Source organism: Diabrotica virgifera, chromosome 8, assembly GCF_917563875.1.
Source record: "Diabrotica virgifera virgifera chromosome 8, PGI_DIABVI_V3a".
NCBI classification, from domain to species: Eukaryota; Metazoa; Arthropoda; class Insecta; order Coleoptera; family Chrysomelidae; genus Diabrotica; species Diabrotica virgifera.
In genome coordinates, this window is record NC_065450.1 from 34577381 (window position 1) to 34649469 (window position 72089).

The 72089-nt window shown below is 32.9% G+C and overlaps 1 protein-coding gene across 1 annotated transcript; it reads left to right on the forward strand.

The window, feature by feature from the left end:
* Window positions 1-4299: 4299 nt before the first annotated feature.
* LOC114333907 (keratin-associated protein 16-1-like) lies at window positions 4300-42540 on the forward strand. Its single transcript, XM_050659421.1, has 3 exons — window positions 4300-4790; window positions 14013-14173; window positions 41893-42540. Exons 1-3 carry the CDS (start codon window positions 4411-4413, stop codon window positions 42435-42437), a joined length of 1086 nt encoding a protein of 361 aa, XP_050515378.1. The 5' UTR covers window positions 4300-4410; the 3' UTR covers window positions 42438-42540.
* Window positions 42541-72089: the final 29549 nt, after the last annotated feature.

Genomic DNA, 72089 nt, shown 5'->3' on the forward strand with positions numbered 1-72089 from the left:
AACTAAGTACAAGGTGCTATCTTCAAAGAGCTCTAGCTCCCTTAGGAAGCATTTTCGGACTAGTACTCTGGATTAATTAGCAAAATACAGGGAAAAGTTATTTACCAGCAATTTTATTGCTGCAATCGAATCTAATGATTGTATATATTAATAATATAGGTATGCAAAGTACGCAGATGGTGTGTTTTTTTTTTTATAAATAAAATGGCGCCCAAAAAACGTGTTTTTTTCAATTTTTGCTCTATAACTCCAAAGATTTTAACTTTACACCAAAAATACCCAAATAAAAATTCACCGTAATTAAATTATGCATAGAGACGTGTTTTTGCCGATTCACTTCGACGAAAATTTTCCCCGAAAAATTTGGGTTTTTCCAACAAAATATTTAATTTTCAACTGAAATTTTAGATAAGTAATTGTTTATCAATAAATAAATAACTTGGTGATATAAAAGATCCTTTCGTGTAGATAATAATTCCAGAAGCCCATCGAAATTAAATAAACAGTTTAGCAACAATTGAATTGTTAATTAAAAATTTACGGTCGCTATAATAACCACTGTACCTATCTAATGTACTTTACATAATGGAAATTGGACTATTAAAGCTGCCTCAGGAATATTTTAAAATTATAAACAATTTTTTGGCTTATAAACAATTAGAATTTCTCGGGAAATATTCAATTAAATTAAATCATGAACACGCTATTAGGAAAAAAGCGGCAGGATGCTTCTTTTAAAGAAAAAACTTTTAATTGTGATAAGTGGTTCCTGAGATACAACCGGTCAAAGTTGACCGGCATTTACGGCAAAGATACAAACAATAGGATCATAATTTTAGAATCATCACCTTTTTAGTTTTGTCCTCTTTCTCTTTCTGAAATTTTAGTTGAAAATTAAAGATTTTGTTGGAAAAACCTGTATTTTCCGGGGAAAATTTTCGTCGAAGTAAATCGGAAAATACACGTGTATATGGAGAATATAATTACGGTGAATTTTTATTTAAGTGTTTTTGGTGTTAAGTTAAAATCTTTGGAGTTATAGAGCAAACATTGAAAAAAGACGATTTTCGGGCGCCATTTTGTTTATAAAAAAAGTAGCACACTATCTGCGGACCTATATTATTAATATATACAATCATAAGATTCTATTCCAGCAATAAAATTGCTGGTAAATAACTTTTTCCAAAAATGGCCTATTCTCTGATAATCTGCCCAGACTATTAGGTGAATTGGCTTTAATTGTCTTAAAATTATCTGAGGAATCTCCGGTCCTCGCTTGTTAGGAGAAATTCTGAACACCCTGTATATAATATCATAAAAAGATCTTAGGGAAGCATTATCAAATCATGTGTTGTATTATGTAAGTCCAGTCCAATTTTCTGAACCTGCACCGATTTGCACCAAAAATTTGGCTATAGGTGCTACCTACTTACCCTCAATTTCAAAGTTGATCCTGTGCCGTGGGGTGCTTTTACCTCGAGAGGAATGTCACTCTTTCTCGGGGGTAAAAAACAATAACACCGAGAATGAACACATTAACCAATTTTAAGTAACTTTTGTGCTACACATTTTTCTGAAAGTAAATACTTTTAGACATTCGCAAGTGAAAATTTCAATTCTTTAACAAAAAAAAAAACACTTTTTCAAACGGTTATTTGCGAAAAAGTATTTATTTTATCAAAAAATTATTGTTATAAAAATTATTATAATACAATTTTAACGTATGGCTCCGAAGTGTGGCAAACGACAAAAAAATCCGAAAATAAGCTGCTTACTACTGAAATGGATTTTTTTAGAAGATCTGCCAGAATATCGAGATGGGACCATGTTCGAAATGAACAGATCAGAGAAAAAGTAGGTAAGCAGAAAACAATAGTGGACGAGGTACAACGAAACCAACTTACTTGGTATGGACACGTCCAACGAATGGGAGATGAAAGATTACCAAAAATTACAATGAGATGGATACCGCCAGAAAAACGGAAAAGAGGCAGGCCACCGACCTCCTGGAAACAAGGAATTACAAAAGCCATGTCAGAAAGAAATCTTCAAGGAAATGACTGGCTAGATCGACGGGCTTGGCGATTGGGTACCGGAAGGCGTAGAACGCTATAGAACCGGTTATATACAGTGCTAGTCAAAAGTCCGTACCCCCCCTCTTATCTTTTGAACGGTTATACTTATAATAGTGAAATTTGGATAAAGGAAATGAACGGACGGAGGCTTTTTAACTAGCCATGACAGGTGACGTAAAAGTGACAGATGACTTTACAGCGCCACTGTGACAGATAATTTTAAATGGTACCCTATGGTAAGCGACATCTCGTTTGATAGGTATTGAAAATACCCATTCAGCTATACTAATTTTGTTTCAGTTTAAGCTCATTTGGATGAATAAATGGAATAATATATAATTGTAGTATCGCATTTAATTAATAAAAATTCAAACCTCCGCCTATGGTTGCTTGTCAAAATTGTTGACGTTGACGTAAAAACTACTAGAGAACTGAAAAATGTCAACTTTTTTGGCAAAATAACATGGGCGGACATTTGAATTTTTGATAATTAAATGCGAAACTACAAAGTTATATTTATTTCATTTATTCACCAAAATCAAAATCAACTTAAACCCAAAAAATTAGTATGACTGAATAGGTATTTTCAATACCTTTCAAATGAGGTGTCACTTGCCATAAGGTCCCATTTAAAATTATCTGTCACAGTGGCGCTGTAAAGTCATCTGTCACTATTACGTCACCTGTCGTAACTAGTTAAGAAGCGTACGTCCGTTTATTTCCTCGCTCCAAATTTCACTATTATATGTATAACCGTTCAAAAGATACAAGGGGGGGTACGGACTTTTGACTAGCACTGTATATATATTGTTATAAAAATATAGCCTATAAAAGACAATACATAAGTTGGTGGCTTTATACTGTCTGTAGACCTAATACAAGCCGAGAAATAGGTGGTTGAAAGTCGGTTCCTCTTCGTTAAATGCCAAAATCGAAAGTTTCAACATAAAATATGAAGAAACCAATACATTTTTCGTGAAAAACTCCTAGAAACTTTGTAGTACAGGCGAAGTAGAACCTAAATCTAAATTTTTGTGTAAATCGGAGATATTAAATTATTATAAGTTCCTAGAGAACAGTTTTGAAGATATTTTTTTGACCTTAGCTACATAGGGGTGGTTTTGGGATCGAATATGTTCAATAAATTGTAAATTATGCCTCTTAATGTGAACTGACTTCCATTGAACTTATTTATAGATAATTTCAACTCATTACACACTTAAATCTATAATTTTAATTTTGTTCGATTAGGGATAGTTTTCACCTCCTAAAACGTCAAAAACAGGAAAGTGGACATCTTATAGCGGTCTTATTAATCCACCAAAAATATAAAGATATCATCATAACCCTGGTGTAGAGTACACGTTAAAGCGAAATACCAATCAGTACGAAGACGAAAAATGAACCCCAAAATTTTATCCTTAATCTGTTTTGCGTTCAGTTGGTCTTTACGTTAGTTATTTGTGTGTCTTGTACTTTAATTTATTTTTAAGATGTTCTTCATCATATGATGTTCTGATTATTGAAATCTTTCGCTGACTGTTCTCCCTTTACAATTTTGTATACTATGTTTTTGCATCTCTACCGTTGGTTCATTTGCTTTCTTTCCATATACTAATGTGTTCAGGTTATCCCATTCCTCCTCAATGTTTAATCTGTTGTTTCTTATGTACCTATGATATTTGTCCTTGTTCCCTTCCTTCTTTCGAGTATTGTAGTAGAAATCAGTTTCTCTCTCTAATTTTGCTGGATTCTAATTCTATATAAATCTTAATTTCTATCATAGCTCTAGTATATCTTTATTTCCATTTATTTTCAGGTTTATTTTATTAGTTATATTCGTTACTTTGTTCTATAGAAGTTCGGTATTTTCGTTCTTTTTTCCTTCTATTCCATGAATTGTTCTTAAAAAAAGTACACGCATAAACACAAGCACAAATTTTGTGATTTTTTTCAAATGTTATATTTTGCCCATAACTCAATGTGTATTATAATTTATATCAATACAAATCAAGATATTAATGAAATGAGGCTTTATCATAAAAGAAAAAATATTAGGATCTGTTTATAAGAAGGAAGACAAGACATTTTAGGAAAATTTTAGGAGGAAGCAAGACAAGTATTTGATACACTATAAATATAGCCAGTAGTATGAATAGGCTAGTAATCCATAATGTAGACTAACTACATTTTTTATCAAGTATCCCAATATAATGTCGTTATAATTGTCAAATTTTTTGTCAAAAATTTAATTCCAAATTACCTTCAACAAATTTAAGTGTTTCTTTTCATTTCTAAATTTTCGTTTGCGAAATTATTCTACATCACATCAAAAATGGCATGCGGATATAACTCAAAATCAAAAAACAGAAAATCATTATTGGATGATCTGAAAGCTCTAGTTTGCAAATTAGACGGTTGTTCTCCCTCATGTGCACCGTGTGGTCCATGTGGACCGTGCGGTCCGTGTGTACCTAGTCCAGCGTGTTGTCCAGGAACTTGCCCACCAGCGACGCAAGCAGTGCCTGTTGGTTGTTGCGGACCGGTATGTATCCCGCCTGCCTGTGTTCCTCCAGTACTACCAATCTGCACTCCAGTTCCACCTGCTAATGTGCCTCTGTGTAACCCTAACCAAGGGCCTCAACCTTGTGTACCATGCAATCCTCCTCAGATGATGGTTGCTTATAGAATGCCTAAGTGTATACCTTGTACCAGGTAAATTTTTATTAAAACTAATATTTTACAAATATCAATACAAATATCATTCAGTATTTTCTAAAATATTTGTATTAGACTTGCAATCTGGAATGGCCATTCAAACACCTTTGAAACTAGTCTGGTATTTCTTATTATTTTTTTTGCAAATGGTGCCTTATAATGGCATAGTATAGTGGAAAATATTTTATAGAGGAGAGCCACCAAATTTGAGACACTTTTTTTGAAAAACAAATATAAAACAGAATATTCAAAAGTTTTTAAAACACTTATTTCGAAAACTTAAATTTAATGTTTCTACAACACAACAAAAAATAAAAAAAGCGAATAAGATATATACAGTATGTCCCTGTAAGTTGTATCCATATGGAAAACTTTTTTATTATTAATTTTACGGGAAAAGTTATTCTTCATAAAACGCTCTGCATGGTCCAAAACCTAAGATTTAACCACCAAATATAATTTTTTTTTTGAATATTATACGAAGTATGTCAAAAAGTTTGAATTTCACTCAAGAGTAAAGTAGCTTTATTCTTCACAATATTGAAAATTGCTATTATGAAAAGTTGTTTGGAATTAAAAACTATATTCTAATATGCAACTACATCCTTCTAATTAAAAAAAATTTTTTTGAAAAATTATGGACAACTAACATTATTTTCAGTTATTTCAATTCTGATACTTAACTCTTTTATTATTAATTTTACGAAAAAAGTGATTCTTAATAAAAAGTTCTGGATGGTCTAAAACCTAAAATACAACTATCTTATATCAAATTTTATCAATTTTTTACGAGGTATGTCAAAAAAGATAAATTTAGATCAAAAGTAAAGTACCTTTATAGTTCAGAATATTTCAATTAAAAGGATGTAATTACATACTGAAACATAGTTTTTAATTCTAAATAACTTTTCATAATGACAATTTTCGATATTGTGAAAAATAAACGTATTTTACTCTTGAGCGAAATTCATATTTTTTGACATACCTCGTATAAAATTGATCAAATTTGACATAAGATGGTTGTATTTTAGGTTTTAGACCAGACAGAACTTTTTATTAAGAACCACTTTTTTTCGTAAAATTAATAATAAAAGAGTTAAGTATCTGAATTGAAATAACTGAAAATAATATCCAAAATTTTTGAAAAAAAAATTTTTTCTATTAGAAGGATGTAATTGCATACTAGAATATAGTTTTTAATTCCAAAGAACTTTTCATATTAGCAATTTTCAATATTGTGAAAAATAAAGCTACTTTACTCTTGAGTGAAATTCAAACTTTTTGACATACCTCGTGTAATATTCAAAAAATTTGATATTTGATGGTTAAATTTTAGGTTTTGGACCAAGCAGAGCTTTTTATGAAAAATAACTTTTTTTTTAAATTAATAATAAAAAAGTTTTCCATATCGATACAACTTACAGGGACATACTGTATATTTTTGCAAAAAATACATTTAATTTCTTTGCGACATTTAATATTAAAAATAAAAGGTCGCCTAATTTGGGATAGCCAGGTATCCAAATTTGAGACAGGTACCCCAATTTGAGATACTATTCAAAAAAGCCCTTTCCTTCGCAGAAAAGGCAAATAAATGTGCTGGACTTTATTTCTCCACAGTCTTCATGTGCCCACCTGCCACATTGGCAACACTTTGCCCATCATTCTCCATATTTATCGTCGGAAAATTTTCCGATGCAAAATAGACATTCTGCGTCGTTTTCTCCACTTTCGTCGGACGATGAATCAGCTAATGGAAAGTCTTCGCTGCTATCTGGAACTCGAAGAAACTTTCCGTTTCCTTCTTGATATTTTGCCTTTTGATGTGGAAGGTTGACCTACGTCTTCGTGTACTGCTATTTCTTCTTCGGACGTTGCTGTTTTTTCTGATCTAACACTTTTTGTTGAATTGTTTTTTTCTGCAGCTAATACACAATCCAAGTTTAGCTGAGGTACTAGTTTTTTTGCTTTTTTCTTCTGCAAACTTTGCTCTAATTCTCCTTTGTAGGGTGTTAGAGTAATTACTGAAGCCTTTTCTGATCTAGCATGTGGCTTTTTAGTGGTGTCTTTGTATGTAGGGATCGGGCAGAAGTCTTTCGGAGACAGAAGTTGTTGATGAGGTAGTGGTGGACTAGGAGTTCTATGTTCTCGCATTGGATGATTTGGTTGTTCATGGTTTGGTTCTATTATTTGTTCGTCCCTTTCGTTTTGTGTTTCCAAGTGCTCTTGAATTCCAAATTTAAAGTCCCTAAAATATGGCGACAAATAGGGACCAGTCCAGTTTTTCGGAAACCATTGCAAGATATTTCCATCGTCGCAGCTTTGTTATACGCTTTACAAAAAATACTGGCAATGGCATAAGGCGACACAACACTCAACTGATTTTCTCTAAGCCAGTTTTCTATTTCTTTTGCGTAGTAAGTTTTCAGCGGTGCCATAAAAGCAACATCCAACGGTTGCATTTTATGTGTAGAGTGTAGAATGTTGTGGGAGGCCAATAATCGTCACATGATTCTGTTTGGCCAAATCTATTAGAGCAACGTTTCTCGTATGAGAATAGTGGCCATCAAGGACGAGAGGAACAGGGTCTGCAGCTGAAGGTTTAGTGAATTTTATGAAGTGTTGTAGCCATCTAGTGAAAATATCGGCCTGTACCCAACCTGACACATGGCATTCTGCGACTGCTCCAGTGGGAGCTCCTAGCATCAACTCTGTTTTAATATTTTTTCTAGGGAAGATTAATAATGTTGGTACGAAAACTCCTGCAGCATTCATACATGTAATAACAGTAATCAGCTTGCCCTTTTCTGCTGAAGTAAGTGACGAAACCTGCTTCTTCCCTCTCATAGAAATGACTTTGCTATGTTTGTGCTGAACAATAGGGAACTTGCATAAATTTTTAAATTTGAAAAAAATGTTATAAATCACAACACAACATAATTTAAAACATGTATCAAAGATGAAAAAGTTTTATTTGTCTTTCGTTTGGCCCCTAAAGACGACTAAAAATTCAAATTAAAACAGGTGGTCCAAAACGCTTCGTGACGTCACTTGGTTTTACATTTACATTTTTCCAATAAAGTAAACAGAATTTTAAATTAGACGTTATAAACGTCAGTAGAAAATACATTTATGTGACGTTACAAGTGTTTTTGATCGTTTGAACTATTCACATAAAAATTCGTACTTTTACAAAATGGTTTTATTTTCAATAGTAAACCTTCGTTCCTTTCCTTCAAAAACAGTATAAAACTACAATTTTAACAAACTGGTATATATTATTACAATGACATACGATAAATGTCATTAGAATATAAATATTTTTGACTTATTCCACGACGATGAGTTTGCCAAATACCCAAGTAGGTGGAGGCCAATAAACTAAAGAAGGAGAAGAAGAATATACCTAAATATAAGGCTGTGTCTAGGTATACGTTACCGTGTACGCAAATAAAAAAGTTAGAGTGTCAGTGATTTCTTATTTTTTATTTGTTTAGTGTTTGTTTTTAAATTAACTACGGAGTGTGGACAATTATTTAGTTCTTTTAATGAGTTTAAGAGCATTTTAAAACAGTACGAAAAAGATAAGAGACTATAAATTATTATATATTTTTTTAGTTATAAATGAAATAGTATGTATTACCGTAAAAGATTAAAATAAAAAGAAGACCTAAAGCTTTCACAATAATAATTAACTTGTTCTGAAGCTATTATCCTTGTGGCATTTTTGTAATCAAATATTCTAAATGGGAACTAAGCCACAATTTAACCAAAAAATTATTTTATTAACGTTTCGACGTCTAAATCGGTCGTCGTTGTCAAAATACAAAATATTATTAAATTAAACAAAAATGGTGTTGCCTAGTAAAAAATTTTTCTAATAATTTATCTAATCTGACTAATTTTTGTATTTTGACAATGACATCCGATTTGGACGTCGAAACGTTAATAAAATCATTTTTTTAGTTAAATTGTGGCTTATTTCCCATTTAGAATAGTTGATTATAATAATTAACTTACGTATAAAAATTATTTTAGCAATATTTTGTACGTGTCATATATCAACTAAATACATATATTTATTTTGCTAACCTAAATATATACTTTTATATATACATTGATTTATTACAATTAAGTTTGGAACATCTAAATAGTTCTGCTTCCCTTCCCTTAACAAGTATTTTTCTATTAAACAAACACTAAACATATCAAAATAGCATGTACCAAAATATACAGTCACTGCGCACGTTAAATAATGAAGTCACTGGCTTGATCAAGTTTAATTCGCGTGTACCTAACTTTTTTATTTGCGTACACGTTAGAGTGTACCTAGACACAGCGAAATATAACCATAATAATAACTAATGTAAAACTATGTGACGTCACGGGTCGTATGAACTATTTTATACCGCTGAAGACTTTAAATATGTATTTCTAAGTTATTACGAGTTTTTGAAGCGTGAAATTTTGGGAAATCTCATTTTTAAACAAAACTGAATATTATTATGTAACAAAAAAAAATGTGCAAGTTCCCTATTGTAATACCTGTTTCGTCTACATTGAATATACGTTGTGCAGGGTTAGTAAGCTTAAGATATTCTGGTTCATACAGGTCAAAGAACTTGGATACATTTTCCTGAGTAAACGATTTTACTCGAGCAGATGACATTCCCTGAGGAGTACGCATTGAGAGCGTCTCAATGCGTATTGAGTTTCGTATTGCAAGTTGAAATGCCAGTCGTTTTATATCACGCGCTCTTAGACCGAAATAACGTTGCTCCATAGTTAGGGCATACTCAACCAACTCATTTTCTAATTCCAAAAGAAGAATAGGTCGGCGGCCAATTGATATCCGGACGAGTTCTTCTGGAGTCTTGTCTGATTTCACATATTGTTCTATTTGTGGCCTTCAAATAGCCCATCTCTCTACTTCTTACTGTATTTACAGCCCGTATCATATCATTTGCATTCCATTTTTTATTTTTTTTGGCGGTATCTACAAACAAAAAAATACATAAAAATAAAAATTTTGGTCCTAATTTGAGATACTTCCAAATTTGGAACCTACAAGTGTCTCAAATTGGGATTTTTCCGTTAAAAATAAACCGAATTTTTATTGATTATGTATGCCACACAATTACCGTTTAATTTGCATAAAATGTATTAACTAATATTAAACTACCAAAAAAAAACAACTGGAGTAAATGTAATCATCTTACCTTGATGTATTGTATGTTTTTATAAATTCTGAAAAACTTTGTGTATCGTGTAAATCAAATTAACGTCGACAAAACAACAACGGTCACTTCTAAGCGCCAACTAAAAGCAGATCTACCACTAACTTCACAGAATGATCAGTTTTCAATATTTTCACTAGATGTCAACCCATCGTACACAAATATACGACGGTGTCTCAAATTAGGCGCCTGCCTCAAATTTGGTGCCTTTCAGCTACGCTACATTTACATGTGAAATTTCTGTGTGGTTTTTTTTTCTGAAAAATTGCTTTAGCAGAGTCAATTAACCAGTTTTGTGTGGTTACAGAATTCAAAGATAACTTCTATTTTGTATATGGTGTCTGCCGAGGCAGGTTTAAAACTACGGTAATATGTAATCAAGTTTCCTGAACGTACATTCCGCCCAGTTCCCGAATTAGCCCCTTCTTCTTCCTCATCTATATTTCCATCCATCCTCTTCACATACATCCTCGCTCGCCCTTTACACGATTGGTATCACCGCTCCAATAACATACAAAGCCTCATTTGAAGCCGTCCTGTAGGCGCTAGAAACCTTGAAGAAGCCTTGACGAAGCCTTTAACAGCTTGGCGTACTTTATACTACACGGTTGCCGCGTAGATCGCCATAGACTGGAAAACTCCATTTAACACCCTTCTTTTGGTATTACCTGAGCCTCCAATGTATGACAATAGCTGTACCAATACCTCCAGACTTCGGTTGGCCTTCTCCATCATGTTGTGGACGTGTACTCTGAACCTGAAATTTGATCGAGGCTGTCTGTCCGTCCGACCGCTAATATAACTACTCCGTCAGTATACCAGGTAGAATGACAAATTAGGTATAAAATGAAAGCTTATAATCCAATGATGGTAACTAAGGTGAGAAATTTGACCTAGACTGTCTGTCCGGTCCATCTATCCGTCCGACCGCGAATATAACTCCTCCGTTATTATACCAAATAGAATGACAAATGAGGTGTCGAATGAAAGCATATAATCCAAGGATAGCACAATACATCAATCAACGTTACTATGGTCTAAAGATATAAGAAAAAAAAAAAGAAATTGACAATCTATCGAACCTTGGTAGAGCCTATTATGACTTATGGAACAGAAGTTTGGCAGATCAGGAAAAAAATAGAACAGGATTAAAAGTATTAGAAATGGATCATCTAAGAAGAGCGTGTGGTATTTCCAAAAAATATCACATCAGAAATGAAGATATTAGAAGGAGAACAAATACTGCATGTTTCAGTATAGATACAATTGAAACGAGACAACTAGTGTGGTATGGTCACATAAAACGAATGAATGAATATAGATGGACAAAAAAGCTTTAAATTACATACCACAACAAAGAAGAAGAAGGGGAAGGCTTTCAGTTGCCTGGGAAGAAAATATACGGCACATAATGAGAGATAGAGCCACCAAAGAAGACGAATGGATGGACAGAGAACGATGGCGGTAGAGGTTGTAGGAACCTCGCTTATAGATAGATAGATGGATAGGCTTTGAACCTCAGTCCTTCCAACAGCCAGATTCCCAGGTACTTAATAGATTTAACTGGTGCAACCTCCACTCCTGTCAATATAAAACGAAGACAGGATTTGTACCTGCTCTCCTTGAGAGCTACTACCTAAGTTTTCTGAGATGCTAGCTGTAGATCGTTCTCTCTTATCCACCTACTATACTACGATGCAGGGTTGTGTTAGCTGCATTAGCATTGTGCTCTGTGACTGGCCGACAATAATAATAAAAATTCATTATAGGTCTGGACCTCGCATACCAAAAAAAAGTTGATTAATAGCAAGCTAAAGGCCATCGGTACATAATTATTCGAAAATATTTTACGGCTATCCCAACCTTTTCTGTCTTTACAGGGCAAATTACGTGTAGTAAAATTCACACTGGTATGGATATGTAAACATTACTAGAATGTCATTCTACTTGAAAATGTCATCATTAGTTTAAAGAGATGGCTTTTGAATGTTCTTGGATAACTGTTATTTGTATAATTGCAGATTATTAATTCAGTTAATAAATGTGATTATTTCATTCATATGAGATTCTGACCAATAGAAAGCTACAGAAATCTGAATTAAATCGATAATTTTTTATAATCTCCCGTCGTTAAGTATATTACGTCAGATGCCCTTCGCTGCTACGAAAAAATACATTCAGTGACATTAATGACAATTAATGTTTTAAAAATTATAAAAGTGATGACTTTCAATCGTCAAATATTTATAAATCTGTGTGTTTAATGGTACTTACATAAATAAATTACAATAAAATTTTGGTTTTGAACAGTTTTATTCATGAAATAATCGCAACAAATTGCACTCGACCTCTGAAATTAATATAGAATTTTTGCTCTCGTGACACTTTGACATAATTTCACTCGCCTTCGGCTCGTGAAATTAAAACTGTCAAAGTGTCACTCGGGAAAAATTCAATAATTTCAGAGCTCTTGTGCAATTACTACTGATAATTTTTTCACTAACTATGTATTCAGTGATTGTAATAATTTATATGTACAACAAAAACTAATACTCAATCGAGAAAAGAGGAAAAGTGTTAAAAGTAATTTTTTAATAATATATTGTTACTATGGAACGCTTACAATTTTGAACATCTTCAACAATAAAATACTTGAATCACAGAATATATTATCCTGATGTATTCTCTGCTTGGATCTTCCACAAATAATACACAATAAAAATAAATTTTTATTAAGTTCACGTCTTAAATCAACCCTTTATCAAATACACTGCATATCAATATTATTTAATCAAGAACTCAAAATATTCCCGATGCCATGTCAAATATTTAAAATTGCCACTGATTGTCACTGTCTGATTGACAATATGCTGACAAAGATTCTATTCGACTGAGTGCGTTGTAAGACAAAGATAGATTTGGAAAATATTACCACGGACATTGTGTTCATTTTTTTTTTTGAATCCAGAAAAAACCAATAAATATTTTTGAAAAATTTAAAAGCAGAATGAAAGACTAAATTATTACCGAGGGCCGAAAGTCCCTTAGAATAAATATAAAAAGTTTATTTTGAATGAGGTATTTGAAATTAAAGATCACACTAAATTTTCTCTTAGTTTTTCACCCCTGTAACTTATTAAAATAAACGTTATAGAAGTTCTCAGGGACTTTCGGCCCTCGCTAATAACGTAATCTTTCATTCTGCGTTTAAATTTTTCAAAAATACTTATTAGTTTTCTCAGGATTCGAAAAAAATGAATCCCCATTTGAATAGCATTGCAGCCGAAAATACGTAGCCATCCCCTTAACGGTGTCTAGTCGGACAAACATTGATGTATGGGAAACCTGAAACAGGTTAAAAATTTTGTAGACTACGAAAACGTCCCATGTATTTTGTCGGAGAGAACTTCCAATTGATTTGTTACCCTTTTAATAAAACTCTAATGCAAAAATCACACTGCTATTTTTCACCAACATAATTCCTGTCATTTGACATGTTCTACGTATCGGATGTATTGAAATGTCCAGTTGGTGATAAATACCAGCCTGATTTTTGCATGAGAGTTTAATGAAAGGGTAACAAATCAATTGGAAGTTCTATCCGACAAAATACATGGGACGTTTTCGTAGTCTGACATTCCAAATTTTTAACCTGTTCCACAATTAACAATTCCCCTGTTCCAGTGTTCCCATACATCAAAGTTTATCTTACTAGACACCGTTAAGCTATTAACAAATTTTCAGCTTGGTATCAACTTTAATCAACTTTTTTGGTACGCGGGATCCAGGCCTATTATAATTAAGTTCTAAATAATGTGTAAACATATAAATGCTTATATGTATTAAAAAGTACAATATAGCAAGCATTGAACTCTGGCTAGCGGTGTTTAAAATTGTTTAACGGTCTTATAGATTCAGCTATGCTATAACAAGGACTCTTTTTATTTTTGCCTAATGTATATAATATAGGTATTTATTTTAGGTCAAAATCCCGGGAACTTCGTGCTAGTATTCTGTATATTGGTTGCGACTGTGAAAGAAAAAATGGACTTCAAGATGATTGTCCCAGAGTGGAGTGTCAAGGAGCTCCATGCTGTGTTAATTGTCCTGAGCCCAGATGCGGACCTAGTGCTTTTGCTAACGGTAACTACCTAACACGATTAAGAATTTAGTAAAAGCTAAGATTAGACCAGGACGTTTAGAACCAAAAATACCGGAATAAATCGATTTTCAAATACAGCACCTTCTTCTTGTTGTGCTTTCTCCTTTAGTGGAGGTTAACGACTACACTGGCAAATCTGTCTCTGTCCAATACGGCTCTAAACAAATATGTTGAATCAAGGCCGGTCCAGTCTCTGATATTTCTAAGCCATGAAATCTGGCGCCTACCGGGACCCCGTTTTCCTTCAATCTTACCCTGGATGATCAGTTGCGCAAGGCGGTAGTTTTCGTTTCTCATTATGTATCCCAGGTAGCTAACTTTTCTGACTTTACTGATTTTTAGCAGTTCCCTATCTCTACCCATTCTCCTCAGAACATCTTCGTTGGTGGTGTGGGTTGTCCAAGGTATTTTCAAGATTCTTATATAAAGCCAGAATTCAAAGGCTTCTAACTTGTTCATCAGTGTTGTGTTGAGTGTCCAGGCCTCCGTTCCATACAAAAGTATTGACCACACATAGCAATGCAGAAAACGACATCTAAGGCTGATACTAATGCTACTGTTACAAAATAAGATTTTCATTTTGATAAACCCCTGTAGGGCTATCTCTATTCTCGCCCTTACTTTTTGTTTATAATCAAGTTGATTGTTGAACCAGCACCTATCCACTTGAAACCTTTTGCATTGTGTTCAGAATGACGTCAGGAATAAATCTACAATAGAAAACTGGGTGAACTTTACAGTGCATAAAATTCACCCAAAAGGGCATAAACATGTCAAAATCAGTACATTAAGGGCCAGATTTTGTTACTCGCAGGTTTTTGGGGTCGCTGAACATGAATACGTCATCAGAACTGATTCCGGGAGCACACAGGGTTACTGCTAAGGTACATTATCAGGATAATTGAGACGTTTCGTTACCAAATTGATGCAAACAGATTTTATGGGGTTTTTTGTGACAGCCGAACATAGATACGCCATCAGAACCGACCCCCCAGAGCACCTGGTCCTCAGGGTAATAGCTAAAGTATGACATCTTCTGGAGTTTCGAAAGTTACTTTATCTGCATCAATTGCAATCAAGTGTCGGAAAGTCTCGAAATTTCAGAATATGACGCTAGCAGCAGTTATCCTGGGCACTAGCTGTTCCGAGGTCGGTTTTGATGTCATATTCGTATTTAGCAATCCCAAAAATCGCCGTGTAATCCATTTACATAAATTTAGTGCCGAAAACCATTAAACTTCCAGAAGATGAAGTACCTTAGCAAGTGATCCACCTTTGGCACTAGGTGCTTCGGGGGTCAATTCTCTTGACGTAATAGTGTTTAGCGGTCCCAAAAAACCCCGGGTAATCTCTCGACACTTCTCGAATCTCCAGACTCGGTCCCGATAGCGTATTCATGTTTAGTAACCTCAAAAACTCCCGAGTAACAAAATCTGCCTTTAATATACCGATTTTGACAAGTTTATGCACTTTTGAATGCATTTTATGCACTGTAAATGCATTTATGCATTTTTTCCCATTTCCCTATTGTAGAGTTTTTCCTGACGTCATCCAGACACAATGTTAATAGTTGCAAGTCGATAGGTGCTGCATTTACAAATCGATTTATTTTTCCTAGATCTTCTAGATGGTCTTAGATCTTCTATTTCTGTGTTTTAGGCATATTATTTGTTTTTCTTCAATGTTGCATCTCATGCTGTTGGCAAATTATCATTCCATCTCTAGCTAGAACAACCTTCTCTCGTTTCTTGCTCCATAACTATTCTGTTTTTTTTTCTGGAATACCAAATGAAACAGCGCGTAGAAGTGAATACAACAATAGCAATATCTAAAACTTCTTTCGATAAATTTAGTAACTACCTGCTCCTGCGTGAATTTCCTTTCAAGTAGGAAAAGAAAACTAAAGGAACAATGTTCGAATCTGGGCTTAAATGCTACAATACGACCCTTCATGTTTACTGGATGATCTACGTTACAAATGATTACAGAGTTCCTAAGAATAATAATTAACATCAAAGAACTACTAAATACTAAAGTTAAACAACGAAAGATTTCCCACTGAGGTCATTATAGCTTATGGCACCAAGAGAAATAGTATATTATTCAACGAGCATGTAATGATGGCTATTACTCACGATGATGAAGTTTGCGACACGAGCCGTAGGCGAGTGTCGTAATTCATCAGAGTGAGTAATAGCCATTACATGCGAGTAGAATACTATACATTTTCTACGACCTTTTTTTATTTTAATTAGTAAAAAATTTAATTATCAACTACTCGAGATTTAAATTATAATTTAAAAAAATACCTAAATGCTATTTACCCCTAGTACGTGGCTGAATAATTGGTTGCCTACTATTACTAAATTCTTATTTATTGTAAAAATACAACGAGAAATAGTCAATATAAGGTGCGTTCGCGGGTACAGTTGACAAATTGTCGCCGACAATTTCTAACCTCATTTAATATAAATAATATCGTTAATAGATACATAAACAAGGTATATTTACTTTTAATTAATATTAATAACTAATTATTAAATTATAATATTAAAATATACCTTGTACATTTATCTATTAACGATATTAATTATATCATTTTAAAGTGCGCATGCGTTTTGCTGCTAATTTGTCGCCGACTAGTCCTCGACAGGCTCCCGCGAACGCACCTATTAGTTCTATTCGTTTCCGAAAAATTATAAGCTTAAATTTGTACCTACTGTCAGTGAATCTAATAAATAGGAAATGGCTGTTGTCGGTGGACGTATTTCATATATATATATATATATATATATATATATATATATATATATATATATATATATATATATATATATATATATATAGTTATAATGTATATTTACATTTAACTATATATAATATAATAATATATTTATACATAATATGTTATAACATATTTAACACAATATAACTTGAAAAGCAAACACAATATTAGTTATAAATTCCAATTAACATAAACAAAATGCACTAATGTCACTGTCACTAAATTAAATGATAAACGTCAAAATTTTTAGTAAACAAGATATAAACGTAAAAAATATACTGACATTGTTACAGTTAAAATTCCTTTAAAAATTTTTCGAAGTTAATTATTGGTATAAATTACAATAATTATTGTATTAAATAAACAAGTTTAAGTAATTTTATTTGCAGTTTAAATACGATTAATATTAAAAGTGGCATGCGCCACTTAAATCTAACTTCAGCCTGTGAGTAATGACCCGTGAGTAACTTCAGCCCGTGAGTAATGAATTATTACTCACGGGTACAGTAATGGGTGCTATTATCTATGAAAAAATAGCGAATAATGAGCATGTTATTAAACGGTCGTAGAAAAAAGTTCTTATTTTATTAGATGAGTTTCCTTTTCATAAATTTCATATATTTTTATTGCATTTTTCTTTTAAAACCTTCCTCCTTTTTGATTAGTTTTACTAGTTTAACCTCAAGTATTTCGGGGTTTAACTTAAATGTTTGTTGTGTAGAGACGATATTTTTCTACAGTTTGTTGGCCTGTTTTCCTGTTGGTCTAATATATCGTTATTGGTATTTTTGCGACATGTTATGGTATCTCTGTAAGTTTCCTCATATTTTATTAAACAGTGTAGTTAGAGTCTTGTCTAGTTCGGGACATACACCAGGGAAATAAGGCAAAAATATACCATGTTCGGGACACTTGAGCAGCCAGAAAACTAAAGGATTGGGTTCTATGGGTACTATATACCTAATACATTATAAATACAAAAATGCCCGTCACAGTTTGGACGAGAAATTTAGTTATTAACAAATAAGGGTCAAAAAAGGGAATTTTTTCGTTTATATCGCTACAGGTAAAAATCATAAATTTCATATATTTTTATTGCATTTTTCTTTTAAAACCTTCCTCCTTTTTGATTAGTTTTACTAGTTTAACCTCAAGTATTTCGGGGTTTAACTTAAATGTTTGTTGTGTAGAGACGATATTTTTCTACAGTTTGTTGGCCTGTTTTCCTGTTGGCCTAATATATCGTTATTGGTATTTTTGCGACATGTTATGGTATCTCTGTAAGTTTCCTCATATTTTATTAAACAGTGTAGTTAGAGTCTTGTCTAGTTCGGGACATACACCAGGGAAATAAGGCAAAAATATACCATGTTCGGGACACTTGAGCAGCCAGGTTGCAAATGGGTTTTTTGGGTAGGTACTATATACCTAATACATTATAAATACAAAAATGCCCGTCACAGTTTGGACGAGAAATTTAGTTATTAACAAATAAGGGTCAAAAAAGGGAATTTTTTTGTTTATATCGCTACAGGTAAAAATAGTGTAATCAAATATCTTATTTATAATATTTTTCTTTTAGTAGATGAGCCAAGGTTTAAAATAGTGCTTTTTGAATTTTGGTCCGATCATTTGTTGCTTCGGATATTGCACAATAAAACTAAAATTTCGAAAATAAAAAATTTGCTATAACTTTTGTGAAAATGAATTTAAGACTTTCATGTTACATAAAAAGTTGAGTCGAACAGTTCACACAACGCACAAAAAATTTTAAGACGATTCGTCAATTAGTTTAAATTTTATTCAATTTGTTTATCGCAAAGAGCTTTTTTTTGCAATATTATTGTTCAAAAAATAATAATGATATAGCAATTCTGTGAAAACAATATGAAAGAAGAATAGTCATGTTTTCAACGCATTTAATAAAAATCATTCAAAAGTCATTTTTAACACTCAGAAAATATTTTACTAAAATATAGTCATTTTTGGCTTATAAACAATTTGAATAACTTTGTTAATATTGACTGTAGGCTAAAACTGCAATGGGATTTGAAAAACTGGTATTTTTATACAAATTTTCAAAGAAAAACTTTTCGCCTAGATTAATTACGGTCAAAGTTAGCCACTTTTTATATTTAATTGACGGCTACTTTGTTTATAACAATTAAACAACCTAACTTGAGCTATTTTAAAGTTGAAGATATATAGTTTGTGTAAAAGTTTAAGTAAACTTTGAACCTCAAATGAAAGTTAATGAAGTTTTAAAAATGGCGTCCGAACAGAATTAATTCGTGGTCGGTGGAGGGGAATTAATAAAATCCGTGCACTCAAAAAATGAAACTGATTCTGCAAAAATATGCTGCGATTAATATCGCCGGAGCTTGTTGATGGATTTTGATCATAATTTTTTTAATTTGTATGTACTCGTAGTCTTATAGAGTACGTCTTGTACACACATCCCTACCTAACATTACAAAATGTTAGGGGAACTGCCCTTATCATTCAGGGATATGAAAAATAGATTACGACCGATTCTAAGACCTACCGAAATATACATATATAATTTCATAAAAATCGGTCAAGTGGTCTCGGAGGAGTATGGAAACTAACACTGTGACAGGAGAATTTTATAGATGTAAATGTATAGATGGCTATTAACAAATAGGGGTTGGTGATAAAAGAGTGAAAATTAAGGGTTGTATGTATTTTTTAATTCTACATCATATAAAATTAAGTTAGATAATTTTGTCCAAAAAAATAAAAAAAAATGTCAGGGGGCAGCCCCCTTATAACTTATGGGTATAAAAAATAGATTAAAACCTTTTCTCCGTCCTATAGGATATACGTGTAAAATTTCATAAAAATCGGCCAAGCCGTTTCGGGTAGTATGGTAACTAACACTGTTTCAGGAGAAATTGATGTATATAGAAGTAACTGCGAATTAAATAATAAAAGTGGCTAACTTTGAGCCTAATTAACCTAATTAAGTTTTTTCTCAAAATTCGTGTAAAAATTCCAGCTTTTGAAATCCTATTCAAATTGTTTATAAGCCAAAAATGACTGTATTCTACTAAACCTTTTTGGGAGTGATAAAAACGATTTTTAATGATTTTTTTCAACACTTTGAAAATATAACTGTTCTTCTTGCATGTGGTTTCCACACAATTGCTATATTATTATTATTTTCTGAACAATAACATTGCGAAAAACACTCTTTGCGATAAACAAATTGAATAAAATTTAAAATAATTGACGAATCGTCTTAAAATTTTTTGTGCATTATATGGAATGTTTGACTTAACTTTTCGTGCAATATGAAAGTCTTAAGGCCATTTTCGCAAAAGTTATAGCACATTTTTTATTTTTGAAATTGTAGTCTTATATTGCAATTTCCGAAGCAAAAAATGATCGGACAAAAATTCAAAAAGTGCCATTTTAAACCTTGGCTAATATATAATTACCCTATTTTTACCTGTAGCGATTTAAACGAAAAAACTACAATTTTTGAAACTTATTTGTTAATAACTAAGTTTCTCGTCCGAACTGTGACGAGAATTTTTGTATTTATAATGTATTAGGTATAAAGTAGCCAAAAATCCATTTGCAACCTGGCTGCTAAGTGTCCCGACAAAAACCTTATTTCTCTGGACTAACAACATATTTCAGTAAATACTTCTGTAAATAACTCTGCTTACATGAAACTGAGGTACACGTACATGTTTTTCAACAAACCAAAAGGTTTACATTTATACAAAATAAAATAAAAATTTTAAGTCTTCTTAAAAAATACTTCGTTTTAGGTAAGCATTTAGGAAAATCAGTTTGTGGTATGGAAAATCTAGAAAAATACCAATGTTATCCAGCCTTCGTAAGACTTCCACCATGTCAACCATGCGGACCCTGCGCTCCTTGTGGACAATGCTCACCTTGTGGCCCATGCGCACCTTGTGGCCCATGCGCACCTTGTAGTCCATGCGCACCTTGTGGCCCATGCGCACCTTGTGGTCCATGTATACCGCCATTTGCTTGTCCATCTCCGTGTCTACCGTGTCCGTGTTAATTTTGTAATCGTACAAATTCGTAAGTCCACCGTGTCTATCAAATCGAAATTGGTATCTGTAAAGTTGTTTTCGAGAGTTCTTGTTATTCTAGTAAATAAAACTGGTTGTAAATTATCAACAGATAATATTTATTTATTATAGAGACTAGTGATTTTGCCCGTGGGTTTGCGACGGGGTTCCAATCGATTGCCATCAACGGTCACTTTACTCAGTTTTGTCGTGTCTCCCTCCAATTTTTTCTGACCACACCAATTTTTTTTTTAACCCCACCAATTGTTTCTGACACCCTTCAATTTTTTGCTGACTCCCTCCAATTTTTGCTGGCTTCCTCCAATGTTTATGAGTCCCTCCAATTTTTTGACTCCCGAATTTTTTATGAATTTCTCCAATTTTTTATGAGTTCCTCCAATTTTATCGTGTCTCCCTCTAATTTTTCCTGACTCCCTCCTATTTTATCATATCTTCCTGTAACATTTCCTGACTTCCTCATATTTTATCGTGTCTTACTCTGATTTGTCCTTTTCCATTTCACGGGAGTAAACCCACTCACGGGAGTAAATAAACTCACAGGAGCAGGTTCGTTGTACTTTGGACATAGCATGTGTGAAATGCAGATTATATGTAAGAATGAAACAAACATGGAAAATAAAAATTAGTTAAATTATTGATTTATTCATTCGTGGCAACTCATTTAATTTTGGAAAAATCATTTAATTAATTTTGCATACAATTTTACCTATAAAACATTTTTAAAAACCATGAGCTTATGACCATGACCATTAAACCATGAGCTTTAAAAACCATGACCAAAAGCTTGTGTTGCTGTCCCTTTAAAACTTTTATTTAGTATCTTGACGAAAACGGACATTAGTAAAACATATCTAAAAGCACTATTGAACATCTATAAAAGTTCTCAAAGCACGGTAAAAACAGGAAATATTTGCTCAAGGGTATTAACAGAAACGAAAGGTTTGAGACACGGATCCTTTCTTTCCCCTACCCTATTCAAAATATATATCCAAGAAGCACTGCACCAGTAGAGACAAAAATGTGCGGGAATGGGGTTGAAGCTTAACAACCATTATCTGATAAAGCTGTTCTTTGCAGACGGTCAAGTATTGATTGCAAGCTGTGTAGAAGATTATATAGAATATCGATTATAGAGTGCAACAAGGCAGGAAGAGTGTTCAAATTCTGAATTCGATACTTCGGTCCAACAGAGTTACTTTAAAAACTAAAGTGACATCATCATCATCATTCTCTTTGCTTATCCCTATGCGGGGTCGGCTTCCCTAATTGCATTTCTCCACACAATTCTATCTTGGGTCATATCAATGTTAATCCCCTTTACCAACATGTCCTGCCTTATCGTCTCTCCCCAGGTCTTCTTTGGTCTTCCTCTCCTACCCCTTCCAGGAATCTGCACTGCAGCTATTCTTCGTATTGGGTGATTAACGTCTCGACGTTGAACATGACCAAACCATCTTAACCTATGCTCTCTCATTTTGGCATCAATTGGTGCCACACCTAGACTTCCCCTAATATACTCATTTCTAATTTTATCCTTCTTTGTCACTCCACTCATCCATCTAAGCATTCTCATTTCCGCCACATGCATTTGTTTTTCCTCTTTCTTTTTCACTGCCCAACATTCAGTGCCGTGAATCATAGCCGGTCTTATGGCTGTTTTATAGAATTTTCCCTTCAGCTTCATTGGAATTTTTCTGTCACACAACACACCACTCGCTTCTTTCCACTTCATCCATCCAGCCCTAATTCTATTGCATGCATCTCTATCTATTTCTCCATTACTCTGTAATACCGATCCTAGATACTTAAAACTATTGCTTTTCACAATCATTTCACCATCCAAAGATACCATTTTATTTGTAGTAACTCCATCTTTAAATGAACATTCCAAATACTCTGTTTTTGTCATACTAAGTTTTAAACCTTTTTCCTCCAGAGCTTATCTCCACTGTTCCAGTTTTTGTTCTAAGTCTCTTTCACTATTTCCTATTAACACTACTTCATCAGCATACATTAGGCACCATGGAATACTATCCTGTAGTTTCGCTGTTATCTGGTCCAAAACTAATGAGAATAAATAAGGAGTAAGCACCGAGCTTTGGTGCAAGCCTACTTTCACCTGAAATTTATCAGTGTCTCCCACACCTGTCCTAAGACTAGTCGTTACTCCCTCATACACATCTCTCACAATCTTTACATATTCGCCAGGGACTCCTATGCTTTCTCAAGATCAATGAATACCATATGAGGGTTTGTTTCTTTACTCCTGTATTTTTCCACATCAACTGCCTTATAACGAAAATTGCATCTATTGTTGATCTGCCCTGCATAAAGCCAAATTGATTCTCGGATATTTCAGTCTCTTCACGTATCTGTCTATCAATTACTCTCTCCCATATTTTCATGGTGTGGCTAAGTAGTTTTATAGCCTTGTAGTGGAGTCAATGAAGGTGGATATGAGTTATTACCTCAGATTTTGTTGAACCTCCATCGATTTTCATAAAAATTGGTGAGTTGTTAAAGGATACCTCAAGGAACAAAGGTGACATAGTGCCAACTTGCGCTTTTTGCATTTTAGGGGTGAAATACACCCCTTTTTTAAAAATTATTTTTTAGATTTCTGAAAGTGCAGTCACTGTAAGTTTTCACTTCCTATTTTGTTGAACCTTCATCGATTTTCCTGAAAATCGGTAAGTAGTTAGAGGATACCTCAAGCAATAAAAGATATATAGCATCAACTTGCGCTTTTGCATTTTAGGGGTGTAATACACCCCTACTTTTTAAATTGTAAAAAATGCAGATTTCCGCATTATGGCGCAAGTAATCTCGTTTAATTAAGAAAAATAAATATTTTTTTTATATTTATGTGCATGAATTACATTTTTTTTTAATTTTTCAAACCTTATAGCAACCAAAAATCCGAAAATTAACAAGTCGAAAATCACGAAAACCTTATTCTTCTATATTTCTGAAAGTGTAGTCACTGAATGTTTTCACCCACGATTTCTTTGAACCTCAATCGATTTTCATGAAAATTGTTGATTAGTTAGAGGATACTTCAAAAAACAAAAGTGATATGGCACCAAGTTGCGCTTTTTGCATTTTAGGGGTGAAATCCACCTTTTTGTTTTTAATGATAAAAATGCAGAATTCAGCATTCTGGCTCATGCAATCTCGTTTAATTAAGTAAAATAAATATTTTTTTACATTTATGTGCATGATTTATAATTTTTATTAATTTTTTAAACCTTATAGCAACCAAAAATCAGAAAATTAGCAAATCGACAATCACGACAAAAATTAATCTTTTATATTTCCAAAAAGGCAGTCACTGAAGGTTTTCACCCCTGATTTCGTTGAACCTCCATCAATTTTCATGAAAATTGGTAAGTAGTTAGAGGATACCTCAAGAAACAAAAATGATGTGGTACCAACTTGCGCTTTTATCCTGGGGGTGGATGTTACCCCTTCTCATGGGTGAACACTATTTTATTAAAAATAACCCCATAATTAGATAGAGGAGTAAATTCTAAGCAAACTTTCTTTTATCAAGTTTATAAATTTTTTATTTAAATAATATTTCATAATTTAATAAAATATTATTGGTACAGTAAAACCTGACAATAACGGCCACTAAAAATAGAAAACAATTGGCCGTTATAGAAATGTGGCCGCTAATGCTAGGTTTCCTTTTCCACAAATACATAAAATATAATTGAAAACTTATTTATTTTAGTAATTAAAGCAAATCTAATTAAATATAATTCTACAAACAAACGGAACATATTAAAACTAAATTCAATTTACTACAATATAAAACAATATCTATACGAAAAAACAACTACAAGAAAAACAGAATTTTTGTTTGTTTTACATTTTTTTAGATAAACGAAACATACTAACTAATTTAATATAGGTAATACATAATATAAAACAACATACTATAGCTACTACGAAAAATACGCTTATCACTAAAGTATCGTCGTGCTTCCATGCTATATTCAACAAAACCAACTTGGTAGGGCCTTTAATTAGATATCGCAAATCACTTTGGCTGATTTTGTCTGCATATATATTATGTTTGAGGAATCCCTTTTTTTGTGAGACTGGATATAGGACATTTCTCAAGTATGAATTCACATTCATGGTATACCGTTGCTGTACAGGGATAATAATCTGTGCAATGTTATGGTACAGGCTACGTTAAATATGAAGTAAATGTGGAAGATATACACGGGTTATTCATTTCAAATTAATTTGATTGTTTTTTAATCGTTTACAATATTTAAAATAATTAAAGACATAAAGTTAGGGATTTCAAAAATAAATTCAGTTCTCACTGGCAGGGTGGGAAATAATAAAGTGCCATACAATAGCATTTCATTACAATGCTCATTACAGGCATTACAGGTTGCTCCGTTTGAGAAAACTCATACTCTCAATCTCAAACTTTGAGAAAACACTCATTCAGTTTCGACCAACCCTGTATTAGCTAAAATTAAACGTTTTGCTAGATTAATAATTTTTAACAATAATAGATTATATTAAAAATCACTTGAACATAAATTGATTTTCTGATGTCAAATCACTACAATTATACAGGGGGTGAATATTGCTATGAAATTTGAAAATAAAAACGTAATTATCTTTTAAACTACTTCGTATAACATCACAAAACCTGACATTTTAAGAAATAAAACATAGAGAAGAATCCAAAAATGTAAAAATATACAGTGTGTTCCATTAAACAAAAGATAATTTTGTTTCACCCTGTCAATATGGGTGGCGCTGTATATTTGGAAATGTATTTAAATTCTGATATTATCTATGCCCCAATCTCACCTAAATAAACTTTTTTCGTATCTCATATAACAAACGACTAATTGGACTTCCCACAACCTGTATACATACAAAATCTCCGCTAAAAATTTTTTCAAAGAAAATGTTATTGGTTTTTTTAAAATAACTCCGTTAAATTTTGAAATATGAGATTTATCCAAAAACCATTACAAAGCTAAGTAAAAGTTCTATAACACTGTATTAAACATAATTTTCTAAATCCTTTATTATTTTCTAAATACAAGGTGAAATGGCCCCGGTTACATGGTTCTCGCAGTAAAATTTAGGTTTAAATGTTTCTATCTCGGTTATTTTTTGTCGTAAAAAAATATTAAAAAAAGAAAAAGCTTAAATAAAGTTAAAACTAAAATTTTGTTGTCTACCATTTTTTAAGTATATCGAGTATTTTTGGAGTTATTGTCAAAAGAAAATTAAATTCACGAAAATTTTAAAAATTCTAATATTTTTTAATCGTATTTTTTTCTAAAATATGCATTCTAAACCGGTCAAAATTGTTGAAGTTATTACTCATGTTAAAATAAATAAAGTTTTAAATGGGTTGCTATAAATTTTAATTTTTGTGGAAATGACGTATGTTTATTTTTCATTCTTCCCTAAAAAATCTGAAAGGGTCCTCTTATTTCCAGCATAACTTGCTTAATTTTGATGCTATCGACTTCTTATATAGCTTTTTGATAGTTACCTTTAAGTACTTTATTAAAATGTTTAATATCTATATTTAACAAAGTGCATCGTTTTCCTGTTATTTAAGCTTGAATACTAAGATTTGAGTACTCGCGGAAAAAAAATATACATTCAATTGCATATAACTCACTTTGTATATGTAATAAAAGATTTTTCGAATAAGGAGCTTATTTATTTTTATATTATCTTCGATTTTGGTAATAACAACTTTTTTGAAGAAACTTATGGTTTTTGAGTTATTTATGAAAAACTGCTTTAAAACATGGATTTTTTTCAGGAAAAATCAAAACTTTTGATCTTTAATAACTCAAAAACTATTGATTTATTGAAATAACTTTATATAACAAATTTTACTTATAATTTGTCCCTCTATCGATTAGTGGTATTATTTTTAATAAAATAATTTTCACCCCCGAGAAGGGGTGGCATCCCGCCCCAGGGTAAAAGCGCAAGTTAGCACCATGTCACCTTTGTTTCTTGAGGTATCCTCTACATACTTACCAATTTTCATGAAAATCGATGGAGGTTCAACGAAATCGGGGGTGAAAACCTTCATTGACTCCACTATTGTAGTTTGTGCATTGTTGTATGTCTCCCTTGTTTTTGTAGACAGGTACTAATATACTGCTTCTCCATTCGTCTGGCATTTGTCCAACTTCCATAATTCTGTTAAATAGACCTGCTAGCCAACTTATTCCTGTCTCTCCCAATGCTCTCCATACTTCCCCATGAATATCATCTGGTCCTACTGTTTTTCCTTTCTTTATTTTTTGAAGCTCTTGAGCCACTTCCTCGTTTGTTATTCTGATAACGATTGCTGTTACTGTCTCCGTTAACTCGACAGGCTGTCTGTCAAATTCTTCATTTAATAAACTGTCAAAATACTTTCTCCATCTCTTTTTGACATCCTTTTCGTGAATTAGTATTTTATTATTTTCATCTCGGATACATCTAATCTGATTAAAATCTCTTGCTTTCTTTGCTCTCTGTTTGGCTATTTTATATATCTTTGCTTCGCCTTCCCTGGTATCAAGTTGATCATATAGGTTTGATCGTATAGTTTGAAAACTGAAGTGACAATCTACAAAATAATTGTAAATTCTTACATATAGAGCAGAATGTTGGCAAATGACAGCAAAAGGAAAGAAAAAAGTTGACACGGTTGAATGGACTACCTGAGAAAAGCTTTTCGTATATCAAAAGCAGAACGTATACCTAGTACTAAAATTAGAAGAAAAACAGATATAGTACATAAAACTTCGGAAAGAATAGAAGCTAGACAGTTAATATGGTATGGACAGTTAATATGGTATTCGGAAAGATAGAAAAAGATGACGGTTGAAATGAGATAAGCGGCAGAATTAAGCGGCCTTGGATTAATTTTCTTTGCGACGGTATACCCACAACTTTGACACTTGTTTGACGTTCTGTTCACTCTTGAAAATACAATGTACAACTGTCTATGACAATAAAAAAAAATAGTACACCCATACCTCGCTTTATGGCCTAGATACGTTCCACCAAAGATGGCCGCAAAGCGAAATTCCGTATAACGAATCAATTATTCTAATACAAATTCATAAAAATTTTATGGGATCGGTTCCAAATTTGTTAAATACGTTACATGGTTTGCCGTTAAAAATACATTTTATCTGTTTATTTTATTTAAATCAAAAATACATACAAAAAGAGCACATAATACACTGGTATATAAAATAATAATAGATTCCAAAAACCAAAAATAATCTACAAATTCCAAGCTTTCTTGTTGTATCTGCTTATAACGGGTAAATGATTTTTATTTAGTCCTGTAGTAGGCCTGGATTTTTGGACAAATTAGAAGTGGTTTTAGCTTAAAATCACCAGTGGCATTTGCACCAAGTAGCAAAGTTAATCGTTCTTTAGACCATAATTTATAATCAGGCTTTTTTTTTCGGATTTTTCGGTTTTTGAAATGTACGTGCGATCAGGCTTTTGCTTCCAACAAAGTCCTGTTTTGTCTAGGTTAAACACTTGTTCAAGTTTATCCTTTACCTTTTTCTATAATTTCCTTTAAAATGTTAAGATATTCCTTAGATGCGGCCTCATCTCATTTTATTTTCAAATTATGCATAAACAAGTGGAAATAGAAAAGAGTGTGCATCGAGAATGCGTTTGCTTGAGAATGACAACATGGGGCCGTTATAGCGAAACATTTTAGGCCGTAAATCGAAACCGTGCCGTAATTGAACAGGGCCGTTATAGCGAAATGCCGTATACAGAGCGGCCGTATAGCGAGGTATGGGTGTAGTTCAGATTTTTTTGCGTTAGGAGTTATCATCCCAGACAAACTGAGTTTCCGCTTGACGTGTCGTCCTAGCCTTTTATTAGATTAAATTGTAAAATTTCTATAGAAATAATAATATAATGTTTTTTATTAAAAGTTGATTTAGGACCGGTGCTCACCGGAGGGACCGCAGACGTTATGATACAATTAGCGTATCTTTGTAAAGACAATGAATTCGACTTTTTTATTTTTTTTATTTATTTAGTTATTGTTTATACATATGACCTGGCCTCTAGTGACTAATCCAGGTCGTTTTTTTCTGATGAGATTATAGATATTTTTTAATTTTTATATTTTTTACTAAATTACTAAATCTATTTTTACAATTTATTAATTAATTTGCCATAATCTATTAATTTTATGTTTTAAATTTCTTACAATTTTTAATTTTTTTGTTTAACTTATTTTTCAATTTCTCTTATATTTTTTGACCTTTAATAATTTATAATTTACTATATTTATTAATATATTTTACTAGCAGCCTCTACCCAGAACGTGAAGTGTAGCTCCTCATCCCTAAGCGGAACCAGCTAGTATTTTCTTTTTCTATAAATCTAAAAACTATAACAATTAAAATTAAAATTAAATTTAAAAAAATATAAATTTAACAAATTTAAATAAACAATATTCATTTGTTAAAATATTTTTGGTACCATCAACTCCCTTCTAAGTTATAAAAACAGTCCCTCTATTTTCAGAAGAGAGTTAGTAGTCTTTTTTTTTTAATTTAAATCAATTTAATTTATTTTTAATTATATATTCAATTCAAGGATTCTCCAGTGAACCTTAGGCCCATAGCTAGTGACCCTTTGAAATGTTTATATTTCATTTATATATACTAGGTATATATATATATATAAATTTAACTTTCATTTTCATTTTTATTTAGTTTTTAACACATTAAATTCAGTGTTTTTAATAATTATATTATTTATTGAATTATTATTTTCATTTATTTATTTTATATTGAAATATTATTATTATAATTGTAAATATCTATTTTTGAATTTATATTTTATTTTATTTATTTTAACTTTATCTTACTCAACTTCATCTAGGTTGGATTATTTGTTGTCTTTTTCTATTATTATAGATTTCTTGTTGTTTTTTAGATATTAGTCCTGTTAGATTGTTTAATATTCCAAAATATTCTTCATTTTGTAATATATCTCTTATTTCAATTCTTTCTAATCTTCTTCTCATTTCTCTATGTTCTTCATTTTCTATAGTATTTTCACAATGTAACACTATATGTTCTGGTGTACCTAGTTCTGCACATTCACAATATGCATCATCTTTTAAGTTAAATCTTTCCAAATATGTTGGGTACGGTCCATGTCCTGTTAAAAAGTGTACTAAACCTTGTTTTGGATTAAAATAATTTGGAATGTTTTCTAATATTGGTATAAAATTGTATAAACGTCTAGATTTTGTTGAATTTCCCCAGTCATTTTGTCTTTTTCTATTTATTATTTCTTTTAATTCTCTTTTATTTCTTATATCTAATCCTATTATTTGTATTATTTTTTCATATTTTTAGCCAATAACTACATGCTCTTTTTTGTGTTTCTAAATGCATTGGCATTACTCCAGTTAAAACTGTGAGTGCCTGTGTTGCAGTTGTTCCAAATGCTCCCGTCATTCTTACAAGAAATCCTCTCTGAGCTCTATTTAATTTTTCTGCATTTTTTTTATTTATTAATCTATGTGCCCATACACTTGAACCGTACCCTACAATTGATGCAAGTATTGTACTTAGGTATATTCTCATCTGTCTGAATGAAATTCTATATTCCTTCTGAGCTAGACTAGCAATGCTATGCATGATCTTTGTTGCCTTTTCAAAGACACAACTCATGTGTTTTTGTAAATAATTTTTGTTCGTCTATTATAATACCTAAATATTTTGTTTCCATTTTTCTTTTTATTGTTTTCTCTCTAATTTTTATAATTGGATCTCTTTCTAAATTTCCTTTTATTAAACTATATGTTGTTTTTGAATCTGATATTGTTAATTTTACTTTATTCATCCAATCATTTACTCTTATTAATACTTCATTTGATTTATTTTCTAATTCTCTTCTTGAGTTTGCATCTATGATCAACAACAAAACATCTGCATATGCTATGCTTCCAAGCACTTCAGGATCTATAGTCAATTGTTCCAACATTTCCTCTAGCATTACATCCCAGAATATAGGTCCACATACTGATCCTTGTGGACATCCTTTTGTGATATGTTTTGTCTTTTTTCCTGTTGGACAGCTTAGGCTTGCATATCGGTCTTGACAGTAGTTTCTCAGACTTCCGTACAGATTCTTTGGACATCTCATTCTTCGAAGTTTTTCAAAGAATGACGGCCACCAAAGATGGTCAAAAGCCCCAGACACGTCTATAAAGATCATTAAAACATACTTTTTCATGCTTTCATTTACTATTTCAAATACTTTATTTATTGCATCTTCTGTTGATCTACCTTTCCTAAAACCATACTGACCAGGATGTAATCCAATTTCTATTCTTATTTGATTTAATTTTTTACATAGTAATTTTTCTTGTAATTTTCCCATTGTATTTAATAAACATACCGGTCTATATAATTTCGGTAAGGCAGGATCTTTATCTAAATTCGAAAAATGAATTCGACTGTACTAAGTAACAACATTCACTCAACACATTCACCACACATTAAGGTACATATAGATATGCGCGCCGAACACTTCGCGCAGTGGCGCCGTGTGTGCGCTACGCGTTCGTGGCGGGTTCGTTAGATTAGCACGCGTTAGTACGTGTTTTCAAGTGACACACAAAGGTGCGCACACGATCCAACTTCTGTCGGCTCCAAGAACGCACGGCGTGCATATCTACACATACCTTTACACTTTCTGATTGCAAAATCAACTGTACCATGCCAATGACCATTAGTTGTCGAGGTATTTAAGCTAAATAAAAAAAAAAGAATGGTAATTCCGAAGTTTTATGATTTATACACGGTGTTTGGTAAAGAATGGGCCATAGCTTAACCTCAGATTCCTGAGGTTAAAATAAACCGATTTAAGCTAACTTACCTTACTACTAAAGTTGATAATAACCGAATTACAGGGTGTCAAAGTTAAATTTTTATTTTATTTATTCTTGAATATTTACTAACAGGCATGGGATAATAATACAAAGTTTGGTAAACGGGTTTTTTTTTGGGACGAGAAATCTAAATTCGCCACTAAAAATTATGTGTTACTCAGAGGGCGCCACATACACCTTTCAGCGCTCATTTAATAGGTTCAATTTTTTTTATTACCCACTCCACATACTTTTTGAATCAAAACTTGTATGCTACTGATATTTTTACTTAAAAAGGTACACTATATTCATCTCACTAAACTTAACCGTTTTCGAGATAAATGCATTTTAAATCTGCGAAGCATTATAATTTTTTGCATAATATCATTGTAGTTACACCCGAAAAATAACTTAAAACCATAAAAATTTACAAAAATGTACCGCAAATTTCTTCAAATGGAATTTGCGATGCAATTACATAAATATAAGAACTATCAAAATTATTATGGTTTCAAGTTCATTTTTCGGGTCTAACTACAATGATATTACGCAAAAATTATGTTGTATCGCAGATTTAAAATGCGTTTATCTCAAAAAAAAATTGAGTTTAGCGAGATGAATGCAGTATACCTTTTTTAAGTAAAAATATTGAGAAAATAAAAATTTTGATTAAAAAAGTATGTACAGTGAGGGATAAAAAAATTTAACGCATTAAATAAGCGCTGAAAGACGTATGTGGCGCCCTCTGGGTAATACATCATTTTTGGTGGCGAATTTAGATTTCTCATCCCAAAAAACCACCGTTTATTAAATTTCGTGTTGTTATCCCATGCCTGTCAGGAAATATTCAAGAATAAATAAAATAAAAATTTAACTTTGACACCCTCTATTTCGGTTATTATCAACTTTCGTACTAAGGTAAATTAGCTTAAATCGACCTATTTTAAGCTCAGAAATCTAAGGTTAAGCTATGGCCCATTCTTTACCAAACACCCTTTATAGGTATTAAAATAATGTCTCCTTATTGTTCTTAAATATCTGACAGCTTTTATTTCAAAAATCGCCAGCAATTTATAGTATTATCTCGATTGGCTTTGGCGTCTTTTGTAAATATTTGAGTTATCAACTGTAGGTAATTCCTCCCTGCTTACCTACTAGTCCAGGGCTCATCTGTTTTGAGATGGACGTTGAGAGGTGACTCAAATTTTTTTGCAGAAATTGCTTAAAAATAACTCAAATAATAATATTTGAGTTATCGTCCCACTCAAAATGGTCCGGAACATTGTTTAAATAATCAAAATGTCAAAATATGAAGGAAAAATTCGATTTTTTTATTGGTTTTTTGAATATAACTTTAAAACTGTTCATTTCTGAGAAAAGTTGTACTAACATAAAAGTTGCGTAATTAAATTTCCTACAATATAGAATTGGTTAAAAATGTAAAAAATAGTCACCCTTGTTGCAAAATAGCAATACTTGCGAAAAAACCATACAAAAACAAGTATTCGCATTTTACGTTTTTCAACCATTTATGCTACACTTAGGACCTTCATATTTTACCCAGAAAAACTTTATGATATAGTAAAACATCACTGGAAATTTCATTAAGATCGGTTTAATAGATTTTGCAAAATAAATTTTGCAATCCAGCTTTCGCAAAAAAAATTCATTTTTTAAAAATGTTGCAGGACTGAAAATAAAGCAGATAGTAAGTTGAATTTTTTTTGCTTATAGAAGTGTACTGTACCTTTCATTTGCAATTTGCAAAATTAAAATCGGATAATTACCACGGCGTCAGGAAATCTTTTAAATAAACATTAATTTTTGGTGCTACGCGCAGGACAGCGGTGCTTGATTCACACAAGTTGATTTCCACCAAAATTTCTTCTAATCTTTATCTAATATATTATTTTCTTATTCTATATTTCGTTTTATTTTAATATTTTAATTCCACAAAAATCAAACTAATTTTATTATTGTTTGTGAAATATTGTTTAAACAATTGCATATGTTTAAAAATAATAAACTTTTATTCTCTAAGTTAAAATATATGAACAAAGAAAGTTTTTGCTAAAAAAAGTGTTATTTCAAAGTATAGAGTATGTAAAAGACTAAGTTTTTCAACCTAATAAAAATATTTGTAAATTAAATATTTTTAAAAGATTTTTAATTGAAAAACTTTATTGGCCCATTTCCTGGTGACAACCTCCAAGGCTTCTACAATATGCAAGCCAAATGAATGCTGCAGTGAAGACTAAAGGGAAGGAATTCTACACTATGCAATTCACAACCCCCGTCTGCAGCGTGGTAAAGTTCCAACGGAACATGGACCTAGTTACTCTATAGGAGTAATACTAATATAAAAATAAAAATGTATACCATTTTTATTCATTCAGTTGCGGTGCGAAACCAAAACTGTCTTAATTTTTACTCAGATCAGAGAGTGCAGCCAGCACTCTTATCGACGATTTGCTTTATTTTCAGTCCTGTAACAATTTAAAAAAACGGATTTTTTTTGTGAAAGCTGGATTGCAAAATTTATTTTGCAAAATCTATTAAACCGATCCTAATGAAATTTACAGTATTGTTTAACTATATCATACAGTTTTTCTGGGTGAAATATGAAGGTCCTAGGTGTAGCATAAATTGTTAAAAAAACGTAAAATGCGAATACTTGTTTTTGTATAGTTTTTTTGCAATTATTGCTTTTTTGCAACAAGGGTGAATAATTTTTAAATTTTTAACTAATTCTATATTGTAAGAAATTTAATTGTGCAACTTTTATGTCAGTACAACTTTTCTCGGAAATGAACACTTTTAAATAGTGTAGGAAACAAAGGTTGAACCTTACAAAATGGACACAAGTCCGGTTTTATTTTTTTTCTGGTATATCAAGGGGTGCTTATTATAAGACTAACTTTTCCTGAAAAAATTTCGCCCCGGAACCTCCCTTTTCACCCCTTTAAAGGGGGTAATTTGTGGTTTTTGCGGAACGTAGCCCTTCCTGTAACTTTTACAAAAAATTTCTTTTATAGAAATATGAAGAGGACTATATTTTCTACGATTTATTTCCGACATCATCTCTCTATCATCCACCGTTTAGCAGGGGTGGCGCCCTAAAGTTGGCAAGTTTTTAAAAAAGATGTTTTTAAAAAATATATATTTTTCCCTAACTGTAAAGGAAATTAAGAAGAAATCCTGCGGCAATTATTCACAAATAATTGACTGATTTTTTGGTATAGGTTTCACTTAAGGGTAATTGCCCTTTTTTTAATTACAGGGTGTTACATTTTAAAAAACCTCTTTTTAGACCATCTGAACCGTTTATGCTAGAGTAAAAAGGCTTTCAGCGATTACCCATGTACTGGTGCTATTTACAAATTTGTATAATGCACCCCCATTTTTTTCCCGGAACCACCCAAAAAAAAAGAAGAATTAATAAATAAATTGATTTTCTTGGAATCCTTCACACACAATGCCCTTTATTAATATGCTTCATATATCATTTTCTGCACGTTATTATTACCCATGCATGGACACCAAAAGAAATTTCCTAGTGCAACCCCTGTAGCAAAAAAAAATAAATAAAATGGGGGGTTGAAATTTTTTTTTTTTGTTTTTTGCTTTTTGATCCATATAGGCATATGCTTCATCAATAGTGCTTTTCAAAAATATATATGGTTATTGCAACATCTCTGCGAAAACCACCCGTATCCTTGAAAATATACTGCAGAAACTACCCCTATCCCTTGGCGAGCATGTTTTTACGATTTTCTCATTACCTATGTATTATTTTTAAACAAAACTTATACAAGGTTAAAAACCACTATTTACTCTAAAAATTATGTCGTATTCATTTTTTCGTATAAGCAACCGTTACGGCACAGAGGCGCCGTAAACCTCATATATGCTTTGGCGGGCTCCCGTTTTTGTTTTTTTTTTCGTCATCTGTTCGTTTTATTGATAAAGTACTTATGCAAAATAAAACAACACAGTGTAACCTACAAATTATGACTTATGCACATTTTACATTCTTTGCTCCCCAAAGCCACAGTGGTGGCCCAAAATAAATTTTTGCAAATTTTCGCCACCTACATGAATTTTATTGCATTAATGCTACCTTAACAGCACAATATTTACCCTTACGTGGTCGCTACGCAGTGGTGGATCCAGGGAGGGGTGATGGGGGTGATCACCTCCCCACTCTCAAACCAAGTGATATTATATTCAAAGATTATAAAAATGTTCATTTATTTTTATAGAAATTTAACCAATTGGCACCCCCCTCTTAACGATGCTGGATCCGCCACTGTCGCTAAAGCATAAAAAGTAGGTAATTCTTATAAAAATAATATGAATATAATATTATTTCTGTAAAAATAAATGAATATTTTTATAATCCTCATATATAATATCACTTGGTTTGAGAGGGGTGGGGGTGATCGCCCCCATCACCACTCCCTGGATCCGCCACTGCTTAGCCACCACTTAGGGGTGAATATTGTGCTATTAAGATAGCATTACCGCAATAAAATGCGTGTAGGTGGCGAAAATATGAAAAAATTTATTTTGGGCCACCACTGTAGCTTTGGGGAGCAAAGAATGTAAAATGTGCATAGGTCATGATTTGTAGATTACACTGTGTTGTTTTATTTTACATAAGTACTTTATCAATAAAACAAACAGATGACGAAAAAATAAACAAAAACTGGAGCCCGTCAAAGCATATATGAGGTTTACGGCGCCACTGTGCCGTAACGGTTGCTTAAACGAAAAAAATGAATAGGACCTAATTTTTAGAGTAAATAGTGGTCTTTAACCTTGTATAAGTTTTGTTTAAAAAAAATTAATAGGTAATGAGAAAATCGTAAAAACATGCTGGATAAGGTATAGGGGTAGTTTCTGCAGTATATTTTCAAGGATAGGGGTGGTTTGAGCAGGGATGTTGCAATAACCATATATATTTTTGAAAAGCACTATTGATGAAGCATATGCCCATATGGATCAAAAAGCAAAAAACAAAAAAAAATTTAAACCCCCCATTTTATTTATTGTTTTTGGCTACAGGGGTTGCACTAGGAAATCGCTTTTAGTGTCCATGCATGGGTAATAATAACTTGCACAAAATGATATATGAAGCATATTAATGAAGGGCATTGTGTGTGAAGGATTCCAAGAAAATCACTTTATTTATTAATTCTTCTTTTTTTTGGGTGGTTCCGGGGAAAAAATGGGGGTGCATTATACAAATTTGTAAATAACACCAGTACATGGGTAATCGCTGAAAGTCTTTTTACTCTAGCATAAACGGTTCAGATGGTATAAAAAGGGGTTTTTTAAAATGTAACACCCTGTAATTAAAAAAAGGGCAATTACCCTTAAGTGAAACCTATACCAAAAAATCAATCATCTATTTGTGAATAATTTCCGCAGCATTTCTTTTTAATTTCCGTTACAGTTAGGGAAAAATATATATTTTTTAAAAACATCTTTTTTAAAAACTTGTCAACTTTGGGGCGCCACCCTTGCTAAACAGGTGGATGATAGAGAGATGCTGTCGGAAATAAATCGTAGAAAATATAGTCCTCTTCATATTTCTATAAAAAAATTTTTTTGTAAAAGTTACAGGAAGGGCTACGTTCTGCAAAAACCATAAATTACCCCCTTTAAAGGGGTGAAAAGGGGGGTTCCGGGGCGAAATTTTTTCAGAAAAAGTTAGTCTTATAATAAGCACCCCTTGATATGCCAGAAAAAAAAAACCGGACTTGTGTCCATTTTGCAAGGTTCAACCTCTGTTTCCTACACTAAAAGTTATAATCAAGAAACGAAGAAAGAAATCGAATTTTTCCTTCATTTTTTGACATTTTGATTATTGAAACAATGTTCCGGACCTTTTTGAGAGGGAGGATAACTCAAATATTATTATTTGAGTTATCTTCAAGCAATTTCTGCAAAAAAATTTGAGTCACCTCTCAACGTCCAAATGTACTAATATTTTTACAGATCCGCCCTGGTCTATACATGAAAGTGAATTCTACAGACTTGCTTCTTAACAAAAGCTCTAATAAAGGTTTACATACGGTATGCGGCAAAAGAAACAGTACCGAAATGCGTATGCCTCAAACGTGTATGATGTGTTATGCGTTGAAACGTAGTAAGTGGATTCCGAACGTCGTTATTAACGCGTGTGAATGTCGTGGTAATGTTAAGTGGGTGATCGACGTGCGAGCCATAATACCGCGGTTTTAAGAACGACGGTTTTACTCGCGGCTCGTTGGTGCTGATCGACTAGCGAGCAAAACAGTCGTGTCAACCGTCCACAGCCAACATGTCGTAACTTTGTTACTGTAGAAAGCTCGCAATGATTGAATTTTTTTCTTGACATCGGGCTCTAATTGAGTTGGGTTCATGTTTTTTACGATTAAGAGTTTAACATATGCGGTAAGTCGAATTGTTTTGCTCTGGCGATGTACATTTCCATTTTCCATAAACAAGAACAGTCTCGTAAGCAATATATAAATTCTAATAAAAAGTCTTGGCTGAAAGTTCGCATATCCATGATTAAAAACTGGTCTTTTCACTTCAACGGTCGCCGAAAACTGCCGGCTTGGCTTGCCAGCCGTGATACACGCGCAGTTTTGAACGATGAGCCAAGTAAAAAATAAAACAAACTGACGAGCCGCGAGCCAGGCTTGTCGGTAAATAAAACCGCCGTATTGCAATGATACACTGGCGAGCTTTTAGGGCCTAAAGGGCCTTTAGGCGCTTCAATATGGTTCTGTTTCCCAGAAAAAAATTTTTATCGTGGAATGCTATTTTCGGTCATACGGAAAATTTCACGAAAACGATTCAAGCTTAAAATCAACCATAGTTTCAGCAGGACGGGGCAACCTGTCACACGGCCAGTGACTCTCTTAGGATACTGCGCGATCATTTTGAGAGATCGACACTCACCAGAACTAACGCCACCTGATGTGTATATATGGGGAATGCTGATGGAAGCAGACTGATCCACCGTCTGACATTCCGGAGTTTTTCATTAAATATGCCAGAGGGTATCTTTTTTTGTCGGGAATGTCGTCGTGAATAATGTTTGCAAGGTTAATATCATGTGTACTAAATACAGTGAGGACATTTGCGTTGGAATAAATTCATTATCGCTAGAATGAGCGATTTTGAAGAAAAATCCTGAAAAAGGTCGATTATTTTTATTTTTAAATTATGACTTTTTGGCATATATATATCATACTAGTGACGTCATCCATCTGAGCGTGACGATGTAATCGGTGATTTTTTAAATGAGAGTAGGGGTTATGTGACAGCTCATTTGAAAGGTTATTTCATTCACTATTCAGTAGTATAAACATTAACATAATTATTGTACAGCGTTTACAAAAAAAAAATTATTAAATTAATTTACATAAAAAGAAAAATATAAGCAAATTATTTAATTCAAAATACATTTTACTGCTGTAAGAAAAATAGGTAATAATGTTTACTTCACAAATAAACATTGCTTTTCGCTTAAGGATATGGGTACATAATTCGCAAATATTTTACGGCTATCCCTACTTTTTCTGTCTTTACACGGCAAATTACATGTAGTAAAATTCACACTGGTATGGATGTGTAAAAATTACTATAATGTCATTCTACTTGAAAATGTCATCATTAACTTAAAGCGATGGTTTTTGAATGTTCTTGAATAACTGTTATTTGAAAAATTGCAAATTATTAATTCAGTTAATAAATGTAATAATTTTTTCACTAACTCGTTGTCCTAGGTGAGCGACGGAAAACGACGCGACGCGATGCGATGCGTTGCGATGCGATGCGACCAGTAATTCACGCGACGTGTGGCTTATCTAGCGTCGCATCGCGTCGCTTTCCATCACTCAAACCAGGACAAACGTGACGATGTCAATTATTCATTCCTATTCTTAAGTGTGGGGAAGTATACGGCAGTGTTACTAGAAAATTCATATTTTAAATACTTAGCTAAAAAATTCCATAAACGAAAAAGAAAGACAACAAATGTCATATATTTAGAATGAGTAAATTTGGAGAGTTTAATCATTTATATCCGAAATTAATGAAATAATCCACGTTGGTTTAAAGAGTATTGTGGCTTATTCACTTTCGATTATATCATTGCAGCTGTTAAACTCAGTATTAATAACTGAGCTATCAATAGCTATCAATAAGTAATTTTCAAAAACCAAATTCTATTGAGGAGAGGCTGTTACTGACTTTAAGGTATGTTAATGAAAAAACACTGGTACTATATAGTTATTATTAGTTTTTATTTATTTAATAAACTATTGCGTAGCATAATTTGAATTGAAAAAAGCAATGGGGCGTCACACTCTGTCGTGTCTCGTCGCGAACAAATGAAGTTCGCACTTCGTCGCGTCTTGTCGTAGACTGATTAACCCGAAAACGTAGGCCATACACAAATACAACCATTACTTGATATTTTCGCATCGCGTCGCGTCGTGTCGCGTTGTCGCGTTTGTCGTTCACCTAGGACAACGGGTGACTATGTATTCAGTGATTGTAATAATTTATATGTACAACCAAAACTAATACTCAATCGAGAAAAGAGGAAAAGTGATAAAGTAATTTTTTAATAATATATTGTTACTATGGAACGCTTATAATTTTGAACATCTTCAACAACAAAATACTTGGATCACAGAATATATTATCCTGATGTATTCTCTGCTTGGATCTTTCACAAATAATACACAATAAATAACTTTTAGTCTTAAATCAATTATTTATCAAATACACTATATATCAATAGTATTTAATCAACAACTCAAAATATTCCCGATGCCATGTCAAATATTTAAAATTGTCACTGATTGTCACTCTCTAACTGACAATATGCTGACAATATTCTATTCGACTGAGTGCGTTGTAAGACAAAGATAGATTTGGAAAATATTACCACGGACATTGTGTTCATTTTTTTCGAATCCTGAAAAAACCAATACATATTTTTGAAAAATTTAAACGCAGAATGAAAGACTAAATTATTACCGAGGGCCGAAAGTCCCTTAGAATAAATAAAAAGTTTATTTTGAATCAGATATTTAAAATTAAAAATCACACTAATTTTTTTTTAGTTTTTTATCCCTGTAACTTATTAAAATAAACATTATAGAAGTTCTCAGGGACTTTCAGCCCTCGCTAATAACGTAATCTTTCATTCTGCGTTTAAATTTTTCAAAAATACTTATTAGTTTTCTCAGGATTCGAAAAAAATGAATCCCCACTTGAATAGGATTGCAGCCGAAAATACGTACCCATCCTCTTAAATTCAATGTTTAAACTGCTACGAAACAGGTAGGTGGCAGTTTTAACATTGAATTTAACCAGAAAACAATGTTTATTTGTCAAATAAACATTTCTTACTGTTTCCTGGCAGTACTCAAATGTATTTTGAAATCAATGAATTACATACATTCCTCGTTTTGTCTCAATTAATTTAATTAAAAAAAATGTTGGACACCCTCTATAAATAACTAGGTTAACGTTTATGTTATTAAATAGATAATTAAATAACCTTTCAATAGAGCTATCATACGACCCCTACTCTCATCTAAAAAAATTATCGATTACGTCATCACGCCCAAGGGGATGACGTCACTAGTATAATATATACGCCAAAAAGTCATAATTTAAAAATAAAAATTAAAATCGATCTATCTCAGGATTTCTTTCCAAATTCGCCCCTTATCGAGATAATCAATTTATTTCAACTCAAACGTCCCACAGTATATAAAAAATTAAAAACATTTCAATATTCATTTCAGTACTACATATTTATTTTGCCGCATACTGTATGTATACAATAAAACAATCTTCTTAAAAAATACTTCGTTTTAGGTAAACATTTAGGAAAATCAGTTTGTGGTATGGAAGATCTAGAAAAATACCAATGTTATCCAGCCTTCGTAAGACTTCCACCATGCCCACCATGCGGACCCTGCGCTCCTTGTGGACCATCCCCACCATGTGGTCCATGCGCTCCTTGTGGACCATGCCCACCTTGTGGCCCATGCGCACCTTGTGGTCCATGTGCACCTTGTGGCCCTTGTGCACCTTGCTGTCCACCTTGCTCACCTTGTCCGCCATGCCCACCACCCCAGGTTCCATTAGTTGCAGCTGCTCCACCTCCACCTTGCTGTCCACCACCGTGTCCACCTCCTGTACCTGTTGGAAAAGTCTGCCCAGTTTCACCAGCTGTTCCGATTCCAGCCTGCCCTCCACCAGCACCTTGCGCACCTTTTGCTCCATGTATACCACCATTTGCTTGTCCATCCGGACCCTGCGCACCTTGTGGCCCATGTGCACCTTGTGGCCCATGCGCACCTTGTGGTCCATGCGCACCATTTGCTTGTCCGTCTCCGTGTCTACCGTGTCCGTGTTAAGTTGTAAGTTCACCGTGTCCATAAAATGGAAATTGGTATCTATCTGTAAAATTGTTTTCAAGAGTCCTTGTTATTATATTGAATAAAAATGGTTTTAAATCAATGGACAACATTTATTTATTATAGAGCTTGTCAGGACCCCCGTAAGAACTACTGGCGCCTGTGTGCAAAAAAGGATTTTGGCACCCCTTAAGGCATTTTGATAATGTTTTTTTATTTATTTTTTTTGAAGGTAGGTAGGTAGGTGCTTTAAATAAAGCAAAATAGGTACAAATAACACCATAGCAAACCTTAATTGAATAAGGTTTAAGGGGCTTAATTGAATAGATTCTGCTGGACCATCTTGTCACACTTAGAGGGTTTAAACTTAACCCAAAAACATTTTTTCTTACCCCACCCACAACATCCCACCTTTTTGTGATGACGAACCCAGAGTACCGCAATTTTCAAATTTTGTCCATTTAGACGGGACTATATCGTGGCCCCCGTTAGCGAAATTATTCCGATTTGATTTTTTGCACAAACTTACTCAAAAAGAGGTCCCTTATAACAAAGCCACAGGGTGCCAGGCGGTCCTGTGGCCGAAAAATTGTTTAAACAATTTTTTTAAACAAATTCAAAAAAAAATTTTTTATTTCGAACAACTTTTAGGCCTGGATCTCGCATACCAAAAAAATTGATTAATAGCAAGCTGAAAATTTGTTAATAGCTTAACGGTCGGACAAATTTTGATGTAAGGGAACACTGGAACAGGGGATGTTTTAATTGTGGAACAGGTTAAAAATTTGGAACGTCAGACTATGAAAACGTCCCATGTATTTTGTCGGAGAGAGCTTCCAATTGATTTGTTGCCCTTTCATTAAACTCTCATGCAAAAATCAGACTGCTATTTCACTAACATAATTCCTGTCATTTAACATGTTCCACGTGTCGGACTTATTAAAATGCCCAGTTGGTGATAAATACCAGTCTGATTTTTTGCATGAGAATTTAATGAATGGGTAACAAATCAATTGGAAGTTCTGTCCGACAAAATACATGTGACATTTTCGTAGTCTGACGCTTCAAATTTTTAACCTGTTCCACATTTTAAACGTTATCTGCTCCAGCGTTCCCATACATCAAAGTTTATCCGACTAGACACCGTTAAACCATTATCAAATTTTTAGCTTTAATCAACTTTTTTTGGTACGCAGAATCCAGGTCTATTGGGTCATTTTGAGTAAAAAATTTCCTTGTCATTTTTCTCTAAAATTGATTGTGGTCGAATTATACGCGTTTTAAGATTTGAAAAATGCGAAAATGGCCATGTAACTCGACAACAATCAATTTTAGAGAAAAATCACAAGAGACCTTTTTTGTTCAGAATGATCCAAAGTATCTAAAAAAATTTGTTCGAAGTGAAAAATTATTTTTGTGAATTTGTTTTAAAAAAATTGTTTAAACAATTTTTCGACCATGGCACCGCCCGGCACCCTATGGTTATGTTAAAAGGACCTCTTTTTGAGTAAGTTTGTGCAAAAAATCGAGTCGGAATAATTTCACTAACGTGTGCAACGATATATCCTGGACTATAGCGTTAATTGTTAATCATTAAAAACGAGAGCTTTGTAATAAAATAATGACAAAAATTTCTTCAGAATCTTCATGGAGGAGTTTTAAACTTTGATTTGACTTTATAATTTACTTTTTGACTTTCATAATTATAATTTTTAATCGAGTTATTAAGCCTTGAAAATGGCGATTTTCGCATTTTTTAAATTTTAAATCGCGTATAACTCGACAACAATCAATTTTAGTGAAAAATGACAAGAGACCTTTTTTACTCAGAATGACCCAAGTGATCTAAAAAATTTGTTCGAAATGAAAACATTATTTTTGTGAATTCGTTTTAACAATTTTTCAACCACGACAACGCCTGGCACCCTGTGGATTTGTTATAAGGTCCGCTTTTTGAGTAAGTTTGTGCAAAAATCGAATCGGAATAATTTCGCCAGCGGGGGCGACGATACAGCTCGGTCTAACTAGTTATTTGATAGGTATGCGATTTTTAAATCTTGTCGAATTATTATTTGAGCGCCACATAATTGTTCGCTTATCGATGAGATAGAATTACCGCCCACACACTATTGCACTATGTCTGGAATTTTTCCACGAAAAAAATATATATATAATAAAAAAATACATAATAAAAAAATATGTAAATAAAAATGAATGACGAACTTGGACAGTCCATAGTAAAAAGCTTTCGAATTAAGTAGAGGGCTAAAGAAGAATGTTGCAGTTTTTGTTGTGCAACTCTGAAAACATCATTTAGAAAAAAAAAATAAAAAAAATATAATATAAAAGATTATTAAAAAAAATCCAAAAATAATTATTTATTAGTAGAATTGTTTATTAGAGATTAATATTAGTATTAGTTTTAGGATAAGATACGAAAAAATGACTAATAAAATGAAAAATAGTAAAATTGGCGAATGGATTTAGTGTCCGCAGTCATATAAACCCAAATAAACAAACAAACATACTTCATAGACTTCTAAAAAGCATTTGATAGAGTAAGACATGATCTAGTATTTCAGCGAATTCAACAAATCTTTTTATATGGGAAAAACCTCAAACTACTACAGAACTTATACTGGAACCAAAACGCCAGAATTACGATTGAAGGTTCCACGTCCGTAGAAGTTGAAATTAGGAGAGGAGTTGGATAAGAATGTGTTTTGTCACTCCTACTATTTAATCTTTATTCCGAATTTCTATTTAACGACGTTCTACACTTTCGGCAAAGAATTCAGGGTTTGCATGAAATTTTAGTATGTTATAGTTTACTTCAAAAAACTAAGACTTGATTTTTTAAAAATTGTTTTACCGTGCCGTTTAATTACTATTAAGGGTCAAAGTTAAGTTTTAACATGGGCTCTTATGGGAAATCCTCAAAAGTTAATAAAGTTAATAACTTTTGACCCAAATTTACGATTTTTTATTATTTGTGCTTAAATTAAAGGTTTTTTGGTAAGGAATAACATATTAAAAAATGAGGATTGTTTACCGTCCCATTTATTTTTTATTTATTTATTATAATTAATTCCGTAATTTATTCTGTAATTTCCGTTATTTATTATAATTTATTTTTATAAAGTATACAGGGTGTAACAAAAATACAGGTCATAAATTAAATCACATATTCTGGGACCAAAAATAGTTCGAATGAACCTAACTTACCTTAGTACAAATATGCACATAAAAAAAGTTATAGCCCTTTGAAGTTACAAAATGAAAATCGATTTTTTCGAATATATCGAAAACTGTTAGAGATTTTTTATTGAAAATGAATATATGGCATTCTTATGGCAGAAGCATCTTAAAGAAAAATTATAGTGAAATTTGGGCTCTCCATAAAAATTTTAAGGGGGTTTTGTTCCCTTAAACCCCCCCAAACTTTTCTGTACGTTCCAATTAAATTATTATTGTGGTACCATTAGTTAAAATCAATATTTTTAAAACTTTTTCGACTCTTAGTATTTTTTCGATAGGGCAGTTTTTATCGAGTTGCGGCTTCTTTTTTAATATGTTTACATACAAATTTTATGGGGGTTTTGTTTCTTTAGACCCCCCAAATGTTTGTGTACGCTCCAATTAAACTATTACTGCGATACCATTAGTTAAACAAAATGTTTTTAAAACTTTTTTGCCTCTTTGTATTTTTTCGAGAAGGCAAGTTTTATCGAGATATGGCTTCTTTTTTAATACGGTTCAAAATATACCTAAAAATGTAATACATCATACATTTTTCATATTATTACCAAGTCTTCATAATCGTATTTAACCATATACAAATATGTGGTGGATTTGAAAAATATTCAAAATATCTCGATAAAAACTGACTTTTCGAAAAAGTACTAAGAGCCAAAAAAGTTTTAAAAGTATTGTGTTTAAGTAATGGTACTACAATAATAATTTAATTGGAACGTACACAAAAGTTTGGGAGGGTTTAAAGGAACTAAACCCCCATAAAATTTTTATAGGGTGTCCAAATTTCACTATAATTTTTTTTTAATATGCTACTGTCATAAGAATGCCATATGTCCATTTTCAATAAAAAATCTTTAATAGTTTTAGATATATTGGAAAAAATCGATTTTCATTTTGTAACTTCAAAGGGTTGTAACTTTTTTTATATGCACATTTGTACTAAGGTAAGTTAGGTTCAATCAAACTATTTTTGGTCCCAGAATATGTGATTAAATTTATGACCTGTATTTTCGTTACACCCTGTATAATACTGAAACATATGGTTTGAGTATTCTGCTATAAATGCATTGTTACCAACTTTCGCTTGCATATAAGTTTCCCCTCCTTTCGTCTGAGAGGCATACCCCGCAACGAAGGTTTAGAACAGAGGTTCCCAAACTATTTTTTCTCGTAGACCACTTTAAAAAATATACTGGTTTCGGTGGACCCCCTGCTGCTACATTTTTACCATACCATACCATAAAATATAAGGGGGGGGGGGTAAAAATAAGACATTGAAGGTCTTTTTCGTCTTCTTTTCTTTTCTCAAAATATCATTTTAAGCGATTTTACAGTGATTTGGAATCTACTTAAACAAATTTGCATTTTTTATCGTAAATTATCAATTGAAAAAATAATTTAATAGAAGGGTTGTCCAAAATGTGATTATTAGGAATTATAACAAGTTTTTTGTTTTAAAACAAGTTGTTGATTAAACTTTAGCGTAGAAAACGTTACAATACTGTTTTTCCATTTTCCTCCATTCCCAAAATACATGTTCTTCTATTTGGCTGAAAATTTGCCCACAGATAGCCAAAACACAGGACTTTAATGGTTAAAAGAATTTTTATAGTTTTACAATACAAGAAAAGTTACATGAAATAAAGAGTCAAAATTATATAGTACAGTCGGGTTAGCATGTAGTAGTGTAAATTTAAAATCGCGAATAAAGGAGAACAGTTTTTGCTCAATATTTCCGCCATATTTAACTTTTCGACAACAAGTGTAAGGACTGAAGTTGTGGAAAATATGATTTCGTATAATTTATTCTATTATAATTTTTTTTGTGCCGTCGGTATAGGGGAAAGAGTGAAGTTACAGCATAATTATTGAATTATCTCGTTTATTATTAGTTTTATAACAAAAATGGAGAGAATTAAATTTTATACAATTTTGATCTGTTTAATTTTTTTGCTAAAATCAATATTTCAGGTAGTACGTATGCGGTAAAGGCGCGAGCATAAGCCCTGATTGATTTGATAGCAGTGGTTTTTATTCAATATCTCCGCAATTCTCAACTTTTCGACAAAAATGGTAAGAACTGAAATTGATCCAAATAAATTGTGTTTACAATAATTATTATAATTTTCTTAACCATTTTTTTTTCGTATGGTCGATATTCTCCGAATTAATTGTACTTACAGTAGACGCCTATATTTTTTACTCTGATATTATTCCACGTATTTTTTTGTATTGTAAAACGATACAAATTCTTTTAATCACTTAAAGTCCTGTGTTTTGGCTATCTGTGGGCAAATTTTCAGTCAAATCGAAAGACATGTGTTTTGGAAATGGAGGAAAATGTAAAACGTTTTCTACACTAAAATTTTATCAAAAACTTGTTTTTAATCAAAATAACTTGTTATGATACATTATAATAACATTTTTGAGTCACTACTATTAAAATATTATTTTTTCCATTGATATTTTACAACAAAAAAAATGCAAATTTGTTTAAATAAATACCAAATCGCTATAAAATTTTCGTGGACCCCCACTTGCAACTTTTTAACCCCCATTTTTATTTCACGCCAACGTAGACCCCCGTTGAGTCCCTCGTGGACCACTGGGGGTCCACCTGGACCACTTTGGGAATCACTGGTGTAGAACGTCGTTAAGGGGGCACTGAAAGATTCCAAGGATGGAGTCAAGGTTAATTATTAACTTTCTATTGTCAGGTTCTCTTAGTATGTAGTCAATTATCGATTTTTCTGATTCTCTTGGTCCTTGCCTTTATCCTATCAAATACACATCACCAACACAAAGAGATACAAACATTCTCCAAATGTATGTATCTCTTTGTGTTGGTAATGTGTATTTGATACTATCAAATTATTTATTACGCAGAATTCAATTAATCTTTTCTCATTTTCATTTCACACTTCTTCGTCATATCTTCCAGTTACATCCGTTACTGTCTCGTCTTTGATTCCTATTCATCCGTTGAAGTCTTCAATGACATATACCCGCCTTTTGCTGTTTTCTATTGCTATATTATATCTCTACCCAGAGTTTGTCTTTAAGTTCTTTTTTCTCATTTTCATCGGGTCCATATGCCGTAATTATTGTTTGTGGCTCTCCCTGTCCGTCTTTCATTTCTAGAGCAACTACGCTTTCTGACCAGTCTTTCCAGTCCTGTATATTTGCTACCTTGTCTTTTCTGATTAAAAAACCTAGTCCTGCAGCTGCTCTCTTTTCCTGCGGAACCCCGCTATATACAGCGTGTCCAGAAACTCTCCTGATTAACGAATAACGGAGATTTCTCAATTTTAAGACAATTTAACGCAATTCAGCTAGTCCGAAAATGCTTTCTTCTTAAGTAAAGGGAGCTAGAGCTCTTTGAAGATGGCTCCATGTAATTATTTTTTTTTAAATACTTCCAGAGTTCTTCTATTAAAAAAAATGAAAACTGGTACGCCTATTTATCTTCCAGAGATAAATCGTTTCCATTAATTGCGAATCTCTTGTACCGATCACAGGCATCCGTTTGGATAGGACAACGGTTATTTTATCGTAAAACTTTTTGTCTTTAACATTTGAGCATTTTTGGTACTGGATTATTAAATTGTGAAGTATTCTAGTACTAAAAGGTACTCTTACTTTAAGTCGGTGGAACACACCGTTTTCTAGAATACTCGATTTGAAAATTTTTCGTTTTGTGAATATGAAAAAAATTAAAAAAAAATTTCAAAAGAATCGGTGTTCTTTACCGACTTAAAGCAAGAGTAACTTTTAGTACTATAGAATACCTCATAATTTAATAATCTAGTGTCAAAAATTCTTAAAAACAAAGACAAAAAAGTTATGTGATAAAATATCCGTATAACCCAAAACACGCATATGACCGGTGCTAGAAATTCGCTATTGATGAAATCAATTCATCTCTGGAAGGTAAATAAGGTTTCGTTTTTCTAAATAGAAGCAGAAGCGTTCTGGAGGTATTAAAAAAACTAATTACAAGACGCCATCTTCAAAGAGCTCTAGCTCCCTTAGCAAGCATTTTCGAACTATGTAAATGGGGTTAAATTGTCATAAAACTATCAGTAGTAATTACACGAGAGCTGTAAAATTATCGGTATCCCGAGTGACACTTTGACAGTTTTAATTTCACGACCCGAAGGGAAGTGAAATTATGTCAAAGTGTCACAAGGGCAAAACAAATCGATAATTGTTATGAGGTCGAGAATAATTCGATAAAATTATTTTACCAATAAAACTGTATTTTTAAACCATTTTACCTAATATTTTATTGATATATTCACCTGAATATTTCCTAAACATGCTAAACAAACCAAAATATTCCTGAGGTCTTGTCAAATATTTGGTAGCCTTGTCAACATAAATTATGTTCGACTGAGTGCATTGTATGACAAAGATAGCGAATGTTCGATTTGGAACATATACCCCGGACATGGTGTTTATTTTTTCCGAATCCTGGAAAAACTAATAAATATTTTTGAAAAATTTAAACGCAGAATGAAATATTATATCATTACCGAGGGTAGAAAGTCCCTTAATATAGACAATTAACTAGTTTTGATAGGAAATAAGCCACAATTTTACCAAAAAAAATGGTTTTATTAACGTTTCGGCGCCCAAATCGGGTGTCGTTGTAAAAGTACAAAAAATATTAATAAATTAAACAAAAATGTTGTTTCGTAAAAAAAATTCTTCTAATAATTTATTTAATCTGACTCATTTATATCGGCAATTCAGACATATATTATAGGTACATTTTAAAGTAGGACTTTTTAAAGTAGAAGACTTTAAAATGATATTGCCAATATTTCTAATATAATTCCAAACTAATATCATTTCTAAACAAAATTTAAAACCCACAGTATGTAGATGATGTGTTTTCAATATGGCCTCATAAATCAGAATTGTTAGATACATTCCTAAATAAACGATCAAGAAGAGAGAATAAAATTTACAATGGAAAAAGAATATAATAACACTCTACCTTTCCTCGATGTTTAAGTTTCAAAGAAGGATACTGGATATGAGACTCAAGTGTATAGAAAACCAACATATACCAACAAATATCTCAATTACAAATCAAATCACATCAACGTTAAAAAGGGAATCATTAAGTCCTTATATGAAAGAGCCAAAATTACTTGTTCTAACGAAAATTCATTCTTAGAAGAAAAACAATTGTTAACATCAATCTGTTTTATTAAAAAATGATTATCCTGTATCGTTTATAAATAAGGAATTGTCAAGATTGGATCGAATAGAACAGAACAACTTAGAACAGGATCCTATAGCATTCACAAGAAATAATACGAGGAAAATATCAATACCATATCGATACATTTTTGGCAGGGCCGCCCAGAGCCAGGCCGGGCCCCGGGGATGAGACCCGGCCGGGCCCCCCCCCCCCCCCAACCCAGTTGAACGAAAATTCCCAAAAATCTGATAACTCATAAACTGGGATATGTAATAGTGAACACTCATGCTATTGATACAGGAAGGAAGAAAATTAAAACAGTTTTAACAATTAAACTTTGTTTTTAATTATTTACAGTAGAACTGTTAGTTACAACATAACTTTTCTTGCTTTCATATCCGCAAAGTTTTGGATCACGTGGTCGAAATCAAGAGCTTTTGCAAGTTTCGACTCTATGCTTAACAGTCCCAAATCAGATAATCGTTGTTGACCCATAGTAGATCTTAAACAATTCTTAATTCGGCTCAAAACACTAAATGATCTCTCGGCCTGAGCAACGGATACTGGTAGGCAACAGAATATGCGAAGAGCAATGCACACATTGGGGAAAAGATTTGTCACATTAAGGGACACGAGCTTATTCAAAAGTTTTGCTGGTTTCAGCGACGTATCTGAGATGTTTGATTTACTAACAGTTTTCAAGTAAATCATTTTATCAACTAGATCCCTGCTTACATCTGAATTGTACTCTTCGGCGAATCTTACACAACTTTCTGAGATCGTATTCTCGTCCATTTCGTTGCAAACAAACAGACGTCGCGCCAAGGTCAGAGCTTCTGCGAATCGTGTGGCAGTGGCCGATAGAGCGAGCTTCCGATCAGGGGCTCCCACGCGCAATGTATTCCCGATATATTTTTATTAATTGTAACTTATGCAAAGAAATAATTTCTTGCATATTGCCTTTTCCAAATGCATAATATTCCTTATAATAATTTCATAATTAAAACCGCAAGCAAATTCAATCTGTTGTAAAATATTTTAATAAAAGGAATTTTTTTTAAATTTGCTAACGGCCGGGCCCGGGCCCCCTTGGGCCCCGGGCCCCGGGGATTTTGCCCCCCCTGCCCCCCCCTCTGGTCGGGCCTGATTTTTGGCAAAGTAACGTAAGTGACATTTTATGTTTTTCCATTAAACTAAAGCTATTATTGTTTAGAAGGTACTGCCAAAGTGTAATAAGCCTAGAATTAATTCAAACATAATATGTCTAGGCTTACAACACTCCGGCAGTACCTTCTCAACAATAAGAGCGTTTGTTTAATGGAAAAACATGATTCGCCAAAAATGTCACTTACGTTACTTTGCCAAAAATGTATCGATATAATATTAAAAGGACTAGGCGGGAAACTTAAAACAATAGGAAATAAATTCAACATTTCAACAACATTCAAAACAACAAACACGTTGAGATCTATTCTATCTAAAACTAAACCTAACAGTGAACAAGAAAGAACAAAGAATTGTATTTATAAAATACCTTGTGAATGCGAACAATTTTATTTAGGTGAAACATCAAGACCATTAAACGTTAGAATAAGTGAACATCAGTCTTATATTAAAAATAGAGAATTTGATAGATCTCAAATAAGGCAACACGCATGGGATAATGAACATAAAGTTCAGTGGAAAGATTCAAGTATAGTCCTGAAAGAAACAGATAGTAAAAAGAGAAAAATCAAAGAAGCGGCTTTAATTATGCTAAATGAAACGAATTGTGTCACAAATTCCTCGGTAGAACGGTAGAATGCAGTAGAATGTGGTTACCCATACTAGAAGAGGAAGTCAACAGAAAGAAAATACCAGGATTAGTAAGTCAATAACATATCGAGTTAATACATATTTTATATTTTAGTATTGTCTATATATCTATGTATTATTAATATTATTTATAATTTAAAATCTCTCTCTTCAATCCTGACCCCCCGGAGGAAGTATAGTGGTCGACGTGATGTCGTGTATTGTCCGTCTCCAAAGATCTCTGTCTCTGGTCATTTCTTTTAACTCATGCATGGGTCTTTTGCATATTCCCGTAATTTGATCGATCCATCTTGTTGGGGATCTTCCTCGTGATCTTCGGCCTTCCACCTTTCTTTGTACAATGAGTCTTTCCATGTTTTCTGTGTTTGCTCTCATAACATGTCCAAAGTATTTTAATTGTTGAAGATGGACTTTACTGGAGAGTCGTTGGCTAACTTTAAGCTCTCTTAAAATTGAATTATTTGTTCTATGGTCGGTCCAATGAACTCGTAGCATTCGTCTCCAACAGAACATTTCAGTGGCGTCTATCTTTCTTCTTTCCAAATTTCTCAGGGTCCAAGATTCACATCCGTAGGTCAGTATTGGGAATATTAAGAAGTTGATCAACCTCATCTTTAACGCTCTTGAAATTTGATAGTCCTTCCATATTGTGGTCATTTTTGCTTTGGCGGCTTTTGCTAGATCACATCTACATTTTACTTATTCTTGTAGTGACCCTGTGTTTGCGATTAATGATCCCAGATATAAGTATGAGCTCACAACCTCAAACCGATCATTTGTGGTTATGTGTTGATGATTGTTATGTAGTGTATCCACTATCATGACCTTTGTCTTTGATATGTTTAATTGCAGACCAAATATTTGACTTTCGTTTTCAACCAGTCGTATAAGATCAATCAGCTCTGCTTGACTATTTGCAAAAAGGGCTGTGTCATCTGCGTAACGTAGGTTGTTTATTTTATGACCATTTATTGAGATGCCTTTTTGCCATCCTTCAATTGCTTTTATCATAATATGCTCTTTATACATATATATTAAATAACTGTGAAGGCAGTATATAGTAAAAATTTAAAATAACATATGTACATATTAAGGTCAGCATTTGGTATTAGTTTTGAGAGTAAACTAAAGTGAGACTTAATACTTACGATTTCGGAATAGTATCACGAGGTTTTTTCATGGTTTTCCCTCGTGATTTACTATGGAATCTCTAGCGCGAGAATTTTACTATCACCATTGCATGTGGTTGTCTTTTTAAAGACAGATCACATGTTATGATTTTTTTGTGACCGATATTCTTGAGTTGGGGTTGATTTCATGTAATCGAATGAACTATCTTTCAGTAAAGTCGTCCCAGGAACACAACTCATAAATATTGGCAATATCATTTTAAAGTCTTCCACTTTAAAATGTATAATATATGGCTGAATTGCCGATATAAATGAGTCAGATTAAATAAATTATTAGAAGAATTTTTTTACTAAGCATTTTTACTAAGCACTAACAGTTCTGTTTAATTCGTTAAATTTTTTGTATTTTGACAACGACACCCAATTTGGGCGTCGAAACGTTAATAAAATCATTTTTTTAGTAGAATTGTGGCTTATTTCCCATCAAAACTAGTTAATTGCAAAAATGCCACAAGAAAATAGCTCCAGAACAACATAATATAATATAAACAAAAAGTTTCTTTTGAATGCGAAATTTGAAATTAAAAACCACACTCAAATTTCTCTTCTTTTTCACCCCTGTAACTTAATAAAATAAACATTGGAGAACTTTTTAGGGACTTTCTTCCCCTGGGTAATGATGTAATCTTTCATTGTGCATTTAAATGTTTTAAAAATACTTATTCGTTTCAGGATACTATCTCAGGATTCGGAAAAAAAAGAATGCATTTAAAAAGCATTGCAACAAAATTTTGCGCCTACGCTCAAAATAGGAAGTCTATCGGAAGAGAAAATTTACTTTTGATTGTTATGAGTACCTACTAACAAATTGTGAATTTAGTGGAGTTTGATATAAAAACTATAAAATTATTGACCTACATAACTGCCTTTATAACTTACTGCACGTCATACTCAACAAAATTGATTAAAAATTAACATAACGCTAAGATGCATTTAACTTTTAATATCTTAATGATGCTGAAAATTTATTCACCCAGATAGATTATATAAGATCATTTGTTAACCTTCCGAACTCAATACAAATAGTTATTATCAATGAATCAAGGTCTAGAAGTACGATCTAGAACCACAAAGCGATATTTTTTGCTAAATAAGCTAAGTGCAAACGCATCTGCTTATCCTTGCTCTAATCCTCTGATGATACAACTTTCGGGCCTTGCAACTGTAACTAGCTACCAGTGCCGTACTTAAAACTTTTAAATATACCGATAAAAAATAAGAACTGAAAACTATAAACTCTCATTTTCTACTAGTTTGACTCCTCTCTGAGTACATGGATTTTATTTTTTATTTAGCGTATTGCTCAAGTACATCACAGAATATATTTAGATTTATGCATTATACAATGCATCACAAACAGATGTCCAATTTTTTTATATAGGGTGTCCCAAAAGTAGTGGAACGGTCGAATATTTCGCGAACTAAACATCGGGTCGAAAAACTGAAAAATACGTATTCAATGATTTTCAAAAATCTATCCAATGACACCAAACACAAACCCCCACTACACCCCCTGGAGGTGGGGTGGGGGGTAACTTTAAAATCTCAAATGGAAACCCCTAGTTTTTCTTGCAGATTTGGATTCGTTACGTAAAAGTAGGCAACTTTTATTCAAGACATTTTTTCGAACTGTGGATAGATGGCGTTATAATTGGGAAAAACGATTTATCCTGATACCATAGGTAAATTATAGAAACGATCTAATATCTCGAGAAATACACTTCCAAATGAGAAACCAGAAAACAGGTTTTTAATATTTTTCAAAAACCTATCGATAAACACCAAAAATGACCCTCCAACCCACCCCCTGGAGACGGGGTGGGGGGTAAATTTAAAATCTTAAATAGCAACCCCCACTTTTATTGCAGATTCGAATTCGTCATGAAAAATTAAGCAACATTTATTCGAAACATTTTTTAAAATTGCTGGTAGATGGCGCTAATAAATCGTATTTTTCCAATTAAAGCGCCATCTATCAACAATCCTAAAAAATGTTTCGAATAAATGTTGCTTAATTTTTCATGACGAATCCGAATCCGTAATAAAAAGTGGGGTATAAAAAATAAAATCTATTTAAGATTTTAAAGTTACCCCCAACCCCACCTCCAGGGGGTGGGTTGGAGGGTCATGTTTAGTGTTATTCGATAGGTTTTCGAAAAGTATTAAAAACTTTTTTTTTGTTTCTTATTTGAAAGTGTATTTCTCGAGATATTAGACCGTTTCTATAATTTACCTATGGTATCAGGATAAATCGTTTTTCTCAATTATAGCGCCATCTATCCACAGTTCGAAAAAATGTCTTGAATAAAAGTTGCTTACTTTTACGTAACGAATCCAAATCTGTAAGAAAAACTAGGGGTTTCCATTTGAGATTTTAAAGTTACCCCCCACCCCACCTCCAGGGGGTGTAGTGGGGGTTGGTGTTTGGTGTCATTGGATAGATTTTTGAAAATGATTGAACACGTATTTTTGAGTTTTTCGATCCGATGTTTAGTTCGCGATATATTCGACCGTTCCACTACTTTTGGGACACTCTGTATATTCGATTGACCCTTCGGTTTCCATTACAAAGTATATAGGGTCGCCTGTGTATGCTCTGCGTGGGCAGTCCTGAACAATGTGACTGATCGTCTGTCTTGCAGCGCCACAGTCACAAGAAGGCGAGGGGAGTTTACCCTATCTGTAGAGGGAGTCGGCGCATCTTCCACAGTTTGTTCGAATTCGATTAAGGGCTGCCCAAATCTTACGGGGACGTTCAAATTTGCCAAGTTTCCCTATGATGTCCGGTAGATAGTTCCCGGGGGGTGTAATCCTAGTTCGCCTCCATGTGGTGCACCCTGGGTAACGCTAAATGAACTAGCAAAAATTTGGCGGCAGACGAATGAGTACATGAAACCAAGATTCTACAGAATTTTACCTAGATAAATAGACGGGTTATGGAATGCAATCTTAGATTCCCCTAGTCTTCTGTATATTTATAGTTCGCTTACTTTGCAAATTTTAAAAAGCACGAACTTGAGTTGTTATTAGAATGTTGTCATCAGAACTTGGTTCTTTAGAAGTCTTGAAAAGTCTTTACCAACTGCCTTTTATTTCCTAATTTCGTTTGATCGATGATAACGATCGGTGATCAGCTTTAACGTTGACAAGTCGAATGGCTTCTATGCTTGTCAAGATTCAAGTGGCATTGGCGCATCAAAGAAAATTTTTAGGGGTAGCGTAGTAACGCTACATTCTTCCTCATCTTCAGCAAAAAAAAAGAGGGAAAACTTCCAGAAGTTTCCTCTGTTTTACTTCAATATGAAATTGAGGACGAGAATATTAAGGTGCTATGTTGTCTCCGTTCTGATGTACGGCATGGAAGCTTGGACACTAAAAAAGATAAACATCAAAAACATTGAGGCTTTCGAGATATAGTGCTAAAGAAAAATGTGGAAAATACCATGGACAGAGAGAATGCCAAATCAATATCTTTTGCTGAAGATGGGAAAGGAATGCGAAGTTGTAAAAACCATACAAACGAGAAAACTGGAATATCTAGGCCAACCAGCTGCTAAATGAAAGTCAAAGTTTTCAACCTAATAAAAATATTAAAAATATTTAAAAATATCCAAAATATTTCTAAAAGATGGCGGACAGTGCGTCAAATGTATAAGCAAGTGTTGTGACACTATATAAATTTTGCAAGGTAGAATAAGTAAATTGCTGCATTTCTTTTAGCGCTTATAGTTTATGGAAACAATAAGTTTTGTTAACATTTTTTGTAAACATGTGAACGATGACCATGGATATCATGTCACATTTCATATGCATCTGTCGATGTAATTGTTACAACTCGTTATTTTAAAAATATCATCTATAGACGTTGTGTCACATTACATCAATGGAAATTAGACGTCTATAGACGTTCTGTCCGTCAACGTGTTAATTGAAAACTTATTGGATCATTTTCCTGGTAACACCTCCACGGCTTTAAAAATTGCAAGCCAGATGGATGCTGAAGCAAAGAAGACAAGAGGGAATTCTAAAAATTTGCAGTTCATGATTTTATTTTATATTAGTATTACTCCTTTGAGTAACATAGGTCCATTTTCCGTTGGAATTTACCAGCTGAACAGACGGGGTCGTTTTTTTTTTATTTAAATTTATTTTGCAATCTTTTGAGTGTCAACAATAAACAAAAGTAATTACATTGACTAAGGACAAGAAAGATTTTACCCACTGGCAAAATCAAAGTACAATTTTTATAAAGTTCTGTACAAAATAATTACATTTCATAACTACTAACTCATTAGTTTAAAAGTTTACTCTAAATGGTAAGTCCAATGGTTTGAACCTCTTTAACCTACGCTGTTCTTGGGAATTGTCTAGGAGGTTAAGTGCAAACTGGTTTTCATGATCCTCCAACTTGGCAATGTAAGCAGCGCTACGTTTTGTGATGACTTCTTGTACCGTATCAGTTTTAAGGACTCGATGAATAATTCTATTGTTGATGTACCAAGGTGCATTAGTGATGGTTCTGAGGGTTTTTGATTGGAAGCGTTGGATGATTTCGATGTTGGAGTGACTGGCTGTTCCCCATAGTTCCAACCCATATGTCCAGATTGGCATAAGTATTGCCTTATAGAGCAGCAATTTATTATCCAGAGATAGTCTTGATGAACGGCCCATTAACCAATACATATTTCTGAATTGGAGACCTAGTTGCTTTCTCTTGGTCCAGATATGTTTCCTCCATGTGAGACTTCTGTCCAAATGAATACCAAGATATTTTACCTCGTTGGCTGATGGTAATTGGTGATTGTTTAAAGTTACAGGAGGACAAGTTCCTCTTCGTGTTGTAAATGTAACTTGAATAGATTTTCCTTCATTCACTTTAATTTTCCATTCCAAAAACCAAATTTGTACTCTGTCTAGATACGCTTGAAGGATATGCGAGGCATAAATAGGGTCTGTGTGTGAGGCTAGGATTGCAGTATCGTCGGCAAATGTTCCTAGCATCATTTCTTCTGTAAGTGGTCTCTCCTCTAGTGGTTCCTGAAGAGGTGGAGGTATATCTGCGGTAAACAAGAGATACAAGGTAGGTCCCAGCACGCTACCCTGTGGTACGCCAGCTTTGATAGAATAGAGTTTGGAAATTGCATCTTGGTATTTAATAAAGTAATACCTACCTGACAAATATGACTCAAGAAGAATGTAAAAGCTGTGCGGTAATGTCTTTTTTAGCTTGTATAGGAGGCCTTCATGCCATACCTTGTCAAATGCCTGCCCAACGTCAAGAAATGCCGCTGAACAGTACCTTTTGGCCTCAAAATCAGCATTTATATGTTTTACCACTCTGTGAACTTGTTGGATTGTTGAGTGATGGGATCGAAATCCAAACTGGTGGTCTGGAATTAGATTTTTGATCCAGGGTTCGAGTTTTTTTACTAATAGTTTTTCGAATTGGGGGGTCGTGAATTGCAAATTTTTAGAATTCCCTCTTGTCTTCTTCGTTTCAGCATCCATCTGGCTTGCAATTTTTAGAAGCCATGGGTTGTTACCAGGAAAATGGTCCAATAAGTTTTCACTAAATATCTTTTAGAAATATTTTGGATATTTTTAAAAATCCACGATGAAAATAGAATTCCTGTAGCTGGCTGTATACCATAAATCACAAAAAATACAAGATCCTTTGGAAAAGGTATATTAAAAGAACCCAATAAGGGTTACATTACAAAAAACGTGTTCGTATTAATAGATAATCCATAATCAGTGTTAAGCCAACAGCATGCATGCGTGAGCCACCAAAATACCAAAAAACCCATAACTTTTTGGTGGCTCACGCATGCATGCTATTGGCTTAACACTAGTGATGGATTACCTATTAATCCGAAAACGTTTTGTTTTGCGATGTAACCATTATTGGGGTCTTTTAATATACCTTTTACAAAGGATCTTGTATTTTTTGGATATTTTTAAATATTTTGAATATTTTTATTAGATTGAAAACTTTGACTTTGATATATTTGAATTAAAATACCAATTTATATCAAAAAATTATTAAATATTGCCACGACTGTTTATCATTTACTCATTATTTATCATTATATCATTTACTTATTATTTATTACACCCTTCTTCACTTATGGTGCATCCGTCTATGTTCATACATTACATGATTATAATACTCTTGCCACGTAATTTCATCTCTATACCAAGGTCCCCTTCCATCTGCGATAATCACTAAAATCTTTTACTTTGGTTAATTGTTTTATGCAAATTGTTAATTAGTCTTCAGGGCATTCAACTAATTATTTTGTACAATGTTATTCGTCAAAGGTTTTGTTAAGATTTTATTCCATTTTATAATACACGCCTAAAAATCTCACTTTGTTTTTCTTCCGTATTTTTTATTTTTGTTATAAACTATAACTACAATATGGTTTCGAGAATAGTTATTTTTCCACGGCCGTGCTAAAACAGCCACTTTCCCGTACGTATTTCCTTTCCGAAAGATGCATTTTCCCGCTCTTGTGTGGGGAAGTAGAATACCTTGTATGTAATATAGCTTTATAATATGTGTACATGCAATGTTATAATACATGCAATAAGCTAATACACACACCGGCAAAATTAAAGGATTACCTTTAAAATGGGGCATGTTTGATGTCTCGAATCTCCTAAACCAGTTGTCCGATTTAAGTGATTTTTTTTAAATGTTGTAACCTTATTATATAAGAATATCGATGTAGTAATATTGTTCCTAGACAGGTTAGTGTCATTTTATACCGGGTGTAACAATCATACTGTGTTTTTTCCTTTAAAGTTCGGAACAATCCGTGGAATATTCTAGCCTATATAAAATATTGAAATTAAAACTCAGTTATAGCCTTAGGCTTGCTTATCATTTTCTTTTTTGATTCATTTGCTTATATTGGATAATAAAAAAGTTACGTACTTTAACAACTAGCCAAGTTCTTCATCAATACAGGGTGTTTCTAAATAAGTGCGACAAACTTTAAGGGGTAATTCTGCGTGAAAAAACAATGACAGTTTATTTTATAAATATATATCCGCAAATTTTTTCTTACAAACTGACGATTTATTTATTGCTCTAAAATCGGTTGAGATATGCAAATGATATTTGCTAGGTTTTGGTAGGTCTGCCTTTTTTCTTTTTTGTAATATTCCTTGTTTCGTAAATTTTCTTTGTTAGTCTACTAGGTTTAATTCTCATCAGATGTCCATTCCAGTTTAATTGTCTCTTTATTATTTTATTCATTATTGGTTCCTGTTTAGTTATCCCTCTTATTGCCTCATTCCTTTTTCTATCCCATTTGGTCTTTCCGGGTATAGCTCGTAGATGTCTCATCTCAATTGCATTTATCCTACTATTATGCTTTTTCTGTAAAGTCCAATTTTCGCTCGTATACAGTATCGTCGGTATCACAATCGTATTATATATTTTAATTTTTGTTTAGTGGGACAGTTCTTTTTTTCCTCAGAACTGGCGCTAGTGCGTAGTACAGTTTGTTTGATTTTTTAGTTTTGTTAGTTATTTCAAGGTCTATTTTCCCATCATTGGTAATTATACTTCCAAGATAATCATATGCGGTAACTATATAGTCCAGAAAGCCACTGCGCATCCGCTAGGAAAAATATTCTGATTCTGATTTTTTGCAGAATCTTACCCAAAAAGGATCCCTTTTAACAAATTGGCATGTTTCCAGGACCTAAAGTGGGTCAAAAATGTTTTAAACGTTTTTTTTTTGTTTTTTTTTCCTAAAATTATTTTTTTTTACATCGAACAAAGTTTTTTAGGTTTTCTGGATCATTCCAAACAGAAATGGTTCTTAGTGACTTTTCTCTAAAGTTGACAGTTTTTGACATATAAGCGATTAAAAATTTAAAAATTGCGAAATCGGCCATTTTTAACGCTCAAACACTATGTGAAAAACTGAAAATTTCAATGTTTCCAAAATAGGTATATATTCTTTACACATCGATTGATGACATCCCGAAGAGTTTTTTGCAATACAATATCAAAAAGCCCTTTGTTTTTTAATTGATAATCAGTGCTGTTAGAAAACAGAAATAAAAATTTATTTCACAAATAAACATTGATTTTTGCTTAAATTCAATGTTCAAACTGCCAAGAGGCAGATGGGTGCCAGCTTGAACATTGAGTTTAAGTGAAAAGTAATGTTTATTTGTTCAATAAACATTTATTTCTGTTTTCTGACAGCAATAGAATGTATTTTGAATTACATACCTTCTTTTTGTGTCAATTAATTTAATTAAAAAAAAAATTTTTTGGAGGCCCTGTATAATTAATCATGTTAATGTTTATATTACTGAATAGGGAATTGAATATCCTTTCAAATGAGCTAGCACTCGACCCCTATTTCCATTTAAAAAATAGTCGATTACGTCATCACGCCCACGTGGATGACGTCACTAGTACGATATAATATATGTAAAAATCATAATTTAAATATCGACCAACTTTTGCATTTAACATTTTTTTCTAATTCTGTAAATAAAGCAGTTTACAGGGGGGTCAAAATATAGTGAATAACCCTGTACATTCACTGGGGCCGACCGACCGGCTCTGTCCCGTCATACAGCTGACCGACTATAATAACTTTTATTTATATTCAATTTAGAATGTGTGTACTGATTTTCAGCTTTAGATAATGGATTGCATTACCTTCGCATGAAAGCAACTTTGATAACCTATCAGTAACCCCTGTTCTACGTTTCGCTTGACCGACCGCAGTATGTTTCTCTACACAAGCACAGTAATCAACTGTGAAAAAACTAGCTTTAGTAAATTCAGAGAGATTTTTCAGCGCTGTCTCTTGGACTATAAGTTATTTTTCATGTCACAATTCTAATATACATATTGTGTTTGATATTGTAGTGGGCTTCAATATAATATAGAAAATAAATCAATATTTGCAGAAGAAACTATCGATATTATCTCAGATTTTTTACATAATATACCGTACAGGATGTAGTTATTTTGATCACTACAATTAGCATCAATTATTATAACTATTTTGTTTATGTAAATTTTCAAGGAATCTAACGCTTTTCAAGGGTACTGTAAACAGAGGTGAAGATTATGATAATATGCAACAAAAGAGGTGTAACTGTATCTCTCTTATTATCTGTAAAAAGTGAAGGTACTCGCACAAGTTTTGCTGCTGATTTCAATTTGCATTTAAGATTTGTATCTATAATATCTTTGAATAGAGATTCTTCGGGATAGTAGAAGTGTAAGGTAAAATACGAATAAAAAAGTAGAAATACCAGTAAAAGTATATTTGCCAAGAATGAAAAAGATGACTTTCAGGGCCATAACTACGATGTTGAGGGTCCCGAGGCAAATGTGATCTGGGACCCCCTACCGGGAGGTCTGGGGAATTTACCACCAGTGCAAGGGGGGTACGGAAAAATGTTTGATATTTGAAACCCCTTGAAATCGCATTTTCCCTCCTATGTGAACACCACACTCTCTTCTTTCTTTTTTTTTTCAGCATGTCCTGCAATAACTATAAAATTAGCAGCGCTAATGAGTACAGCTTCATCTGTATCTGACATTGCGGACGGATTATCAACGAATGCGTTCGTTCGCTACAATGTAAATGGTCTTACTTTGTACCGAACGAATAACCAAGCGAACACCTACGAATTCGTTTCTTCGTTCGTGTTCACTTTGATTTAAAGGCACCTTATGGTGCAGTGTGAGCCAAGCACACTTAGTGAAGCTGGTCAGTGTACTGGTGGGACTGATCCTAACGTGCTCATTTTATCTTATGTATACCTTTCTTTTCAATATGTGGTTCCTTTCACGTACCAAGATGTGGTCTGGGGTAAATTGATTAAGACAAAGTAGCTGAGACCTGGGGTCCCTATTCCGGTTGCATTTTAGTTTATATTTCGCCAAAATAACTAATTTCCTCAGTCACAATTTATATGTTTACGAAAGATCTCGGGGGCATCAGCTTAGTTCGGGCCCCCCTCTTCCAATGGCATTTTAGGTTTTATTGCGCCGAAGTAACTAATTTCTTAAGTAATAATTTAAATTTTTATGTTAAGGTCTCGGGGGCCCCAGCTTAGCTCAGGCCTCAGGGGACCTGTTCTGTTCCAATTGCATTTTAATCTAAAAGACTACTTTCCCCAGTGAAAAATTAAAACTATGTTGTGGTCTTTTTAAAATTGTGTCATTTGAAAATATTTCGTTGGGATCGGCTTTTAAAATACATATTTTTCTTTTCCTCGTTAAGATCTATGCACGGGGCCGGGGCCCCCCTTGGTCGGCGGCCCCGGGGCACTGCCCCGTTTGCCGTAATGTTAGTTACGGCCCTGATGACTTTTACAAATAATACGTTATAGAACAAGCAATTGGACTCGGTAAGTCCTAAGTTTTCACCCAACGAGACCGAAAGTAAAACTGGAAATCAAGATTTGAACTATTCTTGTAACTTTGTGTCGATTGATATATATTATGATTTCACTAATTTTGACTAATTTTTGCCTGGAAACTTATGGTCAGAACTTTTTAACCGGAAATGAGATGATATGCGATGCAACTTTTCAATATGCGATGATTGATATATCACATGTACTATTTCTTTGACTATAATGTGACACTTCCCATTACACCTATTTAACCGGAAGTGATGTAAAAACCTGAAGTATATTTATTTATTCTCGTCTTGCTAAGGCGCGTCGAGTAATATATCGCTTGCACTATTTCGGCGACTTTTAAATAGTACTTTCAGTTGCAACTTTGCAACCGGAAGTCCGAGGTTAAATTTCTCACCTTTAATACCATCCTTGACTTATAAGCTCTCACTCGACGCCTTATTTTAGTGCAGAGAAATAAGATTTTCTCGTGACATATCCCCCTCCAGGCCAAAATCAAATTTTTTGAGTATACTAAATTCACTCTATCGAGATTCACTTTGACACTGACGTTAGTAATTTCTTTTTTGGAAAGTTCAGTTGTCAGAAGTGACTGGAACTTACTACACAACCAACGCACCTGCTCATAGCCAATATTATTAATAGTAAACAGACATAAAAATAACATAAACTTTACGCCAATCAATAATTATTTATTTACACCATTATAATATATTGATAACAAATGAGAAAATTATTTATTGTACAAAATAAAAATATTTTGTAAAAATAAACTCCACAAAATTTTATGACATTAGTAGACACTCCCACTATTTCTAATAATTCTTCTTTTTTTAATGAAAGATTAAGTTGATTTTAGCAGTTAATAGTGTGAGGTAGGAATTTTTGTGTTGTATGTTTCCTATTCCGAATGTGTCAAAGTGAATCTCGGTAGAGCGAATTTAGTTTATGGTAGGGGAGCCCAAGCGGGGATTTTTGCAGTTACTCGAGCGCGTTATTATATGGGGAGAAACTTTGTACCCTGAAAATGTACCTCTACCATATATTGGCTGTTAATGCAGGGGAGTTCGTTAAGGGAGGCCGAAAAAAAAATTCTATCCTTAAAAAAACTCGAAATCGTCAGATTAAGATAAGGTAAGTTAAGTACATTCAAAACAGTATATATTTCAAAAATCTGACGATTTGAGAGGGGCATAAGGAAATCGGTGAGTCCCAAAGTTTCACAAGAAAAAAGCGAATATTTCGAGAAATGAATGACAGATCGAAAAACTAAAAAATACGTATTCAATATTTTTCAAAAATCTATCGAATGATACCAAACACGACTTCCCACGGAGAGGGGTGAGGGGTCAATTCAATATTTTAGATACAAATCTTGCGATATTTCCCGAAATGAACATCAGATCAAAAACTTATTCAATTTTTTTGAAAAATCTCTCGAATGGCACCAAACACGATCCCCCACGGAGGTGGGGTGGGGGGTTACTTTAAAATTTTAAATGCGAGCCCCCATTTTTTATTACAGATTTGGATTCCTTACGTAAAAATAAGTAACTTTTATTCGGGACATTTTTTCGAATTATGGATAGATGGCGGTATAGTCTAAAAAAAGATTGTTGGAAATGGAAATTAAATTTAAAATGGACAAGTCCCCACTAAAATGGAAAACCTTACTTAACTTTTTTTGGTTTTAGGACCTACTCTTCACAACCCAATAGGTCACCAAAGCGCTCGAGTGACTGCACATTTAGCATACTTTTTGGCTCCCCTACCATTAGTATGGACATCTATAGTAATAACCGATATGTTTCCTGCAGCCGATTTTGATGATATACATAGTTATAAACAAATGAAGATCAAAAAACGGTAAATTTTCGCTTTTTCGTCTATTACTAAAAAGTGAAGCATTCTAAACAAATTTGAGAATAAGAAACTCGTAAATCATATAAAAAACTTGAATATGGCCTTCTCTGAATATGTCTATCCTTATTTGTTGCTTACAAAATTGCAAAATAAGTCATACATTTTGAGATTTTATAAATGTTCATAACTTATATAAAAATTAAGTTAGAACCTTCTTATTACACGGAATGCTGAGACTTCTTGTGCTTAAATTATATTTTAAATTTCAAAGCAATTGGTCAAATAGTTTAAAAGTTATTTAATTTGTTTATCCCAAGTTCATTTTTTTGCAACACTTAAGTCAGAAAATTATGAGGTTACTGTAATACTTCGGACAGTTTATGAAAGAAGAACATTTATACTATTAACTTAATTACAAAAAATGACAAAAAGTAATTTTAAGCAGTGTAAAATTATTTTGCAAAAACATGTCCATTGTTTGCTTACTTATAAACAATTAGAATAACTTTTTAACCGTTACCCGTAGAAAAATTATTTTTTTATATTTAAAAAGACTGAATTTTGATACACATTTAGGAAGAAAAACAATTGTCCTAATTTGTCTCCTCAAATTCTTGCAAAATAATTTTTTAATATTTAGAATTATTTTTTGTCATTTTTTAATTAGATTAATAATGCAAATCTTCTTCTTTCATAAACTATCCAAAGTATTACTGTAACTTCATCATTTTCTGACTTATAGTGTTACAAAAAAAATTAATTTGGGATAAACAAATTAAATAACTTTTAAACTATTTGACCGATTGCGTTGAAATTTAGGGTATGATCTAAGCACCAGAATCTCATCATTCCATGTAATAAGAAGGTTCTAAGTTAATTTTTACATAAGTTATAAATATTTATAAAAACTCAAAATTTATGATTTATTTTGCAATTTTCTAAGCAACCAATAAGGATAGACATATTCAGCGAACGCCATGTTGAAGTTTTTTATTTGATTTATGAATTTCTTACTCTCAGATTTGTAAACAACATGACAGTACCAGAGGAATGGAGAGAGAGTATAACAATACCAATCTACAAGAAAGGCGTAAAGACAGATCCTACGAACTACCGAGGAATTACACTACTCAATTCTACATCAAAACTATTGACAAAAATTCTATCCCAAAAAATATATAAGAAAGCCGGTGTATCGGAAGAACAACAGGGTTTTCGCCCAAACAGATCTACAATAGACGCTATTTTCATAATGCGACAATTAGTTGAGAAATCAATAGAATTCGACAAGCCCATGTTCACATGCTTTGTAGATCTGAAACAAGCATTCGACAGAGTACGATTAAAGGACGTGCTCAGTATCCTTGAAAAGAAAAACATAGGTCAGAGGTATAGAAACATAATCAAAGAGCTCAATAGATCCAACAAAACACGAATTAAAACCACACACGGGCTCACGGAAGAAATCAAAATCAATGCAGGCATTAGACAAGGGGACAGCCTCAGTCCATGCCTATTTAATTTAATAATGGATGAAGTTATAGGTAGTGTTAACATAATGAATCAGGGATACAAAATGGGTAACCGAACCATGAGAATACTGTGCTACGCAGATGATGCAATCTTAATAGCCGAGAACGAAGATGACTTACAACGCCTACTACAAAAATTCAAAATAACCGCCGAAAAGTATAACCTGACACTATCCAAAGAGAAAACCCAATCGATGGTAATATCCAGGAACCCAATAGATGTAAGTTAGTAGTGGACGACCATATAATCGAACAGGTAATGGATTGCAGATACTTAGGTGTGGAAATATCTAGCGACAGGCATCTGTGGCAAGAATCAAAACAGCAGGCAATGAAAGCAGCGAGAATATCTGGTTTCCTGAGGGATATAATCTGGCGGAATAAATATATGAGCACCGAAAGCAAAGTCCGCATTTATAAGACATGTGTTAGACCCGTACTGACATACGCAGCTGAGACAAGGGCCGAGACAACACAGACCAAACAGATAATGAGAACAACAGAGATGAAAACCCTAAGATCCATAAGAGGTATCACACTCAGAGATAGAGTACGAAACGAAGACACATTGAGAGAGCTAGGCGTTCAGGACGTAGTGAGATGGACAAGAGCGCGACGACGCATGTGGAGGGACCACGTAGATCGGATGGACCCTGAACGTATGGCGCATTGGGCGAAAACACAGAAGCCCAACACCAAGCGACCCATAGGAAGACCCAAAAAACGATGGTACGAGAGTTGGAGCTCCGGATCGCAGCAAAGACTGTAACAGAAGAAACAGGACATAGTCCTATTACAAGAAGAAGAAGAAGAAGAAGAAGATTTGTTTAAAATGCTTAACTTTTTGGTAATAGACGAAAAAAGCGAAAATATACCATTTTTTGATCTTCTTTTGTTTATAACTATGTATATCATCAAAATCTGCTGCAGGAAACATATAGGTTATTATTATAGATGTCCATACTACTCAAAAAATTTGGTTTCGTCCTGGGGGAGGTTGTATAACCAACAGGATATTTTTTTTCCTTATTTCTCTGAACTATTTGTCATTCTATAACTTCTAATTAATTAGTAGTTATCTTCGCGTACAGACAGATACACGCACAGACAGGTATGAAACCAGAAGTATATATTTATTTGTTTTCATCTTTCTAAGGTGCTTCGATAATATATCGCTTGTATTATTTCGGCCACTTTAAAACGCTTACGGTTGCAACTTTAAAACCGGAAGCAAGAGGTTAAATTTCTCCCCTCTAATACCATCTTCTAATAATTATAAGCTCTTCGGAGTAGTTATATTCGCGGCCGGATGGATAGACGAACTGACAGGCATTAAAGCGGAATCATATATTGGTCCTGGTCTTGCTAGGACGCTTCGAATAATATATCGCTTGTACTATTTCGACGACTTTAAAATAGTACTTCTGGTTGCAACTCTAAAACCGGAAGTCCGAGGTCAAATTTCTCACCTAATAACATCTTTGAGTTATATGCTTTCAGTCGGCAACTCAATAATTGTGTTATTCTATCTGGTATAATGACGGACGAGTTGTATTTACAAAGTACCTAGTACTTGGTACCTGGTAAGACGGACGTGGATTTTTCAACGTTTTTACATTTTTTCAAAATGGGTGGAAACAAACAAGAGGAGAAACACTGGAGAAACGCAAATATGGACTGCTCTGAATGAGATAATTTGACTAGTAAAATTAACAAAAATCAAGGGGGAATAGTCGACAGATCTCGTCTTCGTATCCTTCAATGTTATAGTCTAAGAGCTAGAGCCGAAAAATCGTCGTCATAAGTAATATGGAGTTTGGCATGTGAAATGTGTCTATTGTATATTGATAATTATGACCCCTTTCAGGCTGACACCTCAGTGGATACAGGAAGTAGCAATAAGGGATGAAAGGGGAAAGTTAGTGTAGTCTTTAAAGGTTTTCACCTCCTATTTTGTTAAACCTCCATCGATTTGCATAAAAATTGGTGACTAGTTAGAACATACCTCAGGAAATAAAAATGATTTGGTACCAACTTGCACTTTTACCCTGGGGGTGGATACCACCCCTTCTCTGGGGTGAAAACGATTTTATTAAAAATAACCCCACAAATCGATGGATGGACAAATTATAAGTAAAATTTGTTATATCATGTTATTAAAATAAATCAATACTATTTGAGTTATTAAAGATCAAAGATTTGTCTGTTTAAGAGCACATGCGTGAAGTTAAGGATGATAAAAAGAAAATATTAATTAATTGTATGTTACTAAAATATTATTTTTGTATTATTTCGATATTATAAATTGGGCCTAGCCGGGTAAGATGGTGAAAAGTGCCCCCAACTCGATTTAAATTCCATATAGGCCACTTTTTAGCACATATAGAGGAACTCACTTTCTGAAATTTTTAGCCTCCTAGGTGGTCACGTGACCCCCCTAGAGCCTAATTAGGCTTTTTATGTTTTTATTTTTTATCTCAGCCGCATCAAGAGCTAGCCAAAAACTTTATTTAAAAAAGTTGTAAGTTTCAAAAAGATCTATATGAAAATTTTTTTTTAAATTTTTTGGCGGGAAATTCGAATTTTTAGAACAATTTTAAACTTAATAACTCTGAAAAAAAAACTAAGACACTCGTTTTTACGAAAATCAATTATAACGTGTATTTTTGCACAGTCTTTCACTCTGAATTTTTTCAGATTTTTAAAATTGGTGAAACGTACCTTTAAAAATAAAAAACCGCATTTTTTCGGTTTTTTTTTCGTTTTTTGATACAATTTTATACATGTTTTTCAAAAAAGGTAACACCGTCACTAGAATAGGTAAAAAACTGAAAAATAATTGGGGTTTGTTTTATAAAAATTTTTTGTAACGTCATCCATTTTCAAGATACAGGGCGTTGAAGAAAACAAAATTTTACACATTTTTTACGATTTTGCTGAAACTACTGGCAACATTGTAATAAAACTTGGCAGGTTTTAAGAGGTAGTTATTGTGCATGTTTTGACATACAATTAAGGATTTGATATTCATCATTGGCGCGCATAGAGGTAATGGTCTGAACTTTTTAAAGAATAAAGATAGTACGCCACTGACATATTTCAAATTAACAATCGTTTTTGAATTCCTCGTTCAATTTGTGACAAAAAATCTATCTTCTTATTTTTTCATACGACGCACCATTTTTATTCAAAAAATAAAAGATCTTATTCCTTACAAAGCATTCGAACTTCTAATAGTTTCTACATCTACATACATAAACTCGTACATCCATTATAAAAATTAATTCGAATACTTTGGAAGCGTTAAGATATTTTATTTTTTGCAACAAAACGGCGCATCGTATGAAAAAATGGGAAGAAAGATTTTTTGTCACAAATGGAAAGAGGAATTTAAAAATGATTGTTAATTTGAAATATGTCAGTGGCGTACCATCTTTTTTTCTTTAAAAATATCAGACCATTACCCGTATGCGCGCCAATGATGAATATAAAATTCTTAATTGTATGTCAAAAAATGCACAATAACTACCTTTTAAAACCTGCCAAATTTTATTGCAATGTTGCCAGTAGTTTCGGCAAAATCGTAAAAAATGTGTAAAATTTTGTTTTCTTCAACGCCCTGTATCTTGAAAATGGATGGCGTTACAAAAAAATTTTATTAAGCAAACCCCAATTATTTTTAATTTTTTTTACATACTCTAGTGACGGTGTTATCTTTTTTGAAAAATATGTATGAAATTGTATCAAAAAACGAAAAAAAAAACCGAAAAAATGCGGTTTTTTATTTTTAAAGGTACGTTTCACCAATTTTAAAAATTTGAAAAAATTCACGGTAAAAGGTTGTGCAAAAATACACATTATAATTGATTTTCGTAAAAACGGGTGTCTTAGTTTTTTTTTTCAGAGTTAATTAAAAGTTTAAAATTGTTCTAAAAATTCGACTTTCCCGCCAAAAATTAAAAAAAAAAATTTTTCACATAGATCTTTTTGAAACTTACAACTTTTTTAAATAAAGTTTTTGGCTAGCTCTTGACGCGGCTGAGATAAAAAATAAAAACATAAAAAGCCTAATTAGGCTCTAGGGGGGTCACGTGACCACCTAGTGGGCTAAAAATTTCAGAAAGTGAGTTCCTCTATATGTGCTAAAAAGTGACCTATATGGAATTTAAATTGAGTTGGGGGCACTTTTCACCATCTTATCCGGCTAGGCCCTTTAGCAAAAGTGTATTCGAATATGTCAAATGTACCCATTATTGGACACCCCCAGTTTCTGGACATATTCAGTTTATAATGAAAAAAACATCAATTAAATATTGAAATAATATAAATAAAAATAATATTTTACTAACATACAATTAATTAACATGTC

Coding starts and splice junctions, on each gene's coding strand:
- LOC114333907 (XM_050659421.1), top strand. CDS start 4,411: ATGGCATGCGGATATAACTCAAAATCAAAAAACAGAAAATCATTATTG. Junction 4,791..14,012: donor AAGTGTATACCTTGTACCAG/GTAAATTTTTAT, acceptor TATTTATTTTAG/GTCAAAATCCCGGGAACTTC. Junction 14,174..41,892: donor ACCTAGTGCTTTTGCTAACG/GTAACTACCTAA, acceptor ACTTCGTTTTAG/GTAAACATTTAGGAAAATCA.